Here is a 71304-nt window from a genome sequence, read left to right as displayed (position 1 = left end):
CGCGCACCGGCTCCCAGATGAGGGGCAGCTCATCCCCACCCCCAGGCCCCATGAGAGGGTAGTATTCCTCACCCATTTCCTCCGTGGACTGGGATTCCCTCTCCATCCATTTGTCCGGGGGCTCATGTTCTATTACGGCCTGGATTTCGACGATCTGGCCCCGAACTTCGTCCTCAACATCTCGGCGTTTATCGTCGTGTGCGAGGCCTTCCTCCGCATCAAGCCCCACTTCGGCTTATGGCTGAAGACCTTCAATGTCAAGCCGAAGGTGGTGGGCGGCCGCCAGGCGGAGTGCGGAGGCGCCATGGTGGGCAAGATGCCCAACATAACATGGCTCGAGGGCTCCTTTGTGGAAACCATAAAGGGGTGGCAATCGGGGTGGTTCACCCCCAATCTAATGGTCAAGCAGAGAGGGCAAATCAATAAATTCTACGGGGTATCAAACCAAGGCTTATGGTTCCCTTAAAGCAGACGCCGGGTTGTTGGGTTGAGGAGCTACCTTCTGTGTTATGGAGCATCAACACCACACCCAATAGGCCTACGGGTTACACACCTTTCTTCATGGTCTATGGAGCGGAGGCGGTTCTTCCTAGTGACATCCGTCACGATTCACCCCGTGTGGCAGCTTATGTTCAAGCTGATAATAAGAAGGCACGTCAGGATTCTCTGGACTTGTTGGATGAAGAGCGTGATCTTGCAGTAGCACGATTGGCGATTTATCAACAAGATCTCCGACGTTATCACAGCCGCTGGGTTAAAACCAGAACCTTTCAAGAAGGTGATTTGGTGCTCCGGCTCATCCAGGATCAGACTGATATGCACAAGTTATCCCCACCTTGGGAAGGACCCTTTGTGGTCAGCAAAAATCTACACAACGGATCTTACTACCTCGTTGATGTTCGAGAGCATGAAGACTCACGTCAATCGGAGGAGGAGACCAAGCGGCCATGGGACATAGCTCTCCTTCGGCCTTACTATACTTGAAGCTATAGGCTCTTCATCTGTACATATTTATGACAGTGTATATATCATATAATAAACCGGAGCCTCCGTTATAAGCAGGGTATCTGTTCTTTTTATATCCTGTGTGTGCTTTTACAAGTTAACTCACAAAGCGGAGTTTTTGTTAATCCGGCTTTAGCAGCTGCATAGATATAAAGAAAGTCACTAGGGGGCTTGGTCATATTTGAACTACAGCTACACCTCTTGATCGGTTTTTAAACCACGAAGGGATATCATTAGGGGGCTTGGTTGTCCTCACACCATAGCTACACCTCTTGATAGGCATTTAAGCCACAAAGGGAAAATTTTGTGGAGCCAAAGAGAGTGTTGTACAGAGTACAGACTCAAACATGGGCACACATTGAGCATCGCTCACAAAGTTACTTGGGGGATCTTTTTGCAAAGCAACAAAGAGTTCGAAAGGACCCTTGTAATTGGCTATCAAGCCACGGTTTGGAAGCCTGGTGTATTCACCTAAAAACCCGGGTTAACCTGCCTTCATCAAGTAAGCCACTCCTGCCCAGGTAATCCTGGTATAACCCATCAAATGTTTGACATGTCAATCTTTTATAGACCCTGAACTTGTCAAAGTTAAAACGATAATTGGTTAATTGGAGGCCCATCTTAAAAGGCTTTGTTAAATGGTTTAACTCAGAGGCCTGGCAACCCATGAAAAGCCTCGATTTGGAGCCTGGCAGCTCATAAAAAGCCTTGCATATTTTCCTGTTTGAATTTTGTTTGTTGAAAATCATAAGTATTTTTTAAACCAGCGTCCTTGACCCGGCGTGCTTTTCAAAACTACAAGTTGTTGGCACATGATCAATTATAAACCGGTGTTCATTGACCCGGTCTGGTTTGACTAAATCGCCAGTGTTATAAAGAAAATCTGGTAGTTATCCTGGTCCGGTTTAATATATAGACCGGTATTACGAAGATGGAGTTATCAAAATTCCGGATTGGTATTAACACCTTTGTCGTATACCCGTTTGGTCGACCAATGAGGTATGTTATGTACATTACTTTTTGTACAAACACTTGATTATTCATCTAGGTATTATATACTTCTTGGACATCATGATACGTCTAGCGGTAAACCACTAGATACTTTTAAGTTATTGCACCCAGGAAAGCAATTCATCATGGGTTATGCATAAATATATCCCAAAGAGCGGCACAGATTGTTACAAAGTATTACGAAACATGCTCGATGGCATGGCAGATAGCGGAGTTTCGGCTATCCTATTACATGAAGCTTCAAAGCGGCTCCAATAGTATCATTGTTTTTCACAGTAGCCATATAAACCGGCGGCCGGATCAGGACTCTTCATCGCGACGGTTTGACGGTTGAGGGTCAGTTGGTGTGGGCACTTCTTCATCCCTCCCCAGACGTTGGAAATCAGCCGTTGACCAATCGATTCCAGTTAACGCTTGGAACACTGCTTCCTCATGGATAAGATTGGAAGGGTTAATATCAGGGGCATAAGTGTGTTTATGAATCGGAGGCACAAGTTCTTCGACTTCATGGATGTCGGCCGGTTGTCTTTTCCCTTCTGCGTCATAAAACGGTTGAAAATGGGACAAATCGGTATCATCAGCCAACTTGCTGGCTGCTGGCCGCATCCGTTTGGTCAGCCGCCGAAGATCATCATTGTTGAAGTTTGAACCGTCTTCTTTAACGCCTGGGTATCCTTTAATGATATCCTCCTCTTCAAGGTCTGGAATCCAGGCTTTGTCTCGAATAAGGGCGGTTAAAACTCCTGCTCTGGCAGCTGCTCTCTTCAACTCGGCAATACGGGCTGGTAACATGCCCAGCTTCTCAAGGGTCTCCTTAATCAAAGTTGGAGCCGGTTTGTTATAAGTTGTCGTGCTAATAACCCGCTGAGACCCAGAGTATAGCTGTTCAACCAATGTATATGCTGCTTTGAGCTTCATCCGCATATTTGTACCAAGATGAGCAATCCGAGTGCCTGCCAAAGATTTTATCAACATTTTGGTCAGTTATGAGATTCATCGACTAGCGCAACACACATAAGCAGACACTTACCAAAGATAGCAGAGGTCATAGCATTGATTTGGCGTTTCAAACCGTCTAGTTCTTCAACCACTGGCTTCAGGGCTGCCTCGGCGTCTATAGCTCTTTTGGTTAAACCAGATTTCTCGGTTTCCCATTCAGCACGCTCTTGGTTGAAGGATTCTTTCAGCTTTTCCATTACGGCCAGGGCCTGGGTCAGCTCCTCTTTGGCTTTTGCAGCCTCGGCTTGTTGTGACTTCACATTTTCTTGCAAGTCAGAATTTCGGACATCTTTGCTTCTCAGTTCAGCCTGCAACATTGAAGGTATATTTAACAAACAACATATATATGTGCTAAGTATAAAGCATATAGCAAGTTATACACTTCATACTTGGGGGCTAATGCCTATTTGCTCTAAAAGTGCTACAATTTATACAAGTCTCCAGAAGAATGCAAGCATTATCCTTGACACTTGGGGGCTAATGTGCGTCGATTCTAAAGCGGTTTATGATTAACAATCATAAAACGGCCCTTGGGGGCTACTTGGGATAGTGTTTCAGCTATAAATCAATACACAAAGGGAGAGGAATTTACCTCATATCGCTCTTTCATCAAGTTCACCAAACCGGCTTCATAATCCCGGTTTGAGTGCAGACGGTTCAAGAAGCCAGAATGGAGCTCATCAGCGTCAAGATGAGCATAGCTTGATAAATCGCTGCTCCATTTACCTTTCTCCCTGTCAGCTTGCTCTTCTTTGGCACTGTGTTGAGCCAAAATGACGGGACGGCCAGGAGAGTTGTGGCCCATTCCAGTAATAATAACGTCATCACCTTGGCCTTCAGGGTTTTTGGTTGATGATATTGGAATTTCAGCATCTTTCACCGGGCTAGCCCGGTTTGGTTCGGTCGGTTCAGCATCAGGCACGGCAGGATCAGCGTCTGCTGGTTCATCAGTATTTTGGCCTTCAAGGGGCGGGTTATCAGAAGCAGCTTCAGGATGAGGGCTTTCCGGTTCACGAGTTTGTTCCGGTTCACCTCTTGGTTCTCCTTCTTCGGCGACCGGATCTTCGAGCGGATTGGTGGTCCAAGCTTTCTTACTGGGTCTGGCTTTGGCCCTGCAAACAGAATAAAAGAGGATTAACATCCTATTCAAAGGATTTATGGTGCATTGAAAGGAAAGGTTTTTACAACTTACCTGGCCACAGTTTTCAAAGGGGGGAGTTGAGTTGCTGTTGATTCACCAGAAGATGAAGGAGGTGTCACCTGATAATTTGAATCGGACGGATTAAGAGGCTGTCTGAAATAACCTGCCTTGGGGTAAGAATGGTCAGAAGTAGGAGAGACCTCAGACCGGCGCTTCCGAACCGGAGTATCAGGTAAACCGGCTGAAGTGACATGTTGGCCACTGTGCCGGGTTGTCCGGCGAGCTTCATGCTGCTGAGTCTTCAAAATAAATGTTGGATCCAAGTGAGCAAGAGGATGAGAAAAGCTTACTTTCCAGACTGCTTGGCGAGTTTTTTGTGTTGGCATAGAGTCTGAACCGAAGGAAAGGGTAATTACCTCTATGTCATCAGCTTGACTAGCTTCTGCATCCTCCTGAGGAAGATCATTGTTAATGAGATGCATGAAAAGAGAGCCAAGTGAGTCAAGTTCTACCTCAACTTCTGGATCATCAGTATCATCATCAAGCTCCATATTAATCCGGTCAGCCGTTTTCTGTTTTGACGTCCGTTTTACGGCTTTGGTCTTTGGGCGGGATGGCTTGACCGCTTTGTCTCCAGTCGGCTTTGCCGCTTTCTCTACGGTTTTCCGTTTCCAGAAGGGGTCATCACCCTACATATAAAGAAGAAGGGTTACAGGTTGCATACGTTAAAGATATTAGAGATGAAGAGGAAGTATAATGCTTACAACAGGCGGTTTGTTCTTAGCATAGAAGGGACTCAGACCGGTTTGACTACAGGTCAGTTCCGACTCATTCAGAATCTTCTTTACACCTTCAGTGACTTCTTCCTCAGATAATTGGATGTTGCAATGGCGTTGAGGGTCGTCAACCTCACCGGTATATTCACACATTAAACCGGGACGCCGGCTTAGCGGCAAGATACTCCAGGATATCCAACAGCGCACAAAGTCCACACCTGTTAAACCGTTTGCCATAAAGGCCCGGAGTTTGGCGAGTTGAGGAGCGTATTTCGCCCTTTCTAAAGAACTCAGGCGTTGTGGCATGGGTGAGTATTGGATAGTCTATGATCACGAAAGTCGGGGAGGGGATTTTCATCTTCAGGCGAAGTGTCTCTGCAATAAAACCAAGTTTGATTCCATTCCTTTGGGTGGCTATGATGTTTGGCATGAGGAAATTCAACCTCTTTCTGCTTTTGAATCGAGACACCACCAAGTTCTGTGTTCGGGCCATTTACAAACACTGTGCATCGGTTTAAGTGAAAGAAATCCCGGAACAGTTCTGCAGTTGGTTCTTCTTGTAAATATACTTCACAGAAGGCCTGGAAGTTGCATAAATTGGAAACCGAGTTGGGACCAATATCTTGCGGATGAAGTTGGAAGCTGGCAAGCACATCTCGATAAAACTTTGACCCTGACGGTTTGAAGCCACGGCCTATATGGTCAACAAAGACCACCACCTCGCCCTGCCTTAGGGTTGGAGGATTTTCTGTTCCTGGAACTCGCCATTTGATTTCAGTTTTCTTAGGCAGGGAGCCGATGGTAACCATCTCATTCAACTGAGTCTCAGTAACCCGGGAATGAGCCCAGTTGCAGGCAGTGAATTGTTTGGCCATTGTGAAACAAACAAGCTGAAAATGAAAGGCCGGTTTATAAATTACGCATGATTATATGCAAGAGACAAGGGAGTAAGAAACATACTGATATGTGAAATGGTGTAAACCAGAGACTAATGCCATAAGGGGAAAAGGTAATACTAACACCGGATTACTCAGACACTGTTAAACCGGAGCATAATTATGAAGGTAAAATGCTCCTCCAGTTTATCCGAGGGCTAATGGCATAGACTGCTTATACAAGGTTAAACCGCCTATGTTGGTGCAAGGAGAAACAGATCTCACAGGGACATAGAAACAGATCTCACAGTGACATATGAAATTTTCGGATCTAAGATAAGACAGAAAAGTAAAAATAATTGGATCTAGAAGGGGTGCAGAACTGAAGCAACTTATGAAGGAGTAGATCAGTTCTTTGTGCATAAGGGTTTGTGGTGACAATGGAAGGTTAGCTACGGCAAGGAGTACGTCGGATACGAAGTATACACCTAAAGGCCATGAAAGAGCAACACTGAAAGCTCTGATGAACCTCAAGAACAGCGAAGAACAAGGAAACCCTAATGGATCTAAGAAAGAAAGGGGAAAAGACTTACTGCGATGGCGGAAGCAGCGGAAGGGTGCTGTGGAACTCTGGTGCGAACAGGTTGATGCAGCGGCCAACGGCGAAGCAGAGGCGGAGTTCAAAGATGACGGCGACGCTCGGGTGCGAGGTCGTCGAGAGGAAGAAGAGATGAATGGGTAGTGGAAAGAAAAGAAAAGAAAAGAAAAGAAAAGGGGTCCATTGTCCCTATTTATAAGGCGAAGAGATGAAACGGCAAGTGCGGGAATCGAGGAGCCCAAAAATGGATAAGTTAATAAGGGTGTCGCCTCGATGGCTGGAGACATATTAAATGAAGGAAATCTTCGACATCAACGGATGGATGACGTCAGGACGGTTTATCATAATCTTGAAGTATGACGTCACGGCGGTTTACAAGATCGAGGTGAAGATATGAGGGAAGAATTTTTCTAACTATAGAAGATTGACATGAACGAGTTCAAATCAATCTAGGGCCTAATGTTGGGGATATTACTACTAGAGATAAACCGGCATTATGTAGCCGGGTTGACTCCTTGAAGATTAGAAGCCCATAAAGATGCAAGGATGATGGCGCTTCATGGGGGCCCAAGGCCCGAAGGCGGGTTAAAGCATGTAAATATAAACCGGCTTTGTCATGTAATTTGTATTGTAAGATAGGAAGGATAGAGACCGAACTGGATACGTTTATGATCCGGCTTCGGGACTCTGTAAACCGGCGGGAGTCAACCTATGTATATAAAGGGACGACCCGACAGCGGTTTAGGGACAGACAACAACTCGAGAGCCAGACAAAGCGGATTCGCTCCCTGGCCTTCGAAACCCTAGCAATACCAATCACAACTAGACGTAGGCTTTTACCTTCCTCGAAGGGGCCGAACTAGTATAAAATTCCCCGTGTCCCCTTGTCCGGTTTAACCCCTTTAAGCTAACCCATAGCGATGGCTCCACGACTAAGTCCTTTCACAAGGACATCTGCCGTGACAAACCCACGACAGTCATCAAATCACATAACTCATAATACAAATCGTCATCGAACGTTAAGCGTGCGGACCCTACGGGTTCGAGAACTATGTAGACATGACTGAGACACATCTCCAGTCAATAACCAATATCAGAACCTGGATGCTCATATTGGCTCCTACACATTCTATGAAGATCTTTATCGGTCAAACTGCATAACAACATACGCCATTCCCTTTGTCATCGGTATGTTACTTGCCCGAGATTCGATCGTTGGTATCATCATACCTAGTTCAATCTCGTTACTGGCAAGTCTCCTTACTTGTTCTGTAATGCATCATCCCGTGACTAACTCATTAGTCACATTGCTTGCAAGGCTTATAGTGATGTGCATTACCGAGGGGCCCAGAGATACCTCTCCGACAATCGGAGTGACAAATCCTAATCTCGATCTATGCCAACTCAACAAACACCATCGGAGACACCTATAGAGCATCTTTATAATCACCCAGTTATGCTGTGACGTTTGATAGCACACTAAGTGTTCCTACGGTATTCAGGAGTTGCATAATCTCATAGTCATAGGAACATGTATAAGTCATGAAGAAAGCAATAGCAATAAACTAAACGATCATAGTGCTAAGCTAACGGATGGGTCTTGTCCATCACATCATTTTCTAATGATGTGATCCCGTTCATCAAATGAAAACACATGTCTATGGTTAGGAAACTTAACCATCTTTGATTAATGAGCTAGTCAAGTAGAGGCATACTTGGCACACTTTGTTTGTCTATTTATTCACACATGTACTAAGTTTCCGGTTAATACAATTCTAGCATGAATAATAAACTTTTATCATGGTATAAGGAAATATAAATAACAACTTTATTATTGCCTCTAGGGCATATTTCCTTCACGAATATCTTGCCTTTGGATCTGTGATAGAAGGTGTACCCAACAGTCTCCTTTGGGTATCCTATGAAGACACATTTCTCTGACTTGGGTTCGAGCTTATCAGGTTGAAACTTTTTCACATAAGCATCGCAGCCCCAAACTTTAAGAAACGACAACTTGGGTTTCTTGCCAAACCACAGTTCATATGGTGTCGTCTTAACAGATTTAGATGGTGCCCTATTTAACGTGAATGCACCCGTCTCTAAAGCATAACCCCAAAACAATAGCGGTAAATCAGTAAGAGACATCATAGATCGCACCATATCTAATAAAGTTCGATTACGATGTTCGGACACACCATTACGTTGTGGTGTTCCAGGTGGCGTAAGTTGCGAAACTATTCTACATTATTTCAAATGAAGACCAAACTCGTAACTCAAATATTCACCTCCACGATCAAATCGTAGAAACTTTATTTTCTTGTTACGATGATTTTCCACTTCACTCTGAAATTCTTTGAACTTTTCAAATGTTTCGGACTTATGTTTCATCAAGTAGATATACCCATATCTGCTCAAATCATCTATGAAGGTCAGAAAATAATGATATCCGTTGCGAGCCTCAACACTCATCGGACCGCATACATCAGTATGTATTATTTCCAACAAGTCTGTTGCTCGCTCCATTGTTCCGAAGAACGGGGTCTTAGTCATCTTGCCCATGAGGCATGGTTCGCAAGCATCAAGTGATTCATAATCAAGTGATTCATAATCAAGTGATTCCAAAAGCCCATAAGCATGGAGTTTCTTCATGCGCTTTACACCAATATGACCTAAATGGCAGTGCCACAAATAAGTTGCACTATCATTATTAAACTTATATCTTTTGGCTTCAATACTATGAATATGGGTATCACTACTATCGAGATTCAACAAAAATAGACCACTCATCAAGGGTGCATGACCATAAAAGATATTACTCATATAAATAGAACAACCATTATTCTTTGATTTAAATGAATAACTATCTCACATCAAACAAGATCCAGAAATAATGTTCATGCTTAACACTGGCACCAAATAACAATTATTCAGGTCTAAAACTAATCCCGAAGGTAGATGTAGAGGCAGCGTGCCAACGGCGATCACATCGACTTTGGAACCATTTCCCGCGCGCATCGTCACCTCATCCTTAGCCAATCTTCGCTTAATCCGTAGCCCCTGTTTCGAGTTGAAAATATGAGCAACAGAACCAGTATCAAATACCCATGCGCTACTACGAGCATTAGTGAGGTACACATCAATAACATGTATATCAAATATACCTTTCACTTTGTCATCCTTCTTATCTGTCAAATACTTGGGGCAGTTCCGCTTCCAGTGACCAGTCCCTTTGCAGTAGAAGCACTAAGTCTCAGGCTTAGGTCCAGACTTGGGCTTCTTCACTTGAGTAGAAACTTGCTTGCCGTTGTTCTTGAAGTTCCCCTTCTTCCCTTTACCCTTTTTCTTGAAACTAGTGGTCTTGTTAACCATCAACACTTGATGCTCCTTCTTAATTTCTACCTCCGCAGCCTTTAGCATTGCGAAGAGCTCGGGAATTGTCTTATCCATCCCTTGCATATTATAGTTCATCATGAAGCTCTTGTAGCTTGGTGGCAGTGATTGAAGAACTCTGTCAATGACACTATCATCAGGAAGATTAACTCCCAGTTGAGTCAAGTGGTTGTGGTACCTAGACATTCTGAGTATATGTTCACTGACAGAACTATTCTCCTCCATTTTCCAGCTGTAGAACTTATTGGAGACTTCATATATCTCAATCCGGGCATTTGCTTGAAATATTAACTTCAACTCCTGGAACATCTCATATGCTCCATGATGTTCAAAACGTCGTTGAAGTCCTGGTTCTAAGCCGTACAACATGGCACATTGAACTATCGAGTAGTCATCAGCTTTGCTCTGCCAAACGTTCTTAATGTCATCAGTAGCGTCTGCAGCAGGCCTAGAACCTAGTGGTGCTTCCAGGACATAATTCTTCTATGCAGCAATGAGGATAATCCTCAAGTTACGGACCCAGTCCGTGTAGTTGCTACCATCATATTTCAACTTAGCTTTCTCTAGGAACGCATTAAAATTCAACGGAACAGTAGCACGAGCCATTTATCTACAACAACATAGACATGCAAAAATACTATCAGGTACTAAGTTCATGGTAAATTAAAGTTCAATTAATCATATTACTTAAGAACTCCCACTTAGATAGACATCCCTCTAATCATCTAAGTGATCACGTGATCCATATCAACTAAACCATGTCCGATCATCATGTGAGATGGAGTAGTTTTCAATGGTGAACATCACTATGTTGATCATATCTACTATATGATTCATGCTCGACCTTTCGGTCTCAGTGTTCCGAGGCAATATCTGTATATGCTAGGCTCGTCAAGTTTAACCCGAGTATTCTGCGTGTGCAAAACTGGCTTACACCCGTTGTATGTGAACATAGAGCTTATCACACCCGATCATCACGTGGTGTCTCGGCACGACGAACTATCGCAACGGTGCATACTCAGGGAGAACACTTATACCTTGCAATTTAGTGAGAGATCATCTTATAATGCTACCGTCGTACTAAGCAAAATAAGATGCATAAAAAGGTAAACATCACATGCAATCAAATAAGTGATATGATATGGCCATCATCATCCTGTGCCTTTGATCTCCATCTCCAAAGCACCGTCATGATCACCATCATCACCGGCTCGACACCTTGATCTCCATCGAAGCATCGTTGTCGTCTCGCCAACTATTGCTTCAATGACTATCGCTACCGCTTAGTGATAAAGTAAAGCAATTACATGGCGATTGCATTTTATACAATAAAGCGACAACCATAAGGCTCCTGCCAGTTGCCAATAACTTCTACAAAACATGATCATCTCATACAACAATTTATATATCATCACGTCTTGACCATATCACATCATAGCAAGCCCTGCAAAAACAAGTTAGATGTCCTCTACTTTGTTGTTGCAAGTTTTACGTGGCTGCAACGGGCTTCTAGCAAGAACCGTTCTTACCTACGCATCAAAACCACAATGATTTTTTGTCAAGTGTGCTGTTTTAACCTTCAACAAGGACCAGGCATAGTCAAACTCGATTTAACTAAAGCTGGAGCAACAGACACCCACTAGCCACCTGTGTCGGAGCACATCGGTAGAACCAGTCTCATGAACATGGTCATGTAATGTCGGTTTGGGCCGCTTCATCCAGTAATACCACCGAATCAAAGTAAGACATGCTGGTAAGCAGTATGACTATTATCGCCCACAACTCATTGTGTTCTACTCGTGCATAAAACATCTACGCATAGACCTGACTCTGATACCACTGTTAGGGAACGTAGTATTTCAAAAAAATTACCTACGATCATGCAAGATCTATCTAGGAGAAGCATAGCAACGAGCGGGGAGAGTGTGTCCACGTACCCTCGTAGACCGAAAGCAGAATCGTTTAGTAACGCGGTTGATGTAGTCGAACGTCTTCGCGATTCAACTGATCCAACTACCAAACGCACAACACCTCCGCGATCTGCACACGTTCATCTCGGTGACGTCCCTCGAACTCTTGATCCAGTTGAGGCCGAGGGAGAGTTCCGTCAGCACGACGATGTGGTGATGGTGATGATGAAGTTACCGGCAGAGGGCTTCGCCTAAGCACTATGACGATATGACCGAGGTGTGTAATTGTGGAGGGGCGCACCGCACACGGCTAAAAGATCAACTTGTGTGTCTATGGGGTGCCCCCTGGCCACATATATAAAGGAGGGAGGGAGGAGGAGGCCGGCCAAGGTGTGGCGCGCCCAAGGGGGGGAGTCCTACTCCAAGTAGGATTCGCCCCTTTCCTATTCCCACAAGGAGAAGGGGGAATGAGGATGAGAAGAGAAGGAAAGGGGGCCCGGCCCCCCAACCCTAGTCCAATTCAGTTTGGGCCAGCGGGGCGCGCGCCACTCCCTGGCCTGCCTCCTCTCTTCCGCCACTAGGCCCATGAGGCCCAATAACTTTCGGGGGGGTTCCAGTAACCCCCGATACTCCGAAACTCATCTGAAATGATCCGAACCATTTCGGTGTTCGAATGTAACCACCCAATATATGAATCTTTATGACTCGACCATTTTGAGACTCCTCGTCATGTCTGTGATCTTATCCGGGACTTCGAACAAACTTCGGTACATCAAACCACATAACTCATAATATAAATCGTCATCGAACGTTAAGTGTGCGGACCCTACGGGTTCGAGAACTATGTAGACATGACCGAGACACCTCTCCGGTCAATAACCAATAGCGGAACCTGGATGCTCATATTGTACGAAGATCTTTATCGATCAAACCGCATAACAGCATACGTTGTTCCCTTTGTCATCGGTATGTTACTTGCCCGAGATTCGATCGTCGGTATCATCATACCTAGTTCAATCTCATTTCCGGCAAGTGTCTTTACTCGTTCCGTAATGCATCATCCCACAACAAACTCATTAGTTACATTGCTTGCAAGGCTTATAGTGATGAGCATTACCGAGAGGGCCTAGAGATACCTCTCCGACACTCGGAGTGACAAATCCTAGTCTCGATCTATGCCAACTCAAAAAACACCATCGAAGACAGCTGTAGAGCATCTTTATAATCACCCAGTTACGCTGTGACGTTTGATAGCACACAAAGTGTTCCTTCGGTATTCGGGAGTTGCATAATCTCATAGTCATAGGAACATGTATAAGTCATGAAGAAAGCAATAGCAATAAACTAAACGATCATAGTGCTAAGCTAACGGATGGGTCTTGTCCATCACATCATTCTCTAATGATGTGATCTCGTTCATCAAATGACAACACATGTCCCTGGCCTGCCTCCTCTCTTCCGCCACTAGGCCCATGAGGCCCAATAACTTCCGGGGGGGTTTCCAGTAACCCCCGATACTCCGAAACTCATCCGAAACAATCTGAACCATTCCGGTGTCCGAATGTAACCTCCCAATATATGAATCTTTATGTCTCGACCATTTTGAGACTCCTCGTCATGTCTGTGATCTCATTCGGGACTTCGAACAAACTTCGGTACATCAAATCACATAACTCATAATACAAATCGTCATCGAATGTTAAGTGTGCGGACCCTATATGTAGACATGACCGAGACACCTCTCCGGTCAATAACCAATAGCGGAACCTGCATGCTCATATTGTACGAAGATCTTTATCGATCAAACTGCATAACAAGATACGTTGTTCCCTTTGTCATCGGTATGTTACTTGCCCGAGATTCGATCGTCGGTATCATCATACCTAGTTCAATCTCATTTCCAGCAAGTCTCTTTACTCGTTCCGTAATGCATCATCCCACAACAAACTCATTAGTTACATTGCTTGCAAGGCATATAGTGATGAGCATTACCGAGAGGGCCTAGAGATACCTCTCCGACACTCGGAGTGACAAATCCTAATCTCGATCTATGCCAACTCGACAAACACCATCGAAGACAGCTCTAGAGCATCCTTATAATCACCCAGTTACACTGTGACATTTGATAGCACACAAAGTGTTCCTCCGGTATTCGGGAGTTGCATAATCTCATAGTCATAGGAACATGTATAAGTCATGAAGAAAGCAATAGCAATAAACTAAACGATCATAGTGCTAAGCTAATGGATGGGTCTTGTCCATCACATCATTCTCTAATGATGTGATCCCGTTCATCAAATGACAACACATGTCCCTGGCCTGCCTCCTCTCTTCTGCCACTAGGCCCATGAGGCCCAATAACTTCCGGGGGGGGTTCCGGTAACCCCCGATACTCCGAAACTCATCCGAAACGATCCGAACCATTCCGGTGTCCGAATGTAACCTCCCAATATATGAATATTTATGTCTCGACCATTTTGAGACTCCTCGTCATGTCTGTGATCTCATCCGGGACATCGAACAAACTTCGGTACATCAAATCACATAACTCATAATACAAATCGTCATCGAACGTTAAGTGTGCGGACCCTACGGGTTCGAGAACTATGTAGACATGACCGAGACACCTCTCCGATCAATAACAAATAGTGGAACCTAGATGCTCATATTATACGAAGATCTTTGTCGATCAAACCGCATAACAACATACGTTGTTCCCTTTGTCATCGGTATGTTACTTGCCCGAGATTCGATCGTCGGTATCATCATACCTAGTTCAATCTCATTTCCGGCAAGTCTCTTTACTCATTCCATAATGCATCATCCCGCAACAAACTCATTAGTTACATTGCTTGCAAGGCTTATAGTGATGAGCATTGTCGAGAGGGCCTAGAGATACCTCTCCGACACTCGGAGTGACAAATCCTAATCTCGATCTATGCCAACTCAACAAACACCATCGAAGACAGCTGTAGAGCATCTTTATAATCACCCAGTTACACTGTGACGTTTGATAGCACACAAAGTGTTCCTCTGGTATTCGGGAGTTGCATAATCTCATAGTCATAGGAACATGCATAAGTCATGAAGAAAGCAATAGCAATAAACTAAACGATCATAGTGCTAAGCTAATGGATGGGTCTTGTCCATCACATCATTCTCTAATGATGTGATCCCGTTCATCAAATGACAACACATGTCCCTGGCCTACCTCCTCTCTTCCGCCACTAGGCCCATGAGGCCCAATAACTTCCGGGGGGTTCCGGTAACCCCCGATACTCCGAAACTCATCCGAAATGATCCGAACCATTCCGGTGTCCGAATGTAACCTCCCAATATATGAATATTTATGTCTCGACCATTTTGAGACTCCTCGTCATGTCTGTGATCTCATCCGGGACTTCAAACAAACTTCGGTACATCAAATCACATAACTCATAATATAAATCGTCATCGAACGTTAAGTGTGCGGACCCTACGGGTTCGAGAACTATGTAGACATGACCGAGACACCTCTCCGGTCAATAACAAATAGCGGAACCTGGATGCTCATATTGTACGAAGATCTTTGTCGATCAAACCGCATAACAACATACGTTGTTCCCTTTGTCATCGGTATGTTACTTGCCCGAGATTCGATCGTCGGTATCATCATACCTAGTTCAATCTCATTTCCGGCAAGTCTCTTTACTCATTCCATAATGCATCATCCTGCAACAAACTCATTAGTTACATTGCTTGCAAGGCTTATAGTGATAAGCATTGTCGAGAGGGCCTAGAGATACCTCTCCGACACTCGGAGTGACAAATCCTAATCTCGATCTATGCCAACTCAACAAACACCATCAAAGACAGCTGTAGAGCATCTTTATAATCACCCAGTTACACTGTGACGTTTGATAGCACATAAAGTGTTCCTCTGGTATTCGGGAGTTGCATAATCTCATAGTCATAGGAACATGTATAAGTCATGAAGAAAGCAATAGCAATAAACTAAACGATCATAGTGCTAAGCTAATGGATGGGTCTTGTCCATCACATCATTCTCTAATGATGTGATCCCGTTCATCAAATGACAACACATGTCCCTGGCCTGCCTCCTCTCTTCCGCCACTAGGCCCATGAGGCCCAATAACTTCCGGGGGGGTTCCGGTAACCCCCGATACTCCGAAACTCATCCGAAACGATCCGAACCATTCCGGTGTCCGAATGTAACCTCCCAATATATGAATCTTTATGTCTCGACCATTTTGAGACTCCTCGTCATGTCTGTGATCTCATCCAGGACTTCGAACAAACTTCGGTACATCAAATCACATAACTCATAATAAAAATCGTCATCGAACGTTAAGTGTGCGGACCCTACGGGTTCGAGAACTATGTAGACATGACCGAGACACCTCTCCGGTCAATAACCAATAGCGGAACCTGGATGCTCATATTGTACGAAGATCTTTATCGATCAAACCGCATAACAACATACGTTGTTCCCTTTGTCATCGGTATGTTACTTGCCCGAGATTCGATCATCGGTATCATCATACCTAGTTCAATCTCATTTTCGGCAAGTCTCTTTACTGGTTCCGTAATGCATCATCCCGCAACAAACTCATTAGTTACATTGCTTGCAAGGCTTATAGTGATGAGCATTATCGAGAGGGCCTAGAGATACCTCTCCGACACTCGGAGTGACAAATCCTAATCTCGATCTATGTCAACTCAACAAACACCATCGAAGATAGCTGTAGAGCATCTTTATAATCACCCAGTTACGCTGTGACGTTTGATAGCACACAAAGTGTTCCTCCGGTATTCGGGAGTTGCATAATCTCATAGTCATAGGAACATGTATAAGTCATGAAGAAAGCAACAGCAATAAACTAAACGATCATAGTGCTAAGCTAACGGATGGGTCTTATCCATCACATCATTCTCTAATGATGTGATCGCGTTCATCAAATGACAACACATGTCCCTGGCCTGCCTCCTCTCTTCCGCCACTAGGCCCATGAGGCCCAATAACTTTCGCGGGGGGGGGGGGGGTCCGGTAACCCCCGATACTCCGAAACTCATCCGAAATGATCCGAACCATTCCGGTGTTCTAATGTAACTGTTGGAAATATGCCCTAGAGGCAATAATAAATTGATTATTATTATATTTCCTTGTTCATGATAATCATTTATTATCCATGCTAGAATTGTATTGATAGGAAACTCAGATACATGTGTGGATACATAGACAACACCATGTCCCTAGTAAGCCTCTAGTTGACTAGCTCGTTAATCAATAGATGGTCACGGTTTCCTGACCATGGACATTGGATGTCGTTGATAACGGGATCACATCATTAGGAGAATGATGTGATGGACAAGACCCAATCCTAAGCCTAGCACAAGATCATGTAGTTCGTATGCTAAAGCTTTTCTAATGTCAAGTATCATTTCCTTAGACCATGAGATTGTGCAACTCCCGGATACCGTAGGAGTGCTTTGGGTGTGCCAAACGTCACAACGTAACTGGGTGGCTATAAAGGTACACTACAGGTATCTCCGAAAGTGTCTGTTGGGTTGGCACGAATCAAGACTAGGATTTGTCACTCCGTGTAAACGGAGAGGTATCTCTGGGCCCACTCGGTAGGACATCATCATAATGTGCACAATGTGACCAAGGAGTTGATCACGGGATGATGTGTTACGGAACGAGTAAAGAGACTTGCCGGTAACGAGATTGAACAAGGTATCGGGATACCGACGATGGAATCTCGGGCAAGTATCGTACCGATGGACAAAGGGAATTGCATACGGGATTGATTAAGTCCTTGACATCGTGGTTCATCCGATGAGATCATCGTGGAACATGTGGGAGCCAACATGGGTATCCAGATCCCGTTGTTGGTTATTGACCAGAGAGTCATCTCGGTCATCTCTGCATGTCTCCCGAACCCGTAGGGTCTACACACTTAAGGTTCGATGACGCTAGGGTTATAAAGGAAGTTTGTATGTGGTTACCGAATGTTGTTCGGAGTCCCGGATGAGATCCCGGACGTCACGAGGAGTTCCGGAATGGTCCGGAGGTAAAGATTTATATATGGGAAGTCCTGTTTTGGTCACCGGAAAAGTTTTGGGTTTTATCGGTAACGTACCGGGACCACCGGGAGGGTCCCGGGGGTCCACCAAGTGGGGCCACAAGCCCCGGAGGGCTGCATGGGCCAAGTGTGGGAGGGGACCAGCCCCAGGTGGGCTGGTGCGCCCCCCCACCAAGGCCCAAGGCGCAAGGAAGAGGGGAAGGGGGCAAACCCTAGGGCAGATGGGCCCTAAGGCCCACCCTGGTGCGCCTCCCCCTCTCCCCTTCCCTTGGCCGCCCCTAGATGGGATCTAGGGGGCTGCCGCCACCCCTAGGGAGGGAACCCTAGGTGGGGGCACAGCCCCTCCCCTCCCCCTATATATAGTTGAGGTTTGGGCTGCCCAATACACATGAGTTCCTCTCCTCTTGTTGGCGCAGCCCTACCTCTCTTTCTCCTTGTTTCTTGCGGTGCTTGGCGAAGCCCTGCTGGAGTACCACGCTCCTCCACCACCACCACGCCGTCGTGCTGCTGCTGGATGGAGTCTTCCCTAACCTCTCCCTCTCTCCTTGCTGGATCAAGGCATGGGAGACGTCACCGGGCTGTACGTGTGTTGAACACGGAGGTGCCGTCCGTTCGGCACTAGGATCATCGGTGATTTGGATCACGACGAGTATGAATCTATCAACCCCATTCTCTTGAACGCTTCCGCTTAGCGATCTACAAGGGTATGTAGATGCACTCTCCTTCCCCTCGTTGCTGGTCTCTCCATAGATAGATCTTGGTGACACGTAGGAAAATTTTGAATTTCTGCTACGTTCCCCAACAGTGGTATCAGAGCTAGGTCTATTGCGTAGATTCTATGCATGAGTAGAACACAAAGTAGTTGTGGGCATTGATTTTGTTCAATATGCTTACCGTTACTAGTCCAATCTTGATTCGGCGGCATTGTGGGATGAAGTGGCCCGGACCGACCTTACACGTACTCTTACATGAGACTGGTTCCACCGACTGACATGCACTAGTTGCATAAGGTGGCTAGCGGGTGTCTGTCTCTCCCACTTTAGTCGGATCGGATTCGATGAAAAGGGTCCTTATGAAGGGTAAATAGCAATTGGCATATCACGTTGTGGTTTTTGCGTAGGTAAGAAACGTTCTTGCTAGAAACCCATAGCAGCCACGTAAAACATGCAAACAACAATTAGAGGACGTCTAACTTGTTTTTGCAGGGTATGCTATGTGATGTGATATGGCCAAGAAGAATGTGATGAATTATATGTGATGTATGAGATTGATCATGTTCTTGTAATAGGAATCACGACTTGCATGTCGATGAGTATGACAACCGGCAGGAGCCATAGGAGTTGTCTTTATTTATTGTATGACATGCGTGTCATTGAACAACGCCATGTAATTACTTTACTTTATTGCTAACCGTTAGCTGTAGTAGTAGAAGTAATAGTTGGCGAGACAACTTCATGAAGACACGATGATGGAGATCATGATGATGGAGATCATGGTGTCATGCCGGTGACGATGATGATCATGGAGCCCCGAAGATGGAGATCAAAAGGAACAAAGTGATGATGGCCATATCATGTCACCTTTTGATTGCATGTGATGTTTATCATGTTTTTGCATCTTATTTGCTTAGAACGACGGTAGTAAATAAGATGATCCCTCATTAAAATTTCAAGAAAGTGTTCCCCCTAACTGTGCACCATTGCGAAAGTTCGTCGTTTTGAAGCACCACGTGATGATCGGGTGTGATAGATTCTTACGTTCACATACAACGGGTGTAAGCCAGATTTACACACGCGAAACACTTAGGTTGACTTGACGAGCCTAGCATGTACAGACATGGCCTCGAAACACAAGAGACCGAAAGGTCGAGCATGAGTCGTATAGAAGATACGATCAACATGAAGATGATCACCGATGTTGACTAGTCCGTCTCACGTGATGATCGGACACGGCCTAGTTGACTCGGATCATGTAATCACTTAGATGACTAGAGGGATGTCTATTTGAGTGGGAGTTCATAAGATGAACTTGTTTATCCTGAACATAGTCAAAAGGATTTTGCAAATTATGTCGTAGCTCGCGCTTTAGTTCTACTGTTTAGATATGTTCCTAGAGAAAAATTAGTTGAAAGTTGATAGTAGCAATTATGCAGACAGTAAAAGGCTTATGTCCTTAATGCACCGCTCAGTGTGCTGAACCTCGAATGTCGTCTGTGGATGTTGCGAACATCTTACATACACATTTTGATAACTACGTGATAGTTCAGTTAAACGGTTTAGAGTTGAGGCACCGAAGACGTCTTAAAACGTCGCGAAACGTATGATATGTTTCGAGGGCTGAAATTGGGATTTCAGGCTCGTGCCCATGTCAAGAGGTATAAGACCTCCGACGATTTTCTTAGCCTGCAAACTAAGGGAGAAAAGCTCAATTGTTGAGCTTGTGCTCAGATTGTCTGAATACAACAATCGCTTGAATCAAGTGGGAGTTGATCTTCCAGATGAAATAGTGATGTTTCCCCGAAGTCATTACCACCAAGCTGCTAGAGCTTCGTGATGAACTATAATATATCAGGGACATATATGATGATCCTTGAGATATTCGCGATATTTGACACCACAAAAGTAGAAATCAAGAAGGAGCATCAATTGTTGATGGTTGGTGAAACCACTAGTTTCAAGAAGGGCAAGAGCAAGAAGGGATACTTCATGAAACGGCAAATCAGCTGCTGCTCTAGTGAAGAAACCCAAGGTTGAACCCAAACCCGAGACTAAGTGCTTCTGTAATAAGGGGAACAGCCACTGGAGCAGAATTACCCTAGATACTTGGTAGATGAGAAGGCTGGCAAGGTCGATAGAAGTATATTGGATATACATTGTGTTAATGTGTACTTTACTAGTACTCCTAGTAGCACCATGGTATTAGATACCGGTTCGGTTGCTAAGTGTTAGTAAACTCGAAATAAAAGGTTGCGGAGTAAACGGAGACTAGCTAAAGGTGAGCTGGCGATATGTGTTGGAAGTTTTTCCCAAGCTTGATGTGATCAAGCATCGCACGCTCCCTCTACCATCGAGATTGGTGTTTGCGTTGAGCATAGACATGATTGGATTATGTCTATCGCAATACGGTTATTCATTTAAGGAGAACAATGGTTACTCTGTTTATTTGAATAATACCTTCAATGGTCTTGCACCTAAAATGAATGGTTTATTGAATCTCGATCGTAGTGATACACATGTTCATTCCAAAAGATATAAGATAGTAATGATAGTACCACCTACTTGTGGCACTACCACGTAAGTCATATTGGTATAAAACGCATGAAGAAGCTCCATGTTGATGGATCTTTGGGCTCACTCGTTTTTGAAAAGTTTGAGACATGCGAACCATGTCTATTGGTGTATATGCATGAAGAAACTCCATGCAAATGGACCGTTTGGACTCACTTGATTTTGAATCACTTGAGACATGCAAATCATACCACATGGGCAAGATGACTGAAAGCCTCGTTTTCAGTAAAATGGAACTAGAAAGCAACTTGTTGGAAGTAATACATTTTGATGTGTGCAGTCCAATGAGTGCTGAGGCGTGTAGTGGATATCGTTATGTTCTTACTTCACAGATGATTTGAGTAGATGTTGAGTATATTTACTTGATGAATCACGAGTCTGAATTATTGAAAGGTTCAAGTAATTTCAGGGTGAAGTTGAAAGATCGTCGTGACAAGAGGATAAATATCTATGATATGATCATAGAGATGAATATCTGAATTACGAGTTTGGCACAGAATTAAGACATTGTGGAAATTGTTTCACAACTAATACAACCTGGAACACCATAGTGTGATGGTGTGTCCGAACATCATAACTGCACCCTATTGGATATGATGCATACCATGATGTCTCTTATCGAATTACCACAATAGTTTATGGGTTAGGCATTAGAGACAACCACATTCACTTTAAAAGGGGCACCACGTAATTCCGATGAGATGACACCGTATGAACTATGGTTTAGAGAAACCTAAGATGTCATTTCTTAAAAGTTTGGGGCTGCGACACTTATGTGAAAAAGTTTCAGGCTGATAAGCTCGAACCCAAAGTGGATAAATGCATCTTCATAGGACACCCAAAACAGTTGGGTATACCTCCTGTCTCAGATCCGAAAGCAATAAGGGATTGTTTCTAGAATCGGGTCCTTTCTCGAGGAAAAGTTTCTCTCGAAAAAATTGAGTGGGAGGATGGTGGAGACTTGATGAGGTTATTAAACCGTCTCTTCAACTAGTGTGTGGCAGGGCACAGGAAGTTGTTCCTATGGCACCTACACCAATTGAAGTGGAAGCTTATGATAGTGATCATGAAACTTCAGATCAAGTCACTACCAAACCTCGTGGGATGACAAGGATGCGTGCTACTTCAGAGTGGTACGTAATCCTGTCTTGGAAGTCATGTTGCTAGACAACAATGAACCTACGAGCTATGGAGAAGCGGTGGTGGGCCTGGATTCCGATAAATGGCTCGAGGCCATATAATCCGAGAGAGGATCCATATATGAAAACAAAGTGTAGACTTTGGAAGAACTACTTGATGGTCGTAAGGCTGTTAGGTACATATGGATTTTAAAAGGAAGACGGACAATGATGGTAAGTATCACCATTAAGAAAGCTCGACTTGTCGTTAAGATGTTTTCCGACAAGTTCAAGGAGTTGACTACGATGAGACTTTCTCACTCGTAGCGATGCTAAGAGTCTGTTGGAATTATGTTAGCGATTACTGCATTATTTATGAAATCTTGCAGATAGGATGTCAAAACATTGTTTCCTCGACGATTTTCTTGAAGAAAGGTTGTATGTGATACAACCGAAAGGTTTTGTCAATCCTGAAAGATGCTAATAAGTATGCAAAGCTCTAGCAATCCTTCTAAGGACTGGAGTAAGCATCTCGGAGTTGGAATGTATGCTTTGATGATGATCAAAGATTTTTTGGGTTTATACAAAGTTTATGAGAAACTTGTATTTCCAAAGAAGTGAGTGGGAGCACTATAGAATTTCTGATGAATATATGTTGTTGACATATTGTTGATTAGAAATGACGTAGAATTTCTGGAAAGCATATAGGGTTATTTGGAAAGTGTTTTTCAATGGAAAGCCTGGATTAAGCTACTTGAACATTGAGCATCAAGATCTATAAGGATAGATCAAAACGCTTAATGGTACTTTCAAATGAGCACATACCTTGACATGATCTTGAAGGTGTTCAAGATGGATCAGTCAAAGAAGGAGTTCTTGCCTGAGTTGTAAGGTATGAAGTTAAGACTTAAAGCTCGACCGCGGCAGAAGAAAGAGGAAGGACGAAGGTCGTCCCCTATGCTTTTGTCATAGGCTCTCTACAGTATGCTATGCTGTGTGCCGCACCTGAAGTGTGCCTTGCCATGAGTCAGTCAAGGGATACAAGAGTGATCCAAGAATGGATCACAGGACAGCGGTCAAAGTTATCCTTAGTAACTAGTGGACTAAGGAATTTTCTCGATTATGGAGGTGGTAAAAGAGTTCGTCGTAAAGGGTTACGCCGATGCAAACTTTGACACTAATCCAGATTATTCCGAGTAGTAAACTGGATTCGTATAGTAGAACAGTTATTTGAAATAGCTCCAAATGTAGCATAGTAGTTGCATCTACAAGATGACATAGAAATTTGCGAAGTACATACGGATCTGAATGTTACAGACCCGTTGACTGAAACCTCTCTCACAAGCATAACATGATCAAACCCAGAACTCTTGGGTGTTAGTCACATGGGGATGTGACCTTGAGTGTTAATCACATATCGACGTGAACTGGATTATTGACTCTAGTGCAAGTGGGAGATTGTTGGAAATATGCCCTAGAGGCAATAATAAATTGATTATTATTATATTTCCTTGTTCATGATAATCATTTATTATCCATGCTAGAATTGTATTGATAGGAAACTCAGATACATGTGTGGATACATAGACAACACCATGTCCCTAGTAAGCCTCTAGTTGACTAGCTCGTTAATCAATAGATGGTCACGGTTTCCTGACCATGGACATTGGATGTCGTTGATAACGGGATCACATCATTAGGAGAATGATGTGATGGACAAGACCCAATCCTAAGCCTAGCACAAGATCATGTAGTTCGTATGCTAAAGCTTTTCTAATGTCAAGTATCATTTCCTTAGACCATGAGATTGTGCAACTCCCGGATACTGTAGGAGTGCTTTGGGTGTGCCAAACGTCACAACGTAACTGGGTGGCTATAAAGGTACACTACAGGTATCTCCGAAAGTGTCTGTTGGGTTGGCACGAATCAAGACTGGGATTTGTCACTCCGTGTAAACGGAGAGGTATCTCTGGGCCCACTCGGTAGGACATCATCATAATGTGCACAATGTGACCAAGGAGTTGATCACGGGATGATGTGTTACGGAACGAGTAAAGAGACTTGACGGTAACGAGATTGAACAAGGTATCGGGATACCGACGATCGAATCTCAGGCAAGTATCGTACCGATGGACAAAGGGAATTGCATACGGGATTGATTAAGTCCTTGACATCGTGGTTCATCCGATGAGATCATCGTGGAACATGTGGGAGCCAACATGGGTATCCAGATCCCGTTGTTGGTTATTGACCAGAGAGTCATCTCGGTCATCTCTGCATGTCTCCCGAACCCGTAGGGTCTACACACTTAAGGTTCGATGACGCTAGGGTTATAAAGGAAGTTTGTATGTGGTTACCGAATGTTGTTCGGAGTCCCGGATGAGATCCCGGACGTCACGAGGAGTTCCGGAATGGTCCGGAGGTAAAGATTTATATATGAGAAGTCCTGTTTTGGTCACCGGAAAAGTTTCGGATTTTATCGGTAACGTACCGGGACCACCGGGAGGGTCCCGGGGGTCCACCAAGTGGGGCCACAAGCCCCGGAGGGCTGCATGGGCTAAGTGTGGGAGGGGACCAGCCCCAGGTGGGCTGGTGCGCCCCTCCACCAAGGCCCAAGGCGCAAGGAAGAGGGGAAGGGGGCAAACCCTAGGGCAGATGGGCCCTAAGGCCCACCCTGGTGCGCCTCCCCCTCTCCCCTCCCCTTGGCCGCCCCTAGATGGGATCTAGGGGGCTGCCGCCACCCCTAGGGAGGGAACCCTAGGTGGGGGCGCAGCCCCTCCCCTCCTCCTATATATAGTTGAGGTTTGGGCTGCCCAATACACATGAGTTCCTCTCTTCTTGTTGGCGCAGCCCTACCTCTCTTTCTCCTTGTTTCTTGCGGTGCTTGGCGAAGCCCTGCTGGAGTACCACGCTCCTCCACCACCACCACGCCGTCGTGCTGCTGCTGGATGGAGTCTTCCCTAACCTCTCCCTCTCTCCTTGCTTGATCAAGGCATGGGAGACGTCACCAGGCTGTACGTGTGTTGAACACGGAGGTGCCGTCCGTTCGGCACTAGGATCATCGGTGATTTGGATCACGACGAGTACGACTCCATCAACCCCGTTCTCTTGAACGCTTCTGCTTAGCGATCTACAAGGGTATGTAGATGCACTCTCCTTCCCCTCGTTGCTGGTCTCTCCATAGATAGATCTTGGTGACACGTAGGAAAATTTTGAATTTCTGCTACGTTCCCCAACAGTAACCTCCTAATATATGAATCATTATGTCTCGGCCATTTTGAGACTCCTCGTCATGTCTGTGATCTCAACCGGGACTTCAAACAAACTTCGGTACATCAAATCACATAACTCATAATATAAATCGTCATCGAACGTTAAGTGTGCGGACCCTACGGGTTCGAGAACTATGTAGACATGACCGAGACACCTCTCCGGTCAATAACCAATAGCGGAACCTGGATGCTCATATTGTACGAAGATCTTTATCGATCAAACTGCATAACAACATACGTTGTTCCCTTTGTCATCGGTATGTTACTTGCCCGAGATTCGATCGTGGTATCATCATACCTAGTTCAATCTCATTTCCGGCAAGTCTCTTTACTGGTTCCGTAATGCATCATCCCGCAACAAACTCATTAGTTACATTGCTTGCAAGGCTTATAGTGATGAGCATTACCGAGAGGGCCTAGAGATACCTCTCCGACACTCGGAGTGACAAATCCTAATCTCGATCTATGTCAACTCAACAAACACCATCGAAGACAGCTGTAGAGCATCTTTATAATCACCCAGTTACGCTATGAAGTTTGATAGCACACAAAGTGTTCCTCCGGTATACGGGAGTTGCATAATCTCATAGTCATAGGAACATGTATAAGTCATGAAGAAAGCAATAGCAATAAACTAAACGATCATAGTGCTAAGCTAACGGATGGGTCTTGTCCATCACATCATTCTCTAATGATGTGATCCCGTTCATCAAATGACAACACATGTTTATGGTTAGGAAACTTAACCATATTTGATTGACGAGCTAGTCAAGTAGAGGCATACTAGGGACACTCTGTTGGTCTATGTATTCACACATGTATTAAGTTTCCGGTTAATACAATTCTAGCATGAATAGTAAATATTTATCATGATATAAGGAAATATAAATAACAACTTTATTATTGCCTCTAGGGCATATTTCCTTCATATGGTTCATGTACCAGTGTGACCGTTGAAATGGATCCGGGAATCCCTGGCCTCCTCCATCGCCCCGATCAAGTTCTCGATGAGTGGGTGGTGGAGGTCTGGCTTTCATGACCTCTCTTCATGCGTGGCGCATGCCCTCACCGCGCGCGCATGATTCCTCTGGATTGCAATGCTGATGTACCAGGTGCTCACCTCGCGCACGTAGGAGAGCTTGGTGATGTCGCCGTCGAAGATCTCCTGCAGAGCCTGGTCCCATCCGAAGCCAAACGCCATGGCGCGATGGAGGTTTTGTTGTTGTTGTTGTTGTTGTTGTTGTTGTTGTTGTTGTTGTGGTTTCTATGGAATAGGGAAGTTGAATGGAGGCGAGCGCCTGGTGGTTATCTGTGCGAGGGGAGATAAATGAATGCAGCGTGGACACCGAGGTTTCCTGGAAGAAGGAGAAATCAAACGGGCGACAATCTATCGATCGAACGACTGCTTGTCTTTTTAGAAGAACCGGACAACCTGTTGGTTGGGTTTGGGTTTGAGAATGAGCAGAGCGAACACATCGGCTCATTTGACGAACAAGCCCAGTACAGTAAACGGGAACGCGCGAACGCGTCGACCCGACCCAACATCTTCGTCCCGAGCGCCGAAAAAAATGACAGCCGTTAACACCGCGTCGTCATCACTGCCTGCTGGCTCGGGATCGGCCACGTCAAAACTAGATCTTTTTTTACTTGGTGTTTTTGCCACTTTTAGAATTTCGGTTCGGTACGAAATGTCACAAATTGTAAAGTGATGGTTTTTCGTTAATGGTTGTGGTGGTTTAGTGGATTTATTAATAACCCGAGATGGTAAAGGAAAAACTCGGCGTTCTACGTTCCAGCTGAATTAGCAGAAATAAAAAACTCAGCCTTGAATTGGGTAATCTTTTTATATTTAGAACAAAAATAATATTAAAAGGGGTTTTGGAAGGGTTTCGCAGTCTGGCTCCTTCCTTCCTTTCTTTCTTCTTCCCCAAACCAGAACGGCAGAGCACGCCGCCCGCACATTCGCGGCTGCTCGTCCAAACCCTAGAGTCGCACCGCCCAATCGCCCGAATCCCTCATGCTGCGCGCGGCGGCGGCTGCCGCCGCTGCCTTCCCGGCGCGGTTCGCCGCCGTGCCGGCCGTGGCGGCGGTGGAGGAGATGCGGTCGCCGCTGCTCAGGGTTTTCGGGTCGCTGAGGGGCGGCCGGAGCTCGGTGATGGGGAGGCGGGCGCGCTTCTGCTCCAGCTCCTCCGGGAGCGACTCCGAGGCCGCCGCGGCGGCCGCAGCGGAGGCGAAGGCCGAGGATGCGGTTGCCGCCGAGGGTGAGGCGGAAGGCAAGCCGTCCTCCGCCATCGTCTCCACCAACCCCCGTCCTGAGGACTTCCTCTCGGTGCGCTCTCTCTCATTTCGGATAATAATCGCTTTTTTTAGTTGCCTGTATCAGCCATTCGGTGGAATTGTGCTACTAACTAGTAGTAGAGTGTGTATTTTGGTCTGAGCTCAGAATGATTTGTAAATGAACCCTTGATTTGCCATGAAAGGTGGCTTACAGCGAGAGGAAAACTAGGAACTAGTGACAGAAAAACACCTACAAATTGCGGACTGACCCACATCTAGTGGGAAATAGGAACAGATAAACTGGCTTAAATTCAGTGGCAGAGGAAGTAATGTATTTATTCTGGGGCCGATGTGATTGATTCATCTAATACTCTAGGTTGCACAGTAAAGTGATCAAAATGTATTTGATATGAAACTTGAAAAGGTCATAGAGAAGAATTTTTACAGTGAACAGTTGATGTGTGATTATATTTTCATGGTACATTCTAATAAGCGCACCCTTTTTCTTACTTTACTCTAGGTCATTGCACTGCCTCTTCCACACCGACCACTCTTTCCAGGATTTTATATGCCGATCTATGTAAAGGTATGTTGTCGAGGAATTTGGTCTACTCTGTAATTTCCTTCTTGCCTCTTACTGACATGGTAATTTTCCCTCTCTTTTCAAAATACTTTAGGACCAAAAGCTGTTGCAAGCCTTAATTGAAAATCGCAAAAGATCAGCCCCATATGCAGGTGCCTTTCTTGTGAAGGATGAAGAGGGTACTGACCCTAGTATTGTAGCCAGTCCAGATTCATCAGACAATAAAACCATTGATAGTCTCAAAGGGAAGGAGTTGTTGAAGCGTCTTCATGAAGTTGGCACTCTGGCTCAGGTAATTGATGATTAGAAAGACTGGGATTGTCCTGTGCTAACACAGTCTTACGTTAATATGTTTCCTGTAACCAGTCTTTGTTGTTTCTGTAGATAACTAGCATACAAGGGGATCAGGTAGTGCTTCTTGGTCACCGGCGTTTGCGGATAACTGAGATGGTGAGATATGTTAGATTCACTGCTATTCAGTTTTGATGAGTTAGAGAACTTCCTTTCATCAAGATACCCAAAATTGCAGGTTGAGGAGGACCCACTTACAGTTAAAGTTGACCATCTGAAGGTAACTCTACAATGATATCACCAGCTCCCATGTTTTTGGTTTTTGTTTTTATATTTGCCATTATGGACATCTAATTCCTCCCACCTGCCCCAAAGTGGAAAGTACTGCTCAAATCCCTCACACACAAAAAATGAACAAGAACACTAAAATTTTGTTTCTTGAAGCTAAGGAGAAGTCATATATGATTCTAATTTCTGCTATAGCTGTGAATTTTACCTGCATCCATGCAATACTATGTATATCACATACCAGTATTCAGATCACCCTCCTTTTGCGTTCTTATTTTGTGTGTGCTCCTGCACCATTGTGTTTTTTTAGTGATGTAATTTTTCTCACTTGTTTTTCATCGTGTACTTTTAGATGGCACAAGATTAATTGAATCTGCAGTAAAATACTTTTTTTCTTAGTTAACCCTGATTTCACTATGAACTAAATGTGAGATTGCTTCGTTGCTATAAACTGTCAGAAGATGCCTCGCATTTTAGACCATTTAACTTGTCCTTTGCAGGAAAATACCTACAACAAGGATGACGATGTTATAAAAGCAACCTCATTTGAAGTTATATCAACTTTAAGGGAGGTTCTCAAGACAAGTTCCCTTTGGAAGGATCATGTTCAGACCTACATACAGGTCTGAATTATTTCCTTAATTTCTTCCTTTGTTTGTGGTTGGTATGCCACCAAATTTTGGCTTGCCAATATTTGGGCAAATCCAAGATATTGGCTATAAGCTGGTTGCTTACCAGACTGCATTGCCCACCTCTAGAAAAGTTGCCAATTGTTGGCAAGTTTGGCAATTTATTGGCTAGCTAATTTTAGGCTTCAAACCAAGCGTGCCCTGTAATCATTTATTTGAATATTGTTTGAGAACCATAGAACTTGTCAACCTTGTGACACAACTGGTGTTTTGATTATTGAAATGTTGTGTTAATATCTAACATAGGCAGGGTAAGTATGTTACTGAACCTTATTAAGTTCTTTCATCCTGTTTAGTTGCTGAAAGTGGATAACACGCAGGGTTATCTATAGGAGCCAAATGAGTAAGGGCTAGGATACACATCTTATTCGCTCCCAGCTACCTGTACCTGCCATTAACGCCATGCTGACAATATATTAGAGCTATAACCAGTGGCCATGTAATAGTTGACATAGAAATCCCTGATGATAAATTTAACATTTACTTTTATTGTATACCTATATGCATTTCCTTTTTCTTGGGTGCCATTGGATTACATGGTGGCATTCTGAATGTTTTTCTTCTTTCACTTGATTCAGCACGTAGGTGATTTCAACTACCCACGGCTAGCAGACTTCGGTGCTGCTATTTCCGGTGCCAACAAGTTGCTTTGCCAGGAAGTGCTCGAGGAATTAGATGTAAGAAGCTTTCTTGGAACTTCATCCATTTTACGTTTCTTTTACTTCTTTAAATCCAACTCCCTAAGCAATATGGATGTTACTTGAAACCTACCAAATTCTTACCCATACAGTTCTTTGTGAACTTTTACATTCATTGAATGTCTAGATGCCATGGAAACTGTGAATTACCATGGGCACTGGACTTATTTATGCTTCTGTTTGACTTTGTACTCTAAGTATTTTATTGTGAGATATAATCATTTCATCTAAGCAATTGAACAGCATTCTCATGGATCAGCAGAAGATTATTGTGTTTTGCTTTTTGTCCACTATAAGCATACTTGTTGGCCTTCTTAAAACCAAATTGATAGCACAAGAATACTTGGTGAAACAATAATACTGGTCCTTGGACTAGCAAAAATTCTTTCCAAATTCACAAAAATAAACAATTTTGAAAAAAATGATCTATAGGATACTCTCTTTGTGTCATCAATACATCACTCATCTATGTGTTCTTGAATGAACAATATGTTGTTCGGACCACGTCATAGCTTTCTTGTTCTGGTTCAATTCAAATGTGGCATTTCTTGAACAGGTAGATAAGCGTCTAAAGTTAACTCTTGAGTTAGTAAAGAAGGACATGGAGATCAGTAAGTTACAGGTAATTCATTATCTTAATCTCCCTTGTTAGTTTTTATTCTTAGTTTGAGCTTTCTTGTTATCTTTTTTTTTACAGCAAGCAATTGCAAAGGCAATTGAAGAAAAAATTAGCGGTGATCAGCGACGTTATTTATTGAACGAACAACTTAAAGCAATCAAGAAGGTACTGATCATTCGTTGTTTCTCTTATCAATTTAATTATGCTCCTTCCAGTCTGACTTTCAAATAATTACTGTTGTATAAGCTAGCTCTTTTTAAGGATCCATGACACCATTGATTCTCATTAAGTGTCGAATTGAATAATACCACCATCTGGTGTCTGCTTCTTGAACCATTTGTGCATGCCAAATGTGAAATCACCATAACTTTTAGGTTGATCTGATTTTGTTGGTCCTTCATTATTACTCACCATATCTCATGTTTGCAGGAGCTAGGTTTGGAGACTGATGACAAGACAGCATTGTCTGGTCTGTTCTTGAACCTTCATACTTGTTGAAAATTAATGTGTTGTTTTTATCACTTTTAGAGCTTTCACTTTTGTTGGCTTTTCATAATTGACTAAATATTCATGGGGTGCAGAAAAGTTTAGGGAAAGGATTGAAGCAAAGAAAGACAAGTGTCCTCCTCATGTTTTGCAAGTCATTGAAGAAGAGCTCACCAAGCTACAGCTGCTAGAAGCCAGTTCTAGTGAGTTCAATGTAACTCGCAATTATTTGGACTGGCTGACGGTATTACCATGGGGAAATTATAGGTTTGTATTTATCCGCCTTTCTTTTGAAACATAGGTCAGTTATCTGAGCCTCATGTAGTGTTTGCCCTTTTGTTGCAGCAATGAGAATTTTGATGTTCATCATGCCCAACAAATCCTTGATGAAGACCATTATGGTCTGAGTGATGTTAAAGAGAGAATACTGGAGTTCATAGCAGTTGGGAAGCTAAGAGGGACTTCGCAAGGTTTACGTCCTAACAATTCCCTTTCTGTTTTGTGTTTCAAATATCATGTCATTTATTCACCGGTATGGTGTGGACCTAGTTGTAAGTCCTCTATTTGCATCCTTAGTTATATACCGCATTCATGAAAAGTGACGTATAAAGGATCTGGTTCCTCTATTTCATCATAGCTCGTCATTTGGTAGAAGCTGGATTTTGAAAGCTGCACGCGGAGACTTCTGATAGACATACTGTAGCTGGATTACCACTTAATTCTCGCTAAATTTGGTACTCCATCTGATCTGTCACAATGAGTGCCATCTTTGACAAACATGGTCTTCAAAACGTAACATTGACCACTCACCTTTTGTTATATATTAACAAACCAGTGAAACAATCGTATCATTTAAATACTTGTTTGTATAAATCTACACATTGTTTTCATATGCCATTTTCAATATTCAAAGATATATCAGTAGCCACCATAGCTTAAAGTTTGACTCTAAACAACACTAAAACACTTCTCGGTGATGCCTTACTTCACATCTGACATGAAGCTATTCAACCAATGACTTTGTTCATCTATCATTTATACAGGGAAGATCATATGTCTTTCTGGGCCACCAGGAGTCGGTAAAACTAGTATTGGTCGCTCTATTGCACGTGCATTGAATCGACAGTTTTACAGATTTTCTGTTGGAGGTTTGGCCGATGTGGCAGAAATCAAGGTGCGCAACAAATATCCATGTCACGTCTCTTGTTAAGTGTTGGTATCCTTTAAAACTAGTTGAGCTGTTGTTCCAATAACATTTAAATAATCTTAGGGGCATCGGCGGACCTATGTTGGTGCAATGCCAGGGAAGATGGTGCAGTGTCTCAAATCAGTTGGGACAGCAAATCCTCTGGTATTGATAGATGAGATCGACAAGGTATTGTAACAAATGATTTTTATTCGTTTGGGTCGACGATTACTTGCATTTGTTTAGACATGGACTACATATTCAACATCAATTTATTTTGTTAGCCACTACGAAATTTTTGATTCAAATGCATCACTTCAAAATTTAACTGGCTATCTTTGTTTGCTGGCAGCTTGGGAGAGGGCATTCTGGTGATCCAGCGAGTGCACTGCTGGAACTTCTGGACCCTGAGCAGAATATTAATTTTTTGGACCACTACCTTGATGTTCCTATTGACCTATCCAAGGTTAGTCTGTTGCTTTCTCAAGGGCATTTGCCTGTTTTACCTATATATGCATTCGGGTAACTTCAGTTTACGGTTCAAAGTAATGTTTTCTAATGTCTCCTCAACAACTGTAGCAAACATCATCAGTTTACATCTCTTGGCATGCTGTTATGATTGGGCGTGCACCACGCTTATTATTGCGCTATCACATGCAGTGTTTATGCTATTATTCATGAGGTGTGATAGAGCATTATTACCCTTGACTCCTTGAGATTTTTGATTAAGTTAATGCGATGTTGTTTTTTTGCTTGATTCCCTTTTCCGATCTTGCTAATTGCTGCTGTTTTGCTTGTGCTTCGTGACTTCTCTGCCATGCAACTTTCTGTTTATGATGTTCTTGTTCTATATAATAAGTTTTTGAACTTAATTATTGCAAAACATTCCCTGACATTTTGTTGTGTGAAAATCAGGTTCTGTTTGTTTGCACAGCAAATGTTATTGATACAATACCTAATCCGTTGCTGGATAGAATGGAGATCATTTCAATAGCTGGTTATATAACTGATGAGAAGATGCATATTGCTCGGGACTATCTGGAGAAGAATACTAGAGAGGCTTGTGGCATTAAACCTGAACAGGTATCTGCAGATTTGGAAGTAGACTAGCTATTCAATCTGCTTTATTTTGTAGTGTTGTTTATAACTTTAAAAGTTTAATTTCCTACAAAATGGAAGTCCACACCTTGACATAGAGAAAAACTAGTGGTCATGCTTTGCTTTGTAGTATGATATAGATAGCTTAAATCTCACCAAGTTACTAAATCTCACCAAGCTATGCTTTGTTATGTATGACTTCTGAATTCTTACAACTTTCTATGCATTATTGCGTCACATAAGTTCTTTTTCGTGATGCTGGAAAATGTGACGAGTTGTAGTAACTTAATAAATCCTAGTTCACCACAAGGCTTCCAGTGGACTTATCTTTAGATTGTTTTGGTTACAGACTTAGGTGGTATATTCAACTATATTGCACCCTATGTGGTCAGCATATGGAAAATATCTACTGTATCTAGTAAGATAGTAACCCGTTGCCACTTCCAAAAATGATCTGCCAAATGGAATTCTCATGAATCCACAATTCCAAACAGAGCCTTTACCCAACTGTGAGATTCTACCTTCACCGTGGGGGTGGGGGGAGACATGTAACTTGGGGATGCCACACTTAACAGTTTATTTTTGACAGACAAGTTTTACCTATGGTTGTGAGTTGTGACTTGTTTTGCGAATTTTGTAAGCCTAATGTAGTTATTCGGTGCTCATTGCATATGTAATACTACCTCCGTTCCACAATGTAGTGCATATTACGTTTTTCAAAAGTCATGCATGTTTATCTTTGACCAAGTTTATGGAATAAACTATTGACATCTAAAATACCAAATATATAAATACAAAAGTATAATTTATGATGAATCTAATGAACCTAATTTTGTATTGTGGATGTTGATATTTGTTCTATAAACATGGTCAAACATAGATATATTCGACTTTTAGAAAACAAAATATGCGTTGCATTTTGGAAGGCAGGGAGTAGTTCATGTCCATCTGTGATTTTCTTTCAAGGTTGACACTCCTGTTGTGCAGTTTCCTGTCATTAATATTATTATACATGAGTATGTCTTGAGAAACGTTTAGACCACCTATCTAAGAGTATCTTTGGAAGTGCTTCCAGAGTGAACTAAAGAACAAAATGGAAATAACAATCACATTAAGCTTGAAATTTCCACTTTGCTGTATCACTCGACTTATACAGTAATAGAGCTCGAGGCTTCCAGTGATATTTCTTTATGAGTACATTTTATTGTTAATTTTAGCTTTAATGGTCCATCTATAAACATGTACAGGTTGAAGTTACAGATGCTGCCCTCCTTGCCCTTATTGAAAATTACTGCCGAGAAGCAGGAGTGCGGAACCTTCAAAAGCAGATTGAGAAAATTTACCGGAAGGTACGCTACAACGGCAACAGAGCGCCAACCTAATTATGTTTGAGCTGTTAGTTTGTTGAAACAAGGATGGGTTGTCTATACTCAATACCATGTAAGGAAAAGCAGGGCGACAAACCTGTTGTAATTCTGTGCTCTTGAAATTAGTGTTTGTAGCAATACAAAATTGGAACATCATGACATATGCATTGTCTTTGGTGTCTGCTTAATCTTGATTAAAGTTACTTGTTCCTGCATTACTGGCACAGTGTACTGGCAATCAGACTATCTAGTAGTTCTTCAATAGTGAGTAATAGAGTATAACTTTATCCTCGTACATTCTTTACATACCATGTGACCCGTCTTTGCAGATAGCTCTGCAGCTTGTCCGCCAAGGGGTATCAAATGAGCCAGCCCTAGAGGCTGTGATTGTCACACCAAGCGTAGAACCTACTGATGGTGGTAGTGCAACAATCGTGAAAGATGAGAAGTTGAATGATCCTGCCGTCAAAGATCCCGAGGAAACTAAAGAACCATCTCTGAAAGAAACTCTTGTAACTGAGCCAGCTCTATCAACCGACACATTGAGCACACCAGAGGTAGTATGACCATCATGGATTCCATTGTGTTTCTTATAGATAAAATGTGAATAGCTTGATCCTGAATATGGTGCTGTACTGTGCAAACCCAATCATATACGTGGTATTTTATGTGCTGCTGATTAACTCACCTGATGATAATTGGCCTAGGATAGATCTGAGACAAGCAATGCAGCAGAGTAAACTAGTATGTTTCATAGGATATTCTTGACTCTTGATGAAATTAATATATTGATGTTTCGTCATTTTTTTTAATAAATACTGGATACAACTGTTGCTCCCGATGCCCTGGCTACCGTGGTGGATGCAAATGTTAGCTAATTAACAGATTTTTAAATTTCTAACTGACTTAGCAATGTATATAAATAGTCTATGCTGAGGGGAGTTTTTTTTTCGAGCGAGAATGTTGCTGAGGAGAGTTGGTAATGATAGTAGGTTATAGCTGAAATCGTAATGGATTTACTAAGTGCTGATTCTGTAGGGCAACAAGGACACAGACGGAGTAAAGGAGGAGGCAGCAGACAAGGCAGTTAAGAAGGTACTAATTGATTCATCAAACCTTGACGATTTTGTCGGGAAACCTGTATTCCATGCTGAGCGTATATATGAGCAAACTCCTGTTGGAGTGGTCATGGGTTTAGCTTGGACTTCTATGGGTGGTTCTACTTTGTACATTGAAACAACAAAAGTGGAGGAAGGAGAAGGAAAAGGTGCACTTGTGATGACGGGGCAGCTTGGAGATGTCATGAAAGAGAGTGCTCAGATTGCTCACACAGTCAGTAGAGCTATACTACGAGATAGAGAGCCAGATAATCAATTCTTTGCAAACTCAAAGTTGCACTTGCATGTTCCTGCAGGGGCCACCCCTAAGGATGGCCCTAGTGCTGGATGTACCATGATTACATCAATGTTGTCCTTGGCTATGGGAAAACCTGCCAGGAAGGACTTAGCAATGACTGGTGAAGTAACATTGACTGGAAGAATCCTCCCAATCGGCGGGGTATGTTTCCTCTACTCCTTTCTCAAACTCGGTTTGTTGAATCCCTCTGTTGTTTACACACATGCAGTCTTTCTCAAACAAGGGAACTTTGCTTATTCACCAAAACATCAATTGATTTCATTGCTGCGATGTTTACATCTTGAGGCATTTCATCTTTAATTGTTCATGTTGACATTTACAGTTAGTGCTTGATCTGCAAACAACAATAGATGTCATATCTGATGAATTGTATACCATGCATTCTTGTAGTCCTCAAAATCATCTCGCATGCATTTTACATACTCCAGTCTCTAGAAGAGATAGATCATCCTGTTATCATACTGTCATGACCACTAATTGATCTTTTGTGCATGCTTTCCTGTGTGCAAGCACTTTCACCCTGACGTATTTATTACATTTAATCCTGAAAACAGGTAAAAGAGAAGGCCATTGCTGCCAGGCGAAGCTCAATAAAGACGATCATATTTCCAGCAGCAAACAAAAGGGATTTCGATGAGCTTGCTGCTAACGTAAAGGAGGGTCTCGAGGTTCACTTTGTTGACACATACAGTGAAATATACAAGATAGCTTTCCAGAACGAGACGGAAACAAGCTAGCAAGCAATTCAAACAGAGTATTCAGATTGCGCCGAGGTCTTTGGGGCAAGACTGAATACTGAACGAAGTTTGCAGCTAGGCCATTCTTTGCAAGATCAGGAGTAACTTTTTGTTGTAATGATTGTTTTTTCCTAGTGCCCCATGTGACAATATGTTTTACAGAAATTTTGACGAGAATGTCCGTAGCTAGATAGCTGAGGAGCCATGTCAAATAAGGAAAACTAGAGGTTTGTTACAAACCCAAGAATGTACAAGTTTTTTTTAATGATTCTACGATTGTTTCATTATGGACTTTGTTGGTATCTTCAAAGTCTGTTTACTTCTTTCCTGATTCTCTAATACACAGACACCGTAGGTAGAATGCAGTAGGCCTTGAGATATGGTTTTGGCTGGGCTTTCTAACAGAGTACAGACGTGCACAAATACACTTATTCCTATGAACGTATGCACACACTACCCCTGTATCCTATCCATCTGCTGCTGCTTTGGGATGTGCAGATAAAATAGCATTTTTATATATTAGTTGAAGAGCTTTTATTGTTTACATAAATCAGCATACGAGGAAATACGGTATCAGTTCAGGCAGCGTAATGTCAGGCAAATAAATTCGCAGCCAATGAAAAGATGCACATTACCTCCATCTTCAACGCGCCATTTATGTGGCAGCAACTGTAAGCATGAACGAAACACGATCCAGAGAAAGTGAGCCGTGTGGATAGCAAAGAATGCAAGTGACCGAAGATCTCTGTTCCTACTCCACGCGATTTTTTTTTCTTTCTAAATAATATCGCGTCAGCACACTCGCCTGACCAAACGGCGAGTATAACGGAAGAAACATCGTGAGACGCACGGTGCATGGGTCGCCGCGCCGCCGGCGTTGTCCCGGCGCCGCGCCGTGACCGCCCAGCCATTGACGTTGGAGGTAGCGGAGCAGCTGGCTCGCTTGATAGATCAGGTTCACACCGGACCCTCCATAATTTTAAAAGAGGAAACTTTATTTTTACCAACTTTGCTTATGCCACTCTAGAATTTGATATTTTATTTTTGCCACTCTTAGTTTTTGACAATATATCATTTTTGCCATTCTGTGGCAAAAGTAAAAAAAATTAGAGTGGCAATTGTGATACATGTCAAAAGCTAAGAGTGGTAAAAGTGAAATGAAAAATTATCGTTTTTGCCACGAAATGTCATTTGTGATGTATTGTCAAAAGCTAAAATTGGCAAAAGTGAGATGTCAAATTCTAAAGTGGTATAAGCAAAGTTGACAAATTTCCCATTTTAAAACCTCTCGCCGGATCCACGCCAACTGAACCTCGCAACCGCCAGCGTTTTTATACCCGCCGTCGCCTTCCCTCCTCCTCGGCCAAAAGACATCAGCCACACTTCGCAGGAGCCGCCGCCGCCATGGGCAACCTGGTGTCGGCGAGCGCGGCGGGCGGCGGGAAGATCGTGCTGCCGGACGGGAGCGTCCGGGCGCTGGGCGAGCCCGTGTCCGTGGCCGAGCTCATGGTGGAGCACCCGCGCCACTTCGTGGTGGACGCGCGCCTCGCGGCGTCCGGCGGAGGGGCCAAGGTCGCCGCGCTGCCGGCCGACCACCTGCTGGACGGTGCCGGGGTGTACGTCGTGCTCCCGGCCACCCGGGGCAGGGTCTCCGCCGGCGAGGCCCGGCGAGCGCTCGCCGCGTCGCGGCTGCTTGCGCGGTGCCGGTCGATGCCGGTCAGCGCACAGGAGCAGCGGGACGAGGCTGGGCCGTTGCTGGGCGGGGCCGGCGACCACCAGCCGGAGTTCCTGAGCCAGGAGCTGATGCGCGGCGGGCCTTGGAAGCCCAGCTTGAGGACGATCGAAGAGCGCGTGCTGCCGAGGAAGGTGCCTCACTGGCTCTTCTGACGCCGATCGACTCGTGCAACTGCAAACGGATGTGATCTTGTTTAAAAATAAAAAGTTGGCATGTGATTAGAGACTTTCTCTGAACCGATTTGGTGCTGCATATATGTATATATACATGGCAAAAGAGCGGAGATCTTACATACATGAACAAGTCGGTACGCCGGCCCGTGATACTGTTCTAATAAGTTACAATTCCAGAAACAGAATGGATTGCAGAATTGTTCAGCAAAACTGAACGGCTACTACATTGCAGAATAGGACCCCCTCGCGGTGCGCCTGCCAGGCGAAACTCGTCAAGCTTGGTTCGCTTTGCTGGCGATGGCGGAGGCGTACTCGGAGATCGTTTGGTCAGGCGACTGCCTGAGATGCACGATGATGGGGAGCAGCTCGGATGACCGCAGGAAGAGCCTGCAGACGGTGTGGTCGCACATCTTGCGCAGCGCGAAGAGCACGATTCTTAGTGGGGATTCGGTTAGAGCATCCTTTCTGCTGGGGCTCAGAGCAACCGCGGAGTAGCTGCTGACCATCTTCAGTAGGGCCTGCGCATGAATAAGTCGAGGGATGAGAGTGTCTGATGAGCATCACAAAGAACAACCGTTGAAGAAATTGAGAATTGACAATTTACCACTGAATAGACGGCCAAAGCATTACGCTAGTTTTGTTGACACATGGTACGAATACATATATTTCAATTTTTAAATATGTATCTGATCCATTCAACTTCTTAAAAATGATGTCAGAATACAGTAGAGCTCGATGGAATGAAGCAATAGCAGACTTGCCACTTTTGCTAACACTGAGATGACAATAATTGACTTGTGCGGTTATGGCCCATTAGTAGCTTACTGAAGCGTTTTGCTCTAAAACATTCAAAAATCACATTTCAAGTAAAATTTCATGAGAAGATACATTGACTCGCAAGCTACACAAAAAAAGTGAAAATCGTCGGTTTTATATAGTGCAGAGTGTGTGCAGACGCTGTTCACTATTTTCAAAATTTCATGAGAAGATACATTGACTTGTGCGTGTCATTTTCTTCAGTATTTTTTAAACATTGAATCATTTTTTCTGAATTTTTCAAGACAAAACGGGCTTCATGGAGCCCGAGCACCAAAAGGCATTGCTATTTAGTAGCTTCACCGTATATCAAGAAAAAGAATCTATGAAGTATGGATGCCAGTTTCCTCCCTTTACGCTAAAAGTAAAAAATACAAGGAGAAGACATGACATGACAGGACATGAATCATGAGCAGTACGCAAAGGGTGGCAAACCTGAATTGCGCCTTGGGATACAATGTCTCCACAGAGTACGTCAGAGTTCCTGACTAGATTACTCAGGGCCCCTGCAGCATTGCCTTTGGTTTTATCTTCCTCAGGAGCAAGAAGTAGCTTAGTGAGCTGAGGTATAGATCGTCTGAGTTCTTCATACAGCTTGTCATTGTGATAAGCAGCATTGCCTACCTGAAATAGCAACAGCTAAATTAGGTTCCAAAATCAATCACGAAAACATTAACAGGATTGAGGATTATCATCTCAGTATGAAGATAAAAATACAACAATCGGAAGCCAGTTTACAAACTTACAGCAAAACATGCAAACTTCCGCGTCCGCTTGTCAGGGTCAGAACACCTGTCAACTACAAGCTCAATCACCTTATTTGCTGCCTGTTCCCAGATAACAAGGTTAAACATCCCTTCCATAAATTTTAATCTGCAAATAAATAGATAACTAAATCCTGTCTTACAAATGGACCATAGAAGTAGGGACTGTGTCGGCACATGTTGCCAATGGCACTGCAAGCTTTTGCTCTTATATCGGGGTCCTCATTTGATAGAAAGTTCTTCAAATATTCAACCATGCCTGCCTTGTTGATGGGCTCGTAGAAGTCCTGGGCAATAGCGTAACTCGTGTCACTATGCATATCCAACAAAGTTTTGATATCTCAACGTGACTTCTTTGTGCAACCAAGACATGAGCAAAGAGGCCAACAAAAGACAAACCTTTGACATGCGTGCAAGATCAGAAATTATCATGAGGAAGTCGAGCAAAGTCTCCTTAGCAAGAGGACCTTTGAGTAGCTTTGCTACTCTAGAAGGATTGAGAAGGCCTTCTCTTAGAAGCTGCAACGCAAGTGGACGGTAGCCCACCATTTTGGCCACAATGGCCAAGGGCCTTGATATGTCTTCCATATTGAGATAATCAAGACAGCGAAGTATACAACCAGGAACACCAACCTGAAAAGGAAAAGGAGGAGAAAGGTTATGGAAATGAGTACTTATGAATAAGAACAAGTTCAAAGTCAGTTAGTCAGACCTCTAGGAGAACTTGAAAGTATTGAGGCATATTATGCTCTATAGTTTTGAGCATTTCCTTGTTCTCAGTACCAATTCTTCCCCCAGGTGATCCAATGTTGAGGAGAAAACCACTATTGATGGATGCTGATGTTGATGGCATGTTTGGAGAACTCTGCACTGCGACAAATGGAAATGCCAAAATATCAACAACTGAATTTATCAGTTCCCGTACTCCCTTTTTCCCACCACCAAGACCAGTCCAAGCTGCCAAAACCTTGAGGTGCATATCAGACAGCATGTCAGTCAACAGTTTTAGATGTTCCCTTTTATACAAAATTTCACGGAAAACGCCACCAGGAAGGCATTGAGATAAAGCTGAAAGTGTCCAGGCAACTCCCAACGGTGACAATCCACTGCGGTGTGTTGAAACTTCTTTCCCATCAGAAGGCTCCCTTGAGAAACCATCGGTAAGCAAACGAATTAGGAGCTGTGGGATACCAACTGAGCAGGCTTGTTCAACAGCCAATGGTCCACCCCATTTCAATCTAGTTTCCAACAGCCCGATACTCCCATCACGAAGGCCAAACAGATTCAGTAAACCAGCATTATATCTGCAAAGTTCCTCACTTCCATCAGATAGCCATAGCTTCAGCAATGTGTGCAGTGTTGCCATACGAGGAAACAAAGCAAGGGCAGTTTCACATAAGGAAGATCTGCTTTGCCCTCCATTTTCAAGTGAAATAAGCGTTGACAGTGCAAGTGTTGCAGCTGCACAGTGTGGCTGCAGGCAACTCTTCACTGTATCATCGGCTGAAGAGAGGTGCGCAAGAACAGAAAGCCGGGACCGCTGTTTCTTGTGGGAACTTGTTAAAATAATTGATGCTGAAGATTTCCCCTCCGACTTCAGACACGCTGCTATTGTTGCCAATGCAAGACAACAGTGCACTACAAGGGCATGAGGATTGGACAGTTTGCATTTCTGATTACTGTTCTGCTTCGACTCCTTGTTCAAATATGAGCCACACAGTGACAGCAGTGAAAACATATCAGATACAATTGTCCCATCTCCACCATATTCTATTTCATTGGCCTCCGGTGATGAATTCATTGGACCACACATAATAGCACAGAAAGACAGATTCAGCAGGCAGGCCCTAGCAATGAGCTGAAAAGCAACATTTAGAAAAATATAATAAACTCAACTATCATAAGTTAGAATTAAGTTACACTTTCAATGTACAAAAATATAATAAGCTCAAACATCAATAGTTCTTGGTGTAAAAGGGATAATCAACTGACAACCTTAAGCTTTTTAATTTCTATAATTTGGGTATATTGCATTAACTAAAAATATAGCAGCAGAGTATAACCTCCATCAATGTGAATATACTAAATGTACTTTCTTTAATGGAAAGCCAGGCTCATATTGGTTTCTTTGTTACTCAATGTACAAGAAGATAACCAGAAGTACAGAATCTGAAGTCTCAGAATGTAGCGTAGTGGAATCATATGAGATAAAAACGGCAGGTGAGGCTGCTTGTGAGTTTGCCCGCGAGTTGATGAAATCAGAGATAGCAATGGGGTACAAAGTTGTAGTTAACTGGAAACAGTGCAAAGAGGTGAAGAACAAATTGTGTTTGAGTTAGAACCCAAATATTCACCTTATATTATTAGCATTCCACTAGGGCTACAAAAAGGATAACTGATCATACTCAAAAGAATCCTATGGAAAGACTTATTTGCCCAAGCATGAAAGAATTACCTGAAGAGAAGCATGAATAGCTGACTCTAAACCATTATGCGAGCAGTGGTAAACTGCAATCTGCATTGGCCGTGAAGCCAGAAATGATTTGACAAATATGTTTATCAGACTGCTGGAGTTTGAATCTGGTAATGAATCTTGCTCTTGCATTTTACCATCCAACTTTGAGTGACCTTGTCGCCATGAGCTAGCTAATGGAAATGAAAAATTGTGTGCGCCAAGGGACACAATGTCAACAGCATGAGCAAGATACCAGATGGCCTTGCATGCCTCACATGCTGCTGGTACCATGTTCGTAGAACCTGATATTATGTCTGAACCTGAAGCTATCAGACACTCACACAAGAGTTCTAGTAGCTGTGACTTCCTTGCATGATCTATAATGTTGATGAGGCTTTCTTCAACTGGATTTGGACTCTCAGAGGAGATGCTCGCTTTCAACACAGAGATAACCCTAGATAACATCAGAGCAAGACATGCAGTTGACTCACGAGATATTCGTCCAGATGGATCAACAGTGGAAACCAGAATCTGCAAATCAAAACTCTTAGCTAGTCAAGACAAAAGGAAAAAAATCAGACAATAGAGCCTGAAGTGAGTGGCAAAGTGTGACCTGTGAATAAAGATCACATAGAGAGGACCAGTGTCTGCCATAAGAATTTAGCACAGCGCCTTCACTTGTATCAAGTAGCTTCCGTGCTATAGCTAGACACTGCCAACAGAAGCATTGTTTAATAATGCCAATTATATCATCAAATACATCTCAACAGTTACTTGTACTTTTCCAAAACTAATATTAGCACAGCCTGCTCTTCATATATGTCAAAAGAAAGAGGAGTTTTCCTTTGGTAGCACTTCTATTTCACATGGCAAAGTCAATAATATTTCAAGTGAATATGAATCTGCAAGATGTCTGGTGTGAATACCTTCACTGCAAGGCTGTAAGCGCCTGAAAGCTTCATTCTGATAATGAGACTTGTAAACTCGAGAAATAGGCAGATGATGTCATCAATTGCTGCACAAGAGTGATAAGACCCAGCTTCAATTAGATTTTTAACAATTCTGAGAGACTGATTTGCACCATCAATATTCAGTTCCCTGCAAAGTTGACCAAGCATAAATTGTAGTTAGAATGACAATAAATCAGACACAGTACAGCTAGTGATTTTTACTCTGAATGAATAATTGCCAGTTATACAGTACAATCTCCTAATTCAAATAATCTATTCAAAAGACAATCTCAATGTTTAAATCCTTATAGAGTGGAACCTATCACCAAAATGATGTCAAATTTGTGTAACAAATACATGAAGAAGAGATAGGATGCATACAATCGCATGGATTTAGTGGATAACAACCATATTGCACAAGTTTGCCATTATCATTCTTTATTTTTTTCTACAGTAGAAACAATGACTTGAATAGCTCATGTTAAATGTAAAAGCATAAGCTACAAATCTACCTCGGGGAACTAGGAGGATTCCTCAACCAATTTTTTATGGGACTGAGGATAGTCGACAGCACTGCACTATCTCCAATAATGCTGCTAGCACCATTCACTGTTTGTGAAGCTTTTTCCAGCTTATCTAAAGCTGTACACTCTGCAATGCGATAAACAAGTCGGTGCTGGTTAGTACGTTTATAAACGATTAATGAAAGCATAAAGTGAAGCATCAACAAGTTATTAAACCTTAAGAGGCTATTGCTTCTACTGGTGACCGTTCCAGGAGGGGTCCGATGATTCAAGATATTAAGACATCGATTGATGTTGCTTCTACAGGATGTGCATGTACACAAGATAAAGAGAGAGATTGAAATAAAGGATGATGGTTTGTTTAATTAGCTAGAAAGGATTATGTGTGTGGTTTGTGGAATGTGCATGTACCGTCATGTACTTTACCACTCTGCATGAACGGATCATTCGTAGTTAATAACTAATATAATCTCTCTTCCTAGAAAGCTCAATATTATGACTAAGAACTAGTGAAGTGACTTAAATCAGTCCAGTATTGTCCTTCTTCTCAAAGGCATATGCCCCTTGTACCCTATGCATTGGCCCGTTAACCAACCAATTAGCAATACAATACTAGTTATCTACCCCTGCCTTATCATCATTGGCTGAAAGGTCAACTACATTCAGGATAACTATTTTATACCATTAGTATCTCATGAACTGTGAAGAACAACTTCTAATCCCAACAGATGGCAATTACTGGCATATGGTAGATTCAGTTCACAAAAATCTAGAGAGGTCAACATTACTGCCATAATAAATATAAATATTAGAAGCAATTCGAACTGGTGTTTGGAAGAAAACATGCCTGATGGAGCATCAGAAATAGCACCAGGAGATGAACCATGATGATCATCGGTAGTTGATGTAGGGCCATCTTTTTTACTGCTTTTTTGTTTATCGTGATCATGTTCTGTATTGTTAGCAGCATTTTTACCTGCCAAACATTTGTGTAAGTTTAAGTTAACATCCAGAACTCCAAATGCTTAAGAGTGAGAACATGTTTAGCATTAAAAACATTTACTTGGTGGTTCAGCAGGGTTCCTTGATGTTTGAATTTCATCAGCCTTCCGTGTGGCCTCAGATCTTTTCACTTCAAAAGGTGTGGATTGAGTGTCCTAGGAAAATGATAGAGAAAAATGATTAGCATCAGGATACAAGTCCGTGGTATGCAAATATGTGACTTGTTATTTCTAGAATCCATTTTTTAGAAGAAATAATTCAAGGCACTTACAGCTACTAAATCCATTGAATCATCTTTAACAAACGGATGCTCCAACAATGCTGGCCAGCTTAGTCTACTTTGAGGCAACTGCTAACACCATACAGCATGAGCAAAGAAAAGGAGGAATAAATAAATTCAATAACTGTGCTCTAGTAGAAAAAATGTCAGTTAGGACCTTGTTTAGTAAACCCTTTAAGAAGCTCTTAAAGTTTGCACTCATATTATCTGGATATTTCACAGGATCCTGCCATGACACAGAGAGAGCATATGTTAAAAAAAAACAGTGACAAAATTCAAATAGCAGATATTTGAAACAAGCAGTAACGGACCAACCTTGACAATGTGTCGTATAAGTGCATAGACTGAATTTGTATAAAAGGGAGGTTGACCAACAAATAGTTCATATCTGACCATCAGTGACAAAAGTTAGCTTGATGAGCGTAAATAGAGTGATAGACTATCAAACGCAAAGTGGAAGCTGAGTATAACTGTGTGCTACAATGATAAGTACCTCAAAGCAAGCAAGCTGGGTTCTAAGAAAAAATTTCTTTACAAAAAGGGTAAAACCAATACACTTGCTACAGAAAGTCATAATTAAGCATACCAACAAAGCAACAAGATGAGCTATTCATGATTAAATTAGGTATCGCCCTCTGGATAAAGTAAAGTATATAAGAAATGAGGGTGGAATTACATAGCCAGTAGTGTTCGGAATTTGTAAATAAAAAGTTACATCAACTGATGAAATTAGCTCATGCATCAAACTTGCATGGGATTGATATTATAGTGAAACTAAACAAATAGATCGTTGTCCTTCAGCCTTACTTCATACCATGCTTGCACTACAGCAAGTCTGGAGAGTTGTATTTTGTTTGTTTACTTATCCCTAAAGCATGTTTGCAGTATAACTGTAATTCCAAACATGCTCTAGCTCACGCATTATTAGAATGATATCATGGAATACAGGTCACACAAAAAGAAACTCAACAGTAGAATACAGAGATAACAAGATACTTTTGGAAGAAAAGAAGAACAATTTACATACAAGATGACCCCAAGGGACCATAGATCTGCGGTGTGATTATAAGGTTGTTCCCTCACAAGTTCTGGAGCCATATATAATGGTGTTCCTGGGTGAGAGAAACATGCTTAGTGAAATGGATGACTGGCAAAGGGATCTCATAAGTCATCATGAAATACTTGGAAAACATCCATATAGGTATCATCTTATGCCACAATAAGCTAAGTAAGAATCAACAAGGAGATGCTCGACTAGAAGCGATCATCATCATCTTAAATAAGCTAAGTAAGAATGTAGGGACTAGGGAGTATTAAGTCAAATCTGAAATTTAATGCAAACCCCAGATAAATTCATTCTCCATAAAATTTAATGCTAACACAAACACACATTTATGTTAGAAATGTAACATGTCAGTGGTCATGACCAGTAGCTAATACAAGTCCAGACAAATGGATTTTACAAGATCCAAAGTTACTTGCACGATAATGAATGAAACATACCAACAGAGGTATACATGAAGGAAATGATTTTGTAAGAAAACTGGCTAGCATGCAAAGATGAAAGGTACCTTTTATAGAGCGTAGCACAACAGTATTGGCTGACATGGCACGAGCAAACCCAAAATCACAAAGCTGTGAATACGGCAGGAAAACCCCAATCAGAATTCAAACTACAATAATGTAAATCTCTAATGGATCATAAGTACTATAACTAGAACAGTAAAGAATGCAGAAAGTGTCATAAATGACGATAATTGAATTTGTCTCACGTCATCAGTTAGGTGTTTGTCGTGAGGATTGTAATTACTGAGATAAATACTTCTTTTTAGCAGAGTAAAAAGACACAACTAGCCAACATCATACTGAAAGAAGCATAACTGTGACACAGGTGTTTTACATCGAAAGAAACATGTACTTGTGCCAAAATCAAAAATACTTCTCATGGTCTAAAACTATTAACTGTACACAGATATGAAATAGAATATACCTTCACAATAGATCCTTTTCCAATAAGGATGTTCTGGGGTTTCATATCCCGATGGATAATACGATTAGAGTGCAAGTAATGGAGTGCTTTTACCTGAAATGAGGGCACAAGCTCAAACCATGAAGGCAAATGGGTTCTAAGCTGGTTTTGTGCATAAGGAACCAGAAAAAGGTAAGTGTGTACCAGCTGCTTAGCAATAGCTTGAACTTGTTCTTCTGGGAGGCATTTATCATCCTCGAGCACCTCAAATAGCTCTCCCTGAAATGGGCGTTAGCCCATTGATACTAAAATTTAGCCAATCCAAGTCCATTGAAAGCAATCATTGGTGTAAAGCACAATGTGACTAGAAAAAAAGTACTTGTGTACCTGAGCAAATTCTGTGACGACACAAAACTCTTGTGGGGTTTCAAACGCATCGATCATTTCAATTATATTCTCGTGTTTGAGTTTCCTCAGAATCTACAGAATCATTGAGATGGCAAAGTGAGACAAGAAACACCATAGCGAGCTAAGAAATACAACTATATAGGGAACTATTGTAAGCTTCTAGCAATATGGTGATCCCTTGTTCCATACATGATACATCTCATGACTCTCCCACAGCAGATTAAACAAACAAATGACAGCGACATTTGGGATTTTTGAAGGTGTTGCGTGCCTTGGTTTAGATTCAGTAGACCGACGGTATCAGCATGACTCTCAAACTGAGGCCATCCCCCATGACGAACTGGAAGCCCACCCCACCCCAAAACATACAATTGGAGGAAGTTTGAGATTACCCTTATATCCTCACAAAAACTAGCAATTGGCATGTGACATCCCCAAGCAAGGAGTCAAGGATGCGATTTGCAGGCACAGGTAAATTGCCACAGGCAGGAACCCTGAATCTCTACGGATGTTGATCTGAATTAGAAAAAAACTAGCAGCAGCAGCAGCAGAGCACTTGCCTCGATCTCCTGCCTTAGGTTGTGGATGTCCTTGTCGCTCTTCCCATGCTTAAGGATAAACTTCATGGCGACAGTCTGCATCAAATTCAGACAGGAGAAGGGATCAAACTTTATATATTGAACGCAGTAGAGGGGAGAGAGGGGTTTGATGCGAACCTGTCGGCTGTACTTGCGCCTGCCCTTGTACACCTTCCCGAAGGACCCCTCCCCGACGAGCTCGACCACGTGGTAGTCCTCCACCCCCATCTCCCGCTAGTCGCGCGCGCAAAACCCTAGCCGCAATCCACGCTTCAGTCAGGGGGGAAAAAAGTCGAGCGCCAAACGCGACCCGAATTCGAGCCGCACGCCCAAGGGGAGCAGCAGAATCGAACTCACAGTGCACTGGCGGTGGATTCGCCGCTGTTGGAGCCGCGCGAATCGGGGCGAAGCTCCCCGCTGGCCGAATCCAGTCGAGGTCGACGACGTGAGGCGCGGGGAGGGCCTGAGGGCTTGGGGGCAAGTCAATCCGCGCGCGGCTCGACTTGGGGCCCGCTGTGCGAGCGTGCGTGGGAGCAGGACCCGGCCGCGTCCTCCGCCGTCGGCCGCCGGAGGGGGGCGAATCGGGCGCAGGCGCCGCCGGCGGCGGCGATCTGGGTGGATGGGAGGTGGGGAACCGGAGGTCGCCTGATCTGCGCAGTGGCCTCCGCTCCGCGGCCGTGCACTGGCTTCGGGGTTGGGAGTTCGATTTGGAATTTCGAATGGCTTTTTCGTGAGGGGGAGGAAGAAAAGCGGCTCTGGGAGCTTAAATATTTTTCCCGCTCGCTGCGGAAAATCCCGGTCAGGTCAAAAACGGCTATCTTGAATATTTGGGCCGTAATGCCTAGAGGTTTTCTTCCATGTGTGTCGCAGGCGAAATGTGGCCCATGAGAGTTTCCACCAAACAACCCCAGGTACTTTTTCTCATTGATGAGAACCCAAGGTACAAACTAACTATCTCTATACCCCTCTGTATCTATATCTATATCTATATATGTATCTATATCTATATCAATATAAAAAGACGCAAAGAGGCAGATCTAATTAATCTCAGTCATCATACCATGTCAATCCAATGACCTATGTTGCTCCAAGAGTGGGCGTTCCACATGTCTAGCATTCAATTAATATCATACCGGATATCAACGTATGGATTAATCACATAATTAATGTGCATTGAACGTGCCATTTACTAGTTTGGATAAAGCGCAATTCCGAAATCACTAGTTAAGGGAATACCCCCTTGCAAAGGTCACTCCCGCTTTCTCTGGTGATGACAAATGACGCGTTGCATGTGCTTCACTTGTCGCAACCTATGAGTATTGTGTTCTTTTTGTAGATTCCTTTTTTCAAAATGTTTTATCGCTCGAACCATGCGTCCAAATCACAAATTATTTTCACCATTGCGTTCCAGTGTCAAGTTCTTCGAAACTAGATCACTTGTTAATAGGTTTAGATGAACTTATAAAAAACAAAAAACAAAAAAAGTAAAGCATAAAACCCGGAAGATAAAGAAAGGAAAACCGGAAGCACAACTATGCTTCACACGGAAGCACATGTTTTGTTTTACTTTTTCTAGAAGCACGTGAAAAACACAACTATGAATTTCACTTTTCGGAAAGCACAGGTTGTGCTTCACGCGATGCACAACTGTGATTTTCACCTTTTCACGCGGAAGCGCAATTGTGTTTCATTAGGAAACATAATGTGTTTTTCAAATTGTGTGCTTCACAAGGGGAAAACCCCCAAAAAACATTTTTTTCCCTGAGGAAACTTATGAAAAATCAAGCAAATTTTGAAAAGCCAAAAGACGAGAGAAAAGTCCAAAAATGTGTGCAGAAAACCAAAAAAAATGTGCTACCACGAGAGCATCCAGCGCACAACATGCGGCAACAGCTGGGCCACCACTTGGTAGTTGGATGAGCATCCCGAGCACAAGGGGTATCCTTTGGATAGTTGTTCCCACGCAATTTGTATTTATCCACACAATCCTCTCTACAATGTTTCTTTTTGTTTTCCCCTCTGTTTACAATTTTATTTCTTATTTTTATTTCTGTATTTACTTTCTTTGTATTTCTATGTTTTTATTCTTAATTTTGTGCCCTGTTTTATGTTTCTACATTTTCCCTAAAAACAACTCAAAGTTAATTAAGCATATACACACGTTCATGAATTGCATTTTTAAACATGTACAAAATTCAATATATAATTATATTTTTAATAAACAATGAACATTTCTCAAATAAGAAATGAATGTCTTATTTCAAATATATGGACCTTTAATAGTCAAAAAAAATAATATATGGACCTATATATTTGGTACATGAAACACTTATTTTTTTCGTATATATGATTTTTGTCATTCAAAATCTTAATTTTCACAATAGTTCTTCAAAACAATTAATAAAATACTTAAAATAGAAACAGTATGAATTTTATTGGGTTGTGTTAGTGCTAGGCCCGTATAGGGGCCTTTAAGTTATTAGCCTGACTATGCGTCTCATAAGGCGTTGAATTGCGAAAGTACCCTTCTGAGTTCGAGCTCAAATAAGTTTGAATGAATAGTAAAATAAAAAAACTTCTGACTTTTTTTTGTTTTACTTTGACAAGTGTTTGCAAATTTCTATCATGAGATCACATACGTGGAAGTCTTGGCAAAAAAATCACTGCTCCAGAATTCTTTCAAAACTAAGGGAGCCGGTTTGAATGCAGTAGAAAATCGTCAAGTCTCTCCAGCATCGAACAGACGTGGAGATTGAGTAGCGCTCTCGGCCGACGAGTCAGTTCAATACCGGCTCCAAAGAGAGGTTGCACCCGCTCTGGACTGGCATGGATGCGGTGTTGGCGCTCTGGAGCGGTGCTAACCGTCATGGATGCGCTGCAACTGCTTCGTGCGGGAGAGGTTTTGGGTGGGTCGGGGGTACCGGATCCGCACGTGGCAGCGGTTCAGATGCCCGCAAAGGCTCCATGGTTTGTGTCCGGTTTGTGGGATTTTGGTCATCCGGACGAGTCCACGGACCAATGGATAGCTGCTACCGTGTTGGATGACAAATTGTATCCGGATGTGTTGCAAGCGTTTTGAGGGTTTGTATTAAAGATGCCCTTAATTACATACCGGTAAAGTGGTAAGTACCGGCTAGTGAAAACTTTAGAGACCGTTGTCCCGTGGAAGACCAAGATATGTGCCCTTATTTGTGAGTCCCGGATTCTTTTTCCTCATATGAAGGATGGATTTGGGTGCATGGACGTCAAGGTGCACGCACGCCACATGAAAGCACGAGAGAAGAGACAAAAGCCGATCGTCCGAGAGAAAAACAGAGCATGCAGGCAGGCCAGGCAAATTTGATAATTTGCCACCCTTTATCTCCCCCTTTCATAATTTACTCCTCCCCCTCTCCCCTTGAGAATGACAGGTGGGGCCTGGGCCCGCCCATCATTGAGATAATGGGTGGCAAATTATGAAAGGAGGAAGTAAAGGATGACAAATTATCAAATCGTCCGGCAGGCCAGGTAGTAGCAAACAAATCGACTAATTATTAGCACCGCCGTCGACGGCATGCATGCACCGTCGCACTACGGTTTGGTTTGCGGCTGACGTACGTACGTCGACCCTTGTTCCCCTCTTCAAAATATGCGCATGCATTGGACGCCGAGACGTACGACAAAAACAAGCAGGCGAGCGTACGTGCGTGTGCCGGCAGCTCGGCCGCTCATGCACGCACGCACAACCTGAAGCCAAGACTGAAGCGACCGAGCAAGTAATATAACTCAGACGCTCCTCTCCGAGACCATTGCTATGCCGACAGGAGCAAATCATGCTGGTTTCTCCCTTTTCTTTTTGGCGTATACGCAGCCAGGACGGCAGGAAGCAGTCCGTGACACACACAAAAAAACGGCAGCAGAGAGTCGTGGCACAAGCATGTCCATCCTTTCGTGCGTGCAAGTGCAACGCTGCCGCAACTTGCAAGCGATGCGTGTGTGTCCCCAGCCAACCATGCAAATTGCAAGGTGAAAACGGAGGGAGAAAGGGACACACGAGCGACGAGTCCACGCGATCCGCCGCCTTGGATATGGAAGAACATTTGAAAGCAGACAGGGGGAAACCGAGAGGGGGACAATTGGCTGAGATGCGAGGCCAGTCGGCCATGCGGCAGAGAGCGGCGCGCAAGGCAGGCACCATCGATCGAGACTCGAGAGTCTCTGATGGCTAGGGAATCGAAGGCAGGGATCAGACAGGCCGCAAGGAAACAAACGCGTCCAACTCGGAGGCTCTTGTCCGAATCCAAGCAAGGAATACGGACATGCGGGGCCAGGCTCTGCTTTTCTTTGTCAATAAAAGAAGGCACCGCATATGCATGGTGGCGATTTTTCAGCGCTCGCTCGGCCGACCTCGTGCCTATCCGCCACACAGTTTTTGCAAGCTTTAACGAGTTGACAAGCTATGTTTGTTTGCATGTGTGTCCTCGGGTGTTCGACTGATTCTGCTCAGTTGCGGGCTGCCAAGTTCTTGTCATGCATGGGCTCCCTACCCGAACCGCAGTATACATATAGCTATGTATACTGTGCAACATCATGTTTTTTCTTGACGCATCATCATCACGCGTATCGTGCGTGAACGGTTGGACGTACTCACGTGCATCTCGGCCGATTGTGTATTTTCTTATCTTACATAAACATATAAAAAATGCAGCCAGCCTGCACGCATACATGGAGTATGATATGCCACGAAGGGCGGCTCCTTTTGCATTGTGGTTGCGGGACAAGCGGCACTACAAAATCAGGGGTCATGTCTCCCGTGCAGCAGCGATCTCAGAGTATCTACAGCCTGGATCTTTCAAACCCTCTCTCATACGTCCGCGGACACGTCTGGCTAGTGATCAGAGAGGAGAGAAAGAAAAAATGACCCAACTGGATCCCTTGTATCGTCCCTATATGTCTGGCCTGTCCGCAAACCCTCGTATCCATCTCAAATGTGAGGAGGATATAAGGGTTCGCGGACACGTGTGGTGAGTCTGAACCGCACCGGGATCGCACATGCGGTTCTTCCATGTATGTCGTGTCTCGTGTGTTGTGTATATACAATACATATAGGATGTGTTTGGTTGTCTGCATTTGGTCCAGCCTGACCTGCACAGGAAGAACTTGGCCCGTTTGATTGCCTGCGTTTACTGTGCGGCCCGCATGCCATGGAACTAAAAGCACGTCCAGGCCAGGCCCAGAGGAAACGCCTGAATCGGCAGTAGCTCGCAAGCCTGACTCGGGCGAGGCAGGAAGGGCGACGCGCTTCTCTCCTCATGCGACCAGGAAGATGGCGCGAGCTCGCCCGCGTCGCCGAAAAATCGCTGGCAGGATTTCGGCTCACCCCCCGCCGAGTCCACCCCTATTTAGCCCCTTCCCTCACCGCCCCAACTCCCGCCACCATTCTCCCTCCATTCGAGCTTTCCCGCCAACGCGCATCGGCACCGACGAGCAGGTAAGTGGCGCATCTTCATCGGCCGGCGGTCCACGGCGTCGACGCTCCTTCACCGGCCGGCGTTGATCTTCTACGACTGTCCCCCCTCGTCCTCGAGCTGCAGCCATGGCCTCTGTGAGTTCAATCCCCCTTTCTCTCTGTTCCTTCTAGCTAGATCTGAGCTGCAGCCATGGCCTCTGTGATTCAATCCCCTTTCTCTCTGTCCCTTCTAGCTAGATCTGAGCTGCAGCTAGGGTTTGATCTAGATGCATGGTTGATTAGTGGTCTGATCTGTGAGCTCATATGGTTGATTGTTATGCTGCGGTTGCAATTTGTGGTAGGGCTAGATGTTCAAGCATGTAGTATGCTAGATTAGTAGTAGAGTTTGAAGTTGAACCTTGTGCTTGTGTTGATTCGTGCTTAGATCCGTGATTTGTAGCTATTGATGGTCCATTTGTAGCATGTTGTTTGTTGTAGATGTATGTTTGTGCTCATAGATTGTCCGGTATGTTTAGTATGATAGCGATGAACCATGTGCTTAGTATGATAGTGATGAAGCATGTGCTTGCTATGATAGTGATGAACCATGTACATGTATACTCCTGCTTTCATGGATTATACGTATGTTGTGTGCTATGCTTACTGTCAATGCGTGCCACGATTGTAGGACATGGCCACGCAGACGCAAGATCTTAGTTAGGCCCTTGTCCTATCCGACAACCAGTTTGCTCCATCGTTTGTCGAGGACTCTCAGCCTATGTTCGAGATGGCACCTGATTCAGAGATATTCACGTCTGATTCCCTCTATGTGCCAGTAGTGCTCGTTGAGCAATCTCCTGCTGTTGCTGCTGCAAGGTAGCAACAACCAAGGCAAAAAAGGATGGTAGGTCGAACAACATGAAGTGGCAGCCATTCATGTCCACGTTCATGCTGAACAAGATGTGTGAGCTCATCTCTAGTGGGGTTAGGACTGATAAGGGCTTCAAGGAGGTGCACTTGAACACCGTTGCGAAGTATGTGTTCGAGTTCTGTGGGCAGGAGGCGTCTGCCATCCAGGTGTACAACCATCTGAGGAAGTGAAGAGATCGATGGATCCAAGTGTCCAAGATGAGAGACCTTAGCGACGCCTCATGGGATGAGAACACTTGCTCCATAGTTCTGGAGACAGAGCACTACGCCGGCCATGTCGCGGTTAGCTCACTGCCCTCTTCCTTTTCATACTGTCCACCATTGCCTACTCCTAATCGCAACAAACAACACTTGTGTTTCATTCTTAGGACCATCCAAGGGATGCTGAGTTCCTCATCACACCCATATAGAACTACAGCCAGATGCAACACATCTTCTCCTTCAGACTGGCAACTGGGAAGCATGTCATGGGCTCGGGGGAGCCTCTTGGTTCTCCCACGCCAGACTTCTCTGGGACCCCGGACGTCGAGGTCCTTGATGGCCCTGACAAGCCCTTTGACAAGCCATTTGACCCCGTCCATGATAGGAAGAGGAAGAGAGGAGGCCTGATGAAGGAGGAGATCAATGTCTTTTGCAGCATGACTGAGGCGGTGAATGAGGTGGCAACAACCATCAGGGAGTGCAAGCCCCTCGACGTCCACCCTGACCTGTATGGCGCTATCATGACCCAGGGTGGCTTCAGTGACGAGGCTCTCATGGCAGCTCTCAGCCACCTGCTTGACAACAAGGTCCAGGGTGTTGGGTTTGTTGCCATGGCAGACGCTCACAGGGTGATGTGGCTCAGGAGCTGGCTGGGCAAGCACTACTACTAGAGTAGTGCTGCCTGTGAGCGTGCATGATCCCCGACGGCGATGGCTGTGGCGACGACGATGACGACGACGTACATGTTGTGTAGCTAGGCCTGAAAAACTATTTGATAGTCTGTATATTTTGGTGATGTGGTATATACTAACCCCTCGTGATGATAGTGAACTTGCGGTGGTAGGACGAAACCCTTTTTTGAATATGGTGGTAGGTTAACACCAAGGTAGTGCTAGGTAGAACTTGCTATGCCGTATGATCATGCATGTTTTACTTCTTCTCTTCTGCTTCATTGGTGTTTGTGTGCTACTTTGCTTGCTATTTGTGTGCTCCATTGATTTACTACTTCAACTCTTACTCTTGTGCATTGCTAGGGCAAATGGTAATGCCATGTTCATCGGTAAGGCTCCAGGGGTTTACAGTTCATGGGAAGAAGCCAGTGCACAAGTGGCACCGTATAGCAATAGCAGCCATAGAGGGTTCAAGACTAGGTAGGCAGCAGAACAAGCTTACTCCAACTGGGTGCGAAAACACGGAGGCAACAGTGTTGACAGTGGCAAGGTTGGAGGTGTGAAGGTGGATCGTCAGTTTAGACTGAAGCTGAAGAACTTCATCATCTTTGCCCAGTTCATCGCCATTGCTGTGTTGTGGCGTTGGTGTGCTAGGTGTGATCATTCTGGGCATGCTCACCAACTAGGATACAAGGTAAGCACATTATGTACGCCGTGTTCATGTGCCGCTAGAGTCAATGCAGGCAACCAAACAAAGTGCACTTACGTATTACCTAATGCATGGACACTAGATGTAGCCAACCAAACAACTTACAAATGACGTATTAGGACCTGTTTTTGTTTAACCAGACTGAGTTAAGAAGTGTATGCGATACAGAAAGTATTCACAACTTCAACCAAACACGCCCATAACTATTTATACTGTGCAACATCGCGTATCATGCGTGAACGGTTGGACGTACTCACGTGCATCTCGGCCGGTTGTGTATTTCTTATATAAACATGTAAAAAAAATGCAGCCAGCCTGCACACGTACATGTATGATATACCACGAAGGACAGCTCCTTTTTCATTGTGGTTGCGGGACAAGCAGCACTATAAATCATGGGTCATGTCTCCCACAGCGATCTCAGAGTATCTATAACTGGATCCCTCAAACCCTCTCTTATATGTCCACAAACGCGTTTGGCCAGTGATTAAGGAGGAGAGAGAAAGAAAAAAATGACCTAACCGGATCCCTTATATCATCCCAGTGATCAGTGAAGCATGGCGCGTCCGTAGGAGTTTAGGGGGTTATATTTGCTATGTCTGGCCGTAGATGCTCTCACCTTCCAAACAACTATGGTGCAGCGCGACAGAAAGGGGACACAATAGCATATTGCCATTTTTTTGACCCCCTGCAATTTCTATTAGAGAAATTAAATGGTTCATCTAAGAACAAACTACTACAGAAAATAATTAATCTTAGAGCATCAACCGCCCCATGGCCACGCACCTGATGAAACAAAAGAGCAGGACAAAGGCACAGTACAAAAGATAACCAGGTTTGAGGCAACCTTATTACACCAAAAACTAAAGAAAATGCAGCTAAAACGACCACAGAGGTTCGGCAAAGTCTTTCATCACACTCCCAGTCTGTAGACTCCATTGCGCCATCTATGAGAAGCTTTGTAGACCTCATTTGCTACATGTTTGAGAACCCTTGCCTCCACCATCAGCGCCTCTTTCCGCTCCTCCTTTATCTGTAAAATTGACCATCCCACGATCCAATAGCAAATCAGCTTACGACGCGTTTGGTTTGCGCTTAGGTAACGTATTCGACTTGGGTATCGGGAAGCTCCGTCTTCAAACTATTTTTACCGAATACGAGATATGTTTGTTTCGAGCGTTCGGCTCCTGGTTTTCTAATCACCTTCGGTCCCGCCGTTTTCCGCTTCGCGAGCGCATGTATCGGAAGACGCCGCTACCTAATACATCGTGGGCCTACCAAACGCCGGATTCTGTTTCAGAAAGCGCTGTAATCGGAAGTCGTGACATTTCCATCAAACCAAACGCGTTACTATCAGTGGGTATGCATATGTTTTATTCTCGAAAATAAGATTCTTTCTACACTTCCAAAGAGTCCAGAAAACAACAGATATACCAACCAGCACAAGTTTTTTTATCCTTCGGAAAGCTTCAAATCAGCCCCCAAAACAAGAATTTAGAGAGTCTGGTGTAGAGTTTATACTAAACTTCAGTAAATTCCAGACCAAGACAGCTGCCGAGCATTTTTAAAAAAGATCTATGTTTTCATCCTGCCTGCAGAAACACATTGTTTACTTCCTTTCCAACTCCTCCTAAGTAAGCTGTCATTGGTTAAAATACTCTTTTTAGTTGCTTAAAAAATACTCTTTTTAGCCAATAACCAAAGGAAAACTTTAATTTTAGCAGGTACTTCAACTTTCCACCGAAATTTGTGAGGGAAGTTACAATAATTTTCTATCAACTTCCTATATAAGGATTTGACAGTAAATTGTTTGTTGGGAGTCAGCATCCACTCAGTCTGATCTTTGTCGGTGTTCATTTCCACCTCTTCACATCTCATTCTAAGATTGTTCCACAGATCCATAGTTTCTCCATGTAATTAAAGTTTTGCGAAATTGAAACCCCTACCAATCCCCTCACAAGAGCTTCAACCATTGTAATATTGTGGTCAAAGCTAAGCATATACAATCTTGGATATGCACGTTTTAAGGGTTTGTCATCCACCCATGTGTCCTCCCAGAATCTAGTATTTGTTCCATCTCCTAATTTTTTCTTGCAGAATTTATAAAAGATCTCTTTAACCTTCACGACGCTAGTCCAAAACTAGGAATCGCCAATTTTAGACTTACCCCTTGACAAGCATCCATTAGGAACGTATTTTTCTAGTAAGACCGTTTGCCAGAGTCATTTCTCATTTTCTAATTTCTAAAACCGCTTGGCTAGAAGTGCAGTGTTCATGATGTTTAAATTTAGAATCCCCAATCCACCCATATCTTTAGGCTTGCAGCAGGAATTCCAACTGACTAAATGATACTTTTTCTTATCCTCATCTTCCTGCCAGACCAATCTAGCCCTATAGAAATCAGCTTTCTTGAGCACACCAACAGGGATATGATAAAAAGACATCATGAAAAGGGTATATTGGTCAAACAGGATTGCACTAGTGTGATTCTCCCAGCAGTTGATCCCAAGAGTTACCCTTGCCAACATCTACATCTTTTCTCTATGTTGTTAGTCACACAAGACCTTCTAATTCTAATACCAAATATAGGCATACCCAAATATTTCATAGGAAGTGTCTCCATAGCACATGTAAATATTTCTTGATATTCCCCTCTTTTGTTATTAGCATCCCCAAAAAGAAACAACTCACTCTTGTGAAAATTGATAATGAGTCCAGACATTTTCTCAAACGCACACATAATGAATTTCAATTTTTTTTGCACTTTCTATGTCATCTTGTATAAGAAAAATAGTATCATCAGCATATTTTAGGGCATGTGTCTGGTGGAAAAGGCCCATTCTCTCTAAAGCGCAGGTCCACCTCACTTTCTAGAAAGTCCAAATATGTCCCAACTGGACCCTCAAAATTTGTACAACTAGCTTTATCAGCACTAGTACTTTTTTCCCAATTTATTCCTAGTCTTATCCATATTATCTACCACGACTTTAGAGGAGAATAATTCCATCTCCCCAAAATCAATATCTTGATCCTCTAAATATTGTGGAATTGGAGGAAAATTCCCTATCCGCATATGATTTTTGATCATAAGCCCCTATCTAATCATGTAATCGTTGATAGCATCAATCTTTTTTCTCTTATTATAACTTGTATCCAATGCATCAGAAATTTGCACATCACAAATTATCTCAGAATCATGAGATCGTGTGTTAGTTTTCTTAACAACTTTTTTCTTAATTTTATTTCTTTTTTTGCCCAAATCAATCTCATCTTCACTAATCGATGAACTAGAAATCAGATATTTGAGGTAACCAGAATTAGTACGTGATGAAACCGACAAGCCAACCATCTCCTGCTAGCAGCTAGAAGCGGCTGCCGGCCGAAGAGCACCCTACCGAGCCCGGGAGAGGGCCCGGAGGCGGGCCGAGCGGCAGGGAAAGCGAGGTGAGCGGCGGGGAAGCGCCACTGTCTTCCTCTTCATCACCCTGTGGGGCCTTGGAACCTCGTTGTCGACGATCTCGATCGGCATCGCCTGCATCCACGGCGCCAACAACGCCATCACCACCTCCACCTCCTCCTGAGGCGGCAGCAGACCGAAGATGTGGGAGCGAAACGCCGCTCACTTGAACCGTGTGGCTAGATCCTCCGATTCCGCCTCCAACATCGCCCAGAGAACCACCTCCATCGGTGGCCGAGGTCGTAATTTCGGGAAGCACCTCCTTATCTCCTCGGCGGTTTGGATGGAGCGAATCGCCTCCGCTTTGTCGTTCAACGCCTTGTCCGTCGGCAGCCACTCATCGATCTCACGCAGCCGCACCATCTTCTCTATGTTGCCACCCGCCAGCTTCACCATCTCCGCCTCTCTCCTTGACATCGAGCCCCGGATGGAAGGGGGAATAGCCTCTGCTTTCCTTACCCTTTAGATCTGGGTTGTTTCTGGAAGAAGGAACGGGAGCGCAGCGGGCAATAGCATATTGCCATGGATGCCACCTTCATAAACTTTTTTTTGAAACGGAGACAAAGATTGCCTCATCTATTAAATAAGCAGAAGAGAATTGCCCAGTTAATTACGGAAAACCGGGCAAAAACCGGAACAACAAGGGCGAAGCCCACTCCCATAGACTGAAACACACAGGGCAAAGCCCACCCTAATCGACGACAAGTCGACCTGCAGCCAGACCATGCAGCTCCGACTCTGGCGGAGAACTCAGAAGAACAAAACCAGGCACGGCTGGCGCCATGGACGATCGCCGAATGGGCCACCTGCAGCCAGTCATCGTACACCACAGGGCCCCGCCGCCGCGGCTTCGACTCCACAGCAGCAAGCAAACCGAGGCAAAACCGCGGACACGCCGGAGAAGAGCCGACTACCGCAACCATTGCTGCGTCGCCGACGTCGCTCCCACCATCATCGTTGCCACAGAAGTCTCGTCGCTACAGTGATTCTCTCGGGGCCGCCGCCCCGACATCCACCGCTCCGTCGCGCCCAGCGCAATCAACCGGCACCACCTTCCGGGGCCGCTGCCCCGACATACCACCGCACCGCTTGAGCAGCAACGCCGCACAACCCGGCTGCCCGCAGCCCACGCTGCTCAGGGCAACCACTCGCAGACCACGAACGTCACACCATATCCGGGGCCACCGCCCCGACGTAAAGTCAGACCGCCCCCTCTGGGAGGCATCGACCGAGCCGACACCCCTACCGCCCAAGAGGGGCAAGGATGCCACCCAACCAATGCCGAGATAGAGCCCCACCTCATAGAGCTGCACTCACATTGTTCCCGAGATCGCCATCTCGGCGCATAATCAGAAACTACCCGGAGCCGCCGCCCCGACGTCCACTGTCCCCGACGACGAAGAGATCCATGCAAACCGCAACATGCTGACTCTCCAAGGCGATGCCTCAAAGAAGGAAACGACGTAGCCGCCGACATCGCCCGCTTCGACCATACGAAGCTAGGGATTTCTCCCGGAGAGTCGTGTAATGGAGCTCGACGGCAACACCTTCAAGAAGGAAACGACACCATGGCCATGGCGCCGCTGTTGCCGGCACCGACCCAAGGTCAGTGCTGGACTTTCGCCTGGAGCTCCTCCACACCTCCGAACCCGAGCAGATCCGAAGCACTGCGCAACACACAATCCCCATGGTCGACGTCCACCTGCTCCACCTTCCCGCTGCGCCAAGCTACCTCCGCCAACGACCACCGCCTCGCCTGCGCCAGATCCGGATTGCTCGGAGCCCACCTGCGCCCACGACGCACCCAGTGCGCGCCTGTCGCGCCACCCTGTGCGGCCTCGCCTGCCGCCTCGCGCCTGCACAACCACGACCGAGCTGCAGCTGCAGCTCACCCCCACCGTGCGCTAGAACCACGTCGGCCTCGCCAGATCCGGAGCCGGAGCCGCGCCCGCGCGCCCTCCCTAGCCCGCCGCCCCTTCGCGCCAGAAGCGCCGCCCGAGCTCCAACCTCAGCCTCAGCCCGCGCCGCCCACCCGGCAGATCGGACGAGTGCCGCCCCCGCCACCACTGCCACGCACCACCACCAGCAGCCGGTCCCGCGGGCCAACGCGCAGCCACGAGCTCACTCCGCTGCCACCCGTCGCCGCGCCGCCGCGCCCCGCCGTCAGCGCGCCACCACCAGCTTGGACGGGCCGCCCGCGCGAGCTGCCACCAGCCGAGGGGAGAGGAAGCCCCGCCGCCGCCTACGCAGGCCAGGCTTCGCCTGGCGGCGCCTAGTGGCGACGGCGAGGAGGAGGGAGGAGGTAGGGGAGCGGGGCGGCCGAGGATGGGAGCTCGCCAGCCGCCGCTCGCGGGAGCGACAGGGGCGAGAGGATGATCACCTTCATAAACGGAAGCAAATAACTTCATTCCTAATTACAGAATTACCACACACCGCCATATACTAGGAAAGTCATAAGTGAATTAACCATCTCTCTATTATGTTCAAACCACGAGTTTTCCACGTGCGACCGGGTAATAATCGCCACCTTTTTTCTTACCCCCCCCCCCCCCCCCACACACACACACACAAAAAAAAAACATCCACGGGCATATTCTCAGCTCCCTCTCCCTAGCAGTCTCTATATACAGGTCATTTCTATTCACACTTTTGTGTCTACCTCGGCCGACCTTTGTGTCTATCTGCCACAGTGTTTGAAACCTCAACGAATTACTCCCTCCGTCCGAAAAAGTTTGTCCTAAACTTACACCTTAAATGGATGTATCAATTTCTAGCACTACCTTGATGCTAGATACATCAATTTGAGGGACAATTTTTTTCAGACGGAGGGAGTATCAATTTATGCTGTTTGTTTATATGTGTGCACTCAGGTGTTCGGTTAATTAGTTCTGCTCATTTGCTATTTCTCAGGTTCTTGTCATGGGCTCCCTATCTGAACCACCACCAGGATCGCACCTACTGTTCACGTACCTAATTTTTATCCACCCGCAACAAAAAAAGTATCTGATTTTTATTGACAGATTAGGGGTTGAAGGACAAGCAGTACTACAAATCAGGGGTGTTGTCGCCCGAGCAGCGATCTCTTTACCTTCCAAGCAAGCAACCATGGCGCAGCGCAGCGCGACAGGAAGGGGGACACAATAACACGTTGCCATGGACGCCACCACGACAAAACTTGGAAGCAAATAACTTCACTCCTAATTACAGAATTACCACACACACCGATCCATATATACTAGGCAAGTCATAAGTGAATTAACCATCCTCTCCATTTTTCTATCTAAAAACCACGAGTTTTCCACGCGCGACCGGGTAAATATCGCCACCTTTTTCCTGCCTTTCCCCTCCTACCCCCTCCCTCCCTCCCCCCGGCCACATCCACGGGCATATTCTCGGCTCCGTCTCTATATATAGGCCATTTCCATTCATACGTTTTCTCTCGTCTCCGTTCACGATCGATCGATCCGCATCGCCGTCGCCCTCGATCGCCTTCCCTTCCGCCCCTCTCTCCCACACAGTAGGTGCCCCCCCTCACCTACCCCAAATCTTTGCGCAATTCACACGGATTCGCGCAAGCACATGCTTATTATATAGCCCCCGATTCTTCATCTGCTGTTCCAGGACTCCCACGGCCTCTGGAACCTGCTTCTTCTTCCTCGTCGTCGCAGTCTTCTTCTTGTTGTTGTTTGGTGTGGAGAGATCGACCGGATGACTGGCTGCAGCGGCAACGGCAACGGCAACTCGCCCGCCTCGGCCATGGGGCATCAGGTACTTTGGTCGATCGACCGATGCCATCTCTCTGAATCGGATCCCTCCCCTGTTTCTGAAGGAGTTTGAACACACACGCCAATTCAGTCCGGGAGAACCGTTCAGTTTCTTGAGGAAATTTTCCTTCCAACGATCACGGGCGCCCTGTTGCTGTCGTTGATGCTGTCTTGCTCTCCTTTTCTTCTCCCTCTCCCTGTGAGTTGGCGTAGAAACAATGCAGTGTTGCGTGCCGACGACCGGTTATCCGAAGATATTTTCTAGCTGAGCGTTATCTCAAGATTTTATTTTCCTTTAGGGCCGTTGATGTTTCTTCATACATGCCGAGGACGAGGAGCGTTATCTGAACATTTTATTTTCGGGCCGGTTACCAGAGGAACACTCCAGCACAAAGGAGTACTTACTCTGTTCTGCTGGGGCATCTGACTAGTCGCGTGCTGTCTAATTTTCTAGCACAAAAGAGAGACTTTTGCACTGCACGGGAAATCGGAGTCTTCTTATTTGAATCGCACGCACCACAGCCAGTCAGTGCAGATCTTTTCTCCCACTTATCCCCAACAGCTACACAACAAAACCGGTCAAATCAAATCAAATCATGCGTGTCATCAGTCGATAGGGCCATGGAGGGGGTTGCTTTTGTTGACTGCACATACAAACCATATAATCGCTGCGTCGACTTTACACGAGCCATTTGTTTATCTTTGTTTTGTTCTGCAGACTCTTTTATGCTGAATTTTTGAGGCCGTTAAGAAAAGTCGAACTCTGAAACCCCTGAATTTTTTTGAGTTGCAGACGGTCACTGAGAAGAAGTTCGGAGGAATTGCACCAAAGAAGCCTCTGATTTCAAAGGTACGCTACTGCGTGAACGTTCATTATCAAGCTTGGCTTCCAACACACTCAATCGCCATGGACTTGTTTAATCACTGCCGTTTCATAAAAATAATTATAGAAGAGGCTGTCGCACTAGTACTACTATTGTTTTCTGAAACTAATACATAATGAGCGTTCCATGAGCCTGAAGAAATATATTCAGAATAAGGATCTGATTATATTTGCTTGCATTAATTTTCTATATATTCTACTACTGCTTCAGGACCATGAGCGCGCCTACTTCGACTCCGCGGACTGGGTCCTCGGCAAGGTACTGGTGCAATCCAAAACTGAATATCATCTACACTGCCCTGACAAGTTAGATGTGCTATATCCACAAAACCCCTTTTCTGAATCTTGTGTTTCCTCCTTTTGCTTCAGCAAGCTGCAAGCAACAACGCACAGGCGGCGGCAATCGAATCCTTGAAGCCAAAGCTAAAGGTAGGTTGTGATCCTTGTCCCATCTCAACTGCACACTGCATTACATCGCACTGCAAGCATCTATCATTCAGATTTTCAGAGTTGAACTGCGGTGTAAGTAATCTCTGTTTATTGCGTGCAGAGGACGCCCCATCACCAGCTCCCCCCTCGCAAGCCGGCCTGCGCGTCCGGCTGATCGACCGCGATGATGCGACAAGGTAAGAAATGTTCTCTCTTCTTCACATGGTGCTGCATGCACGTTTCTGAACTAGTAGCATGTTTCTGCAGATCCAACTATGTGTTCTGAACTCTCTGTTCTTATCTTATCTGACTGATCATCATGATGTAGGGATCACCAGAGGGAGCCGGAGCGGTCGCATGAGACGACGAAGCTGGTGATTTAGCTGGTGGCATATGTTAGGAGTCGATCGAGTCAGGGTTTGAGATCTGCAGTTAGACCCTTTTGGTTCTAGCAGCCTAAGATTGTCACAGTAGGGCTAGTAGCATACTCCTACAGTGTTATGGCTTCAGCTTGAGATGTTTGGTTTTCAGTACTTTTCTGTCAGTAATTTTCTACTCTTTCAAATCGAGGAGCTTCGGCGCTCCCGGTTTCATTGAAATGAAACAAAAACGAATTCGAACAACACTTAAAATCACCCGCAAAAAAAAAAAAAGAACAACACTTAAAACATCAGGGCCACGGTCTGCCCAAACTACTCTAACATAGTACCATCAACTATATGACCATGCTGCACAACACCTAAGAACTGGAAGAACCACAAATCGTTATGGTCAACTCAGTAACAAATACCCTGCCTCGCACGTTTTCGCCCTAGGCTAATTCTTCTGGTCATCGGCATATGAGTAGAATCACGCGGCTAAACATGATCAAACTGGCTTCAGCCTGAGATGTTTGGTTCAAGTACTTTGCTATCAGCAATTTACTCGTTGTCTCTGAAAACATGGAAATACGTACAAACCCACTTGCATTTTGGAATTTTTTGAACTCATGACAGAAATTGATATATTGGGTTGGTGAAGACTGTTTTTTCTAGAGAGAGACGTGAAAAGACTATTAGGATGGATAATCTGAATGGACCTGGTAAAAAAATTAGCCCATTTATGTTTCTATTTTTTATGGAATAAAAAAACGATGGGTCCTTTTATAATTTTTTTTGACAAAAGTACCTGTATAACGCTGAATCTATATCTCGGCTACTGCGAGTTAGAGCTAGTGCTGGCCTCAGGCGCTTACTACATGGGCCGCGGCCCAGTACCAAGGCAGAGTGGTATTCTTTTTCACTGGTTTTTCGGTTCTGGTTTTAGTGCTTTGTCTGGTCGGTTTTTCTCTGGTTCACTCCTGATTTAGTGTATTTGTTATGCTTCTCTCCGGGTTCCAATGTTTTCTTAATCATTTTTTCTAGTTTTGTTTCTTTACTTCTTTTCCTTTTCTTTTATGTTTGCTGTTTCTTTTTTCCAATTCCAAATTCCACTTTCTACCTTTGTGTTTTAATTTAATTTATTTTTTCCTTTCTTTCTATATTATTTTTAATTTTTACTTTTATTTCTTTACTCCACAGTGTAAGATACGCCAGTTTTTCCGTGTTATAAAAACAATGTAGTGGTTTTTTGTAAACAACCTGAACTGTTTTTAGTAGCATGTAAATTTTATTATAAGTTCATAATTTTTTTCTAAAATACTGTGATTTTTTTTGTAAATAGAGCGAGATTGTTTTAATAGGTAAACTTTTTGGAAAATGGTTATTATTCTTTTCTAGACAGCACGTATTTTTTAATAGCATGAATGTTCCGTTTAATGTATGCGTATATTGTTGTAAAATAGTGTGATTTTTTTGTAAACTGTGTGAAACGTTTTAATAGCATGAACATTGGTGTTTAAGCAGCATGCAAATTTAAGTTAGAGTATGTGAAATTTTTAGTGACTTCAAAATTTCTAATAAATTACAAAAAAATACATATTGAATCTTTTCTAAATAGACTCTGAATAATTTTTTACAAAAAGATGAATATTTCCTAAATATATATGAACTTTTTATAGAATAATAGAAAATAATTTATATCCCAACAGGAACATGTCACTTGGATTGAAACAAATATCATGCTTAGATTGGATGCACTAGCAAAGTGAACCAGTTAACTATTTTTCATATATACATGGAAGACTTTTCTTCTCGCACTCATGAATACATGAGATAAATATTCTAGTTGTTGTTATTCAATGGTGTAGACCGGCAAAAAGGACTGCATGGACATTCAAATTCCTTACAAAAATGCTTAAAAATATGATTTTTTAGTTTACAAAACACACATAATTTAAAACATACGTTCACTTTTCTCAAAAACAAATGTTCATGTTAGAAAATCAGTTGCTACATAATGCGTTATGTTGCCATTCCTGGTCTGGTTCTCTTCAGTGCTTTGTCTTGGCTCGCTACAATGCTTGATCCCGATTCACTACGATGCATGTACGTCTCGCTACCACTCAGCCCAATGGCCCGGCCCACTAGGATGGCTCCATGTGCCGCCGCTCTCCTATTTGACTCAAAGAGCATTAAATAGGAGTTCTCTATAGACGCACAAATGTTATACCTCGCTTATAACAAGTATAACATCCAACTCGCTTGAAGGCGCGCTGCATATAGGGCCGGCCGATCACTCTATCGCTGCTTAGGTTGCTCGCTAGCTCGTTCGATGTACTGGTTTGGCCTGGGTTTCTTTGTTTTTTGTCTTCTTTTTAATCTTTCGTTCAGTCTTCTTATTTTGTTCGTCAGTTTTCTTCGGTTTTTTGCTGTTTCAACCTTTTCCTTTTTTTCTTTCAGCATTTTTACCAGGTTTTTCTTGTGTTTTTTGTTTCTTTCTTGGTTTTAATACTTTTTTGTTTTTATTTGTCATTTCTTGTTTTTTGATTTTATTGGCTTTCTTTGTTACATTTTTCATACACAGTAACATTTATATACACGTTTATTATTTTCCAAATACATGATTAACATTTTTGGTAACTTGTATTTTTATACTTTCTTTTTCAAACACATTGTACATATTTTGTAGAAAGGAGGAACATTTTTTATATGCACATTTAACATTTTTAAAATAAAATATATTTTTCCAACATATATGTTTACATATTTTGTAATTTATATATTTAGATATGTAGAAGTATAAAAAAGTTAGAAATAAAGATAAACACAATAAAAGAAAAAACATTTAAAAACAAGGGCTTTTGAGGGCCGTGGCTTCCCGCGTGCTGGGCCGGCCCATTCTGGTACTCGCTTCTGGTGAGACAGCCATATGTCCCGCTATAAGCAAGACATAGCCGCGCCCGATATACGTGCCCTTGCTTAATTCAGTGTATAACCCGAGAGTGGTCATGTGGAACTCCAGCTCAACTTGGTGGGATGGGCAATGAAGTTCTGTCAACATCCGTGAAAAGCTTCAAAATTGATTTTGATCAAATAGCTTCATAAATGATATGAATTGCCCGTTGCAATCGTTACGATAGCGCTCGCCCATTGAGCACCCCTGATGGGTCCGCCCATTAGCGCATAGGATAAGATGTTGGGATTTTTTTTATATAGCTCCCAACCCTAGCCACCGCCTTGACACCCCCTCCTCTTCCCCGTCCGGCAGCCACGTTGATGGGAAGAGGAGTGGGGACCCATCCATTTCATTTTACTTATCTTAGTTTTTTTTGGTTCTCCGATGACATAGACGAAGTGCTAGCAATGATGGCGTGTTGGAATAAGGTTTCTCCGGTCTCTTCCTACCTCAACAATGTCTGACCCGGCGCCCGATGAAAGGCCTGTGTGAGTTTGTGTCCCCAGATCTGTTGGTTTCATTCAGGCCTTGGCACTTTATGTCTTTTTCAATGAGAGCTTTTGGCTAGCTATTGGTGCAGCGACTTCAACATTTGCTTTTGTATTGTTTTGTGGCTTGATCCGGTCTCTCCTACCCTCTGAATTGGTGGTGATGTATTGCAAGCCTGTTTTGTGTGAGGTGATGCTCCAGCCGATGCTGCTTCAGCGATTTCCAGATATTGTCTCAAGGAGCGAGTGGCTATGGCGGTCTTCAAAGACTGGTATGACGAGGGCGTTTGCAGGTGTCTCTTTTTTTGTTGTTGTTGGTTTAGTGCATTTTTCAATTTCCAGCGGGCAACATACAATCATAGGAAGAAGAAGGCTAGTATGCTTTTTAATATAATTTTATTTATTTATTGGTTGTTCTTCGTCGAGTTGTCTATGCGTTGTATTGGCCTTTGTCTTGTTCGATATTAATCAGATCTAAGAAGCCCTTAGGGTGTCTTTATTAAACAAAAGGAAGACTTCATTTTTTCCATTAGCAAGCCAGGTTTTCTAATTTTTCTTTTCGTGTTTTCTTGTATGCATTTTCCTCTTTTCATTTCATTGTCTATTTTCTTTTTTCCTTCCCTTTCTTACTTTACCTTCTTTAATTTACATTTTTATTTTTTTGAGTATTTTTATACAAATTCATGAATATCTGTGAATTCATGAACATTGTTTTAACTTCGCAATTTTTTTATCGGTAAATTTTGTTCAAATTTGTGAACATGTTTAAATTCATGAATATTTTTAAAAATTCATAAATATTTCCGGAATCCCCAAATCTGTTTTAATTCACAAAAAGATTTTGAAATTCATGAGCATGTTTTAGTTTATTAAGACGTTTGTAATTCGTGTATATTTTACAAATGCACAAACATTTTTAAATTTGTAAATATATTTTGAATAGGAAAATTTTAGGTTACAGAATAGTTTTTGAATTCACAAATTTCTCATGATTTTTTATTTTTTTGTGATTTATTTAATTCACTAACATATTTGTCATTTAATTTCATCAACTTTTTTTCAAAACAAGCAAAAAACCATTGTGCTAGTTTTTTGAGCCGGAGTGAGTGAAAAATAAAGGGAAACGGGAAGGATAATTGAAACCTACGGGCAAGAAAAAGTGAAACTATCAAAGGGAGGAGGGAGCTTTCGGGAACTTGATGGTCGCCTCACAAATGTTATTCGACGTGAATCATACCGCTCGCGTCAAGTGATATAGTGTCCGTAACTCCAAAACAACAACTTGTGACTGATTTGCATGACTTGATTCCATCAGAAAAAAAAGTACATGCATGTCTTGATATGGTGGCATTATTTGCATGGATAAATTAATGCATACCTGGTGAGGGTGGCCTTGTTTGCATTGATAAATTAATTTAAAAGATGCAACTTATGTGTACATGCATAATGTGTTGATGCCACACAATTTCGATCAGACAACTATCAACAATTTACATGACGTGGAACCACACATTTGCATAGAATCTAATAGCGAGGGCTAGCTATTTAGATATGAAAGATAACGGCTCCAAGAAAAGCTGATTTTTTTTAAGTATAAAAATGTACTACTACCTCCGATACAAGTTGTACTAAATCAATGACGATTAATATGGATCGGATGGAGTACTGAAAAAAATGAAATTATGTTCACAAATGTAACACATGTTTGAGCATTTTTACAAATATTCATGGATTTAAAGAACTATAAAATTGAAAAAATAACCTATTTTAATATGCACACATTTTAAAAATACACCTGAATTTTTATAGTAAAAGATAAACAAAGAAAACCAGAAGATAATTGAACCGTACTACAACAAACTTAAAGGCTGAGCTATATGGGCCAGTAAGCCTTAATTCCTGAACCGTACGAAGCACTTTCGTGAACATGGGAGGCAAAAACTGAAAATTTGGAACCGTACAAAATAAATAATACTGGTAGAAGTAAGTACTCCTACCTAAGTGCACCTCACAAGTGATGATGGGATAAACCGCATGCTAAATTATTTTCCAGAGCGCATGTAAGTTCAGACAGGAATCTGGTATCAAAGAAGCTCAGAAAGGAATTTAAATGACAAATAAAGCTCTTTCAACTTACTTCAATGATAGGAGATATTTTTTCAAATCCTCACT

General features: G+C 43.7%; 4 protein-coding genes and 1 pseudogene across 6 annotated transcripts; 4 read left to right on the top strand and 1 right to left on the bottom strand.

Annotated features, from left to right (window-relative positions):
* The first annotated feature begins 27371 nt into the window (after window positions 1-27371).
* LOC125535550 (lon protease homolog, mitochondrial) lies at window positions 27372-37487 on the top strand. Its single transcript, XM_048698618.2, has 20 exons — window positions 27372-27797; window positions 28266-28331; window positions 28423-28620; window positions 28713-28778; window positions 28858-28899; window positions 29408-29530; window positions 30175-30273; window positions 30851-30916; window positions 30992-31078; window positions 31343-31382; window positions 31495-31666; window positions 31745-31869; window positions 32443-32573; window positions 32670-32774; window positions 32938-33051; window positions 33501-33668; window positions 34931-35032; window positions 35380-35607; window positions 36089-36607; window positions 37021-37487. Exons 1-20 carry the CDS (start codon window positions 27486-27488, stop codon window positions 37201-37203), a joined length of 2946 nt encoding a protein of 981 aa, XP_048554575.1. The 5' UTR covers window positions 27372-27485; the 3' UTR covers window positions 37204-37487.
* A 1094-nt stretch (window positions 37488-38581) lies between these two features.
* On the top strand, window positions 38582-39090 carry LOC125535549 (uncharacterized). Its single transcript, XM_048698617.2, has one exon. The coding sequence runs from the start codon at window positions 38608-38610 to the stop codon at window positions 39088-39090; it is 483 nt and encodes a 160-aa protein (XP_048554574.1). The 5' UTR covers window positions 38582-38607.
* Window positions 39091-39153: 63 nt separating this feature from the next.
* Window positions 39154-49624, bottom strand: FU (kinase family with ARM repeat domain-containing protein). Its single transcript, XM_048698616.2, has 23 exons — window positions 49215-49624; window positions 48996-49111; window positions 48840-48914; window positions 48259-48351; window positions 48076-48150; window positions 47893-47985; window positions 47474-47537; window positions 46930-47014; window positions 46218-46290; window positions 46060-46128; window positions 45894-45971; window positions 45684-45777; window positions 45468-45596; window positions 44609-44747; window positions 44073-44244; window positions 43760-43858; window positions 43147-43677; window positions 41404-42549; window positions 41091-41324; window positions 40835-40978; window positions 40674-40754; window positions 40363-40551; window positions 39154-39629 (listed from the first exon to the last, which is right to left on the bottom strand). The coding sequence occupies exons 2-23, from the start codon at window positions 49083-49085 to the stop codon at window positions 39384-39386; spliced, it is 3999 nt and encodes a 1332-aa protein (XP_048554573.2). The 5' UTR covers window positions 49086-49111; window positions 49215-49624; the 3' UTR covers window positions 39154-39383.
* A 13990-nt stretch (window positions 49625-63614) lies between these two features.
* LOC125535547 (uncharacterized) lies at window positions 63615-65862 on the top strand. Of its 3 annotated transcripts, none has more exons than XM_048698613.2 (7): window positions 63615-63770; window positions 63875-64021; window positions 64811-64867; window positions 65112-65159; window positions 65270-65329; window positions 65451-65526; window positions 65658-65862. In XM_048698613.2, exons 2-6 carry the CDS (start codon window positions 63962-63964, stop codon window positions 65502-65504), a joined length of 279 nt encoding a protein of 92 aa, XP_048554570.1. In that variant the 5' UTR covers window positions 63615-63770; window positions 63875-63961; the 3' UTR covers window positions 65505-65526; window positions 65658-65862. The 3 variants fall into 3 exon arrangements, with proteins under 3 accessions (XP_048554570.1, XP_048554571.1, XP_087399196.1); XM_048698614.2 differs by having other exon boundaries at window positions 63634-63774; XM_087543070.1 differs by lacking the exon at window positions 63615-63770 and having other exon boundaries at window positions 63783-64021.
* A 3073-nt stretch (window positions 65863-68935) lies between these two features.
* LOC147983710 (uncharacterized) lies at window positions 68936-69621 on the top strand (annotated as a pseudogene).
* The last annotated feature ends 1683 nt before the right edge of the window (window positions 69622-71304 follow it).

Source organism: Triticum urartu, chromosome 2A, assembly GCF_056163025.1.
Source record: "Triticum urartu cultivar PI428250 chromosome 2A, HENAU_Tu73, whole genome shotgun sequence".
Classification (NCBI taxonomy): Eukaryota; Viridiplantae; Streptophyta; class Magnoliopsida; order Poales; family Poaceae; genus Triticum; species Triticum urartu.
The sequence above is the reverse complement of the archived record's forward strand: the minus strand, read 5'-3'. Positions and strand labels throughout refer to the sequence as shown.

Bases quoted from the DNA above. Each gene is read 5' to 3' on its own strand.
- LOC125535549 (XM_048698617.2), top strand. From the start codon at position 38,608: ATGGGCAACCTGGTGTCGGCGAGCGCGGCGGGCGGCGGGAAGATCGTG.
- FU (XM_048698616.2), bottom strand. From the start codon at position 49,085: ATGGGGGTGGAGGACTACCACGTGGTCGAGCTCGTCGGGGAGGGGTCC. The intron at 48,151-48,258 runs GTACACAAGTAC...CGCCCATTTCAG, and splicing joins TCGTCACAGAATTTGCTCAG to GGAGAGCTATTTGAGGTGCT. The intron at 42,550-43,146 runs GTAATTCTTTCA...GTTGCTTTTCAG, and splicing joins CTATTCATGCTTCTCTTCAG to CTCATTGCTAGGGCCTGCCT.
- LOC125535547 (XM_048698613.2), top strand. From the start codon at position 63,962: ATGACTGGCTGCAGCGGCAACGGCAACGGCAACTCGCCCGCCTCGGCC. The intron at 64,022-64,810 runs GTACTTTGGTCG...TTTGAGTTGCAG, and splicing joins CCTCGGCCATGGGGCATCAG to ACGGTCACTGAGAAGAAGTT. The intron at 65,160-65,269 runs GTACTGGTGCAA...CTTTTGCTTCAG, and splicing joins CGGACTGGGTCCTCGGCAAG to CAAGCTGCAAGCAACAACGC.
- LOC125535550 (XM_048698618.2), top strand. From the start codon at position 27,486: ATGCTGCGCGCGGCGGCGGCTGCCGCCGCTGCCTTCCCGGCGCGGTTC. The intron at 30,917-30,991 runs GTAATTCATTAT...TTTTTTTTACAG, and splicing joins TGGAGATCAGTAAGTTACAG to CAAGCAATTGCAAAGGCAAT. The intron at 36,608-37,020 runs GTATGTTTCCTC...TCCTGAAAACAG, and splicing joins GAATCCTCCCAATCGGCGGG to GTAAAAGAGAAGGCCATTGC.